Source organism: Numenius arquata, chromosome 2, assembly GCF_964106895.1.
Source record: "Numenius arquata chromosome 2, bNumArq3.hap1.1, whole genome shotgun sequence".
In the NCBI taxonomy this organism is placed as follows: domain Eukaryota; kingdom Metazoa; phylum Chordata; class Aves; order Charadriiformes; family Scolopacidae; genus Numenius; species Numenius arquata.
In genome coordinates, this window is record NC_133577.1 from 108,176,135 (window position 1) to 108,248,223 (window position 72,089).

Consider the following 72,089-nt stretch of genomic DNA (forward strand, 5'->3'; position numbering starts at 1 on the left):
GTGTTTTTCTCTTTGAGCTTAAAAATGTTTGCTGATTCTGAAAATCATAAATAAGCCTTACCAAATAGTTTTGTTCTGAGAATTGAGATAACTAAATGTTAACAAGTGAAATGGCATTTAAAACTATTTTAAGTGTCACATGTCTGGACTGCAGCACCATGGTCTATATGTATTTATATCATTACTTTTGATATGCTGTTACCACCATTACACAGACGGGCAACTGAGGCACAGGGCAAGCTGGGGTGAGATCTGGTTTCAGGTAAGACACCTACGTCTAAGTGTCTGAAGTACGGATGCCCACCTGCGCAGTGGACATCTACACTCATTACAGCCAGTGGCAGCAAACAGAGTTTGAAGAGTGACTGGAGTTGGACAAATGCAAGAGCCTACTTTTGGTCACATCCCACCCTGATTTCTCAGTAACACGTCGTCTATCTCCGAGAGAGAATACAGCTAAATCACTTGAACTCTAAACCATGGGGCCTATTGCATGGGGACATGACCCCCCCAGTGTTCACTATAGGTTTCTGTACATGCTGTGAGCTACCCCATGCGGACAGTCCTCCCTGATGGCCTCCACTCTTTGAAGTCACCTCCAAAAGAGCACCAAGAGATAATCTGCCTGAGGTTAGACAAGATGCTTCTGCCACACACAACAGCAGCTTCATCCCAGGCACTGTCCTTCTGCTAACAACCTGAATGAGTTTTATGGCAAAGAATGGACAAGACGCAAATGTTCAGAGAGTTTGAGTTTTTACTGTCTTCCAGAAGGCATTAGTTCTGTCTATGCAGAGGGGGAACATCTTAGTGCTGAAAATGGTTTGGGGAAAAATGTAATGAGGCATATAATCTAGTTTTATTGGACAGTCAGGAACCACGAAGGTCTGTAACGATCTCTTACTGTATCACACTTCTGGAGGATTTCAGGACCGACAAAAAGGCTGTTCTGACAGTGAAAACACAAGGAACATGACTAAAAACTTCAACTACCACCGCACTTGATTTCAGTCAGGGGGTTGCAGCTACAGCCTTTCAGGAAACAGTGACACATTATGCCTACAGGTGTGACAATGTGCCAGCAATGAGCCAGGAATGTGCCTTTGCGGCCAAGAAGGCAAATGGTCTCCTGCGGTACACAAAAAAGACTGAGGCCAGCAGGTCGAGGGAGGTCATCCTCCCCCCCTACTCTGCCCTGGTGAAGCCACATCTGGAGTACTGTGTCCAGTTCTGGGCTCTCTGGTTCAAGAAAGCCAGAGAACTACTAGGGAGAGTCCAGTGGAGGGCTACAAAGATGATCAAGGGACTGGAGCACTTCTCTGAGATGTTGAGCCTGAGAGACCTGGGTCTGTTTAACCTGGAGAAAAGACTGAGAGGGGACCTTATCAATGCTTATAAATATCTAGAGGGTGGGTGTCAAGAGGATGGGGCCAGAGTCTCCTCAGTGGAGCCCAGCAACAGGACAAGAGGCAATGGGCACAAACTTGAACACAGGAAATTCCACCTGACCATGAGGAAAAACTTCCTTATTCTGAGGGTGGTAGAGCACTGGAACAGGCTGCCCAGAGACATTGTGGAGTCTCCTTCTCTGGAGACATTCAAAACCCACCTGGACACGTTCCTGTGCAGCCTGCTCTGGGTGAACCTGCTCTGGCAGGGGGCTTGGACTAGATGATCTCCAGAGGTCCCTTCCAACCCCATATCATTCTGTGATTTTGTAACAATTCATTTCTACTTGGCAGAATACACAGTCTCACTGGGTGCTCTGCACCGCAGTGTAGCTGAAGGTTGGTCAGCCAGCATCCACTGTACAAGCTACGAAGAATGCTGCTCTAAACTCATTCCAAATCCAGGTACCATCTCTAGATTGAGTGAGCATCTTGACTGAGGAGGCAGATTCCTCACACGAAATAGTGGAATAATGATGATCATGCTGACTGGTCGCTGCCCAAAGATTGCGTGATTTCCTGAGGTCCGTAGCCCAGAGAGCGAGCACACACGATGAACCAGGCAACGTGCCCAGCGGCAAAGAAAGATTCCAGTATTTTTCTGTTTTCTATGCCAGCAGTGATCTGTGTTGGGTTGACTCCTTGAAGAACGCATCTTGGACTACAGCTATCCTTTGATGAGCCACCCATCTCTCACATTGCTCGTTAGAACAATCAGCACAAAGCTTTCTCTATTGGTCATTAAGTATCTCTGAGCATCCTTCAGCTAAATATGTAGATAAGACCATTTTTTCCCCAAAAAGGAATCAACATCAGCACAACTTCTCTTCGCTTTAGAATAGCTCATGTGTCACACAACAGCTGCAGGCTGCTGAAGGTTATTTGTAGGCAATTGCGTTAACTGCATTTTTATGATGAGGTCTGGGGACCTGTGCAGGAATAAGACATTGGTAGCGAAGACCACAACAGCTGAGAGTTGTCAGGGCTGAGGTGGGATAATGTGTCTGCGAGAGAGACACTTCAGTTATCCAGGTGGGACATCAGTTTAGCAGGAGTCAGAAGAGCATCCCAGCTCCTGTAAGGCCAGTATGGAGGATGTCATAGCACAAAAGGGATCCTTTAAACATTACAGAATGATTTCATATGTTTTTTCTTTTCTTCATCTTGCTTTACCGGGCTCTGTTGGTCCTTCTGCAGGCTTGTGATCATTTATTTTTTTTTAAGGTCCCTGAACACTCTCGGTATATATCTATCTCTGTTTTGCCCACTAGGAAAAATCCTAGTGGGGCTGTGCCTTCTTCCCAGGCATCTTGCTGGCTGAGGTCTTAAATTTTGCTGGTAGCTTTCCTTTTTTCCTAGCCTGGTAAGAATTCTGTGCTATCTGATAGCTTGCATTAGAATTAGGGTAATACCATTAAGGGAATTCATAAGGAATACACAGTAGTTTTTTAAGAACTATTTTCTCCACAAGGAGTAACCCACCTGTGACGGGTTGCCTGGCTGAGGAACAGATTAGCAATGTCATGTGCCATATTCAAATACTTTTCTAAGAACCCTGAGTCTGCGGGGAGACCTCCCGCCAAGAAAACCGGTGTGTCCCTCTCCAAACCACAGTATGCCATTCAGACAGAAGTTTTGGAAAAGTCATCTAGAAATACTTCTACAGATGTATTATTTCTGTTTGGCAAGTCATAGACATGCTGAAGAAATTAAAAAGGTCCATGTGCCATCTCGCTCAGGAATTACATTGACTCACATATGAAAAGGGCAGCACAGAACCTCCATAGGAGCTGGATGGGATGCTGAGAACTAATCCATAGCATCCCCATTTCAAAAACAAGCCCAACAGCAATATCATGCCCTGTGTCTTCCCTGTCATCTGCTCTTGGCACCAACTTTGATGCAAAGAGCTTGCTATTTGTTCTTGTACCAGGTAACCCACTATTAGCGTGGTCAAAAATAAAAAATGCGGGGCCGAGCACCGTTTAACGTGACTGATGGCAGAGGGGTTCCCTTGCTCTCCAGAACTAACCTTCCTCTTACCTGTCTTGGGCACAGCAGGTAAGTTTTAGTAATATATTCTCTAAGGGTTAAGTAACTAAAGCTATTACTAATGAAAACTTAGTGCTTGATGTAGGGCCTTGAGAGAGAATGCTACTACCAAACAGATTTCTGCTGTAGCCACTTGCCTTTCATGCTTCCCCACATGACCCTAAGGAGACCAATCACGGAGAACATGTTTTATGTTAACTGGGCCTAGACCCCTTTTTCCATCTCATTTTGAATTTAAAAATAAGAGCAGATTCTCTGCTGACAGTTGGACAGGCACAACCCTCACAAAGGACCATATGCTGAGGATCGTTTCTTCCCTTCATGATGAAATAAGCGCTGTCTTGGTCCAAAAGACTATTCTAACCAGAAAAATTCTATAGTAGCATCTAGTAAAAAAAAAAAAAAAAAAGAAATAAAGGATGCAGGTTTCTCACCATTCTGTCAGTCTGTGCATCTTGTATCCCGAGTACCTGGGAAAGCCCCATCGACCAACCAGGGGCCCCAAGTCCAGCCCAACTGCTCTGGCAGTTGCCTGGTTTTTGGCATCAACATCCAGAAGAGCCAATTCCCGATTTCGCATGCCTGCCCATGTCAGTTAGGCAAATACTTTCTGTCCGATACATGATACAAGCATTATCGTATTCCTTAAGCTTTAAACTCCAGATCGAATTGTGTCCCCCCAGCTGGCACATACAAAAATATAATGCGGGTTTATGGCTGGTTTTGAACTTGTTCTGTTTTTTAAAACTTCTCTGAAGTTTTCTTCCCTTAGAAAAGCTTACACCCCCTCATCTAGTCCTCAAGTAACACGTTTAAAATTCATACTGCTCGAGTAACACAACTCAGAAAAGATGATTAAGCTTCAGGGAGGGAAAAAACACACACATGAAGTAATGGCTCAAGAATTTCACTCCAAAGACTCCAAAAACTCTTTAGAGCGCTAGCAAAAGGGCCTTAAGTATGTTTGTCAGTACTAATAGATATAAACCACAAGAAATATAAAATACAAAGCTTCACAGTTCCAGGTGTGTATTAAATTTGTTTATAGATGGGTAAGTTCTGCAGGTATTACCCAAAACTACAATAAAGAAAAAATTAAATACCTGATAAATTACTATTCTAGCAGGTTACTCCACAAATACTGTGAAATAGCATGAAATAAAATTTGGCAGAAAACAGCTCATTATTTATGTTTCCATATTGATGCAATGATTCTACTTCTCAACATGTATCTGCATTAATTTCAAATCTGTGATTTCAAACAACTACTGGTTTATTTTTTCAAGCACAAAATAGCAGACATGCCATAGCAGTTTGGTGATTAAAATGAAAACAAAAAAAAAGTCTCTTGGACAACTGTATAAACATCCTCAAACTTTGGAATGCTACTTCAGAGAGAAGCGTCAGGCTTAAACACGGACATTAAACCTCCACAGCTCACGTTCTAGTTCGTGCTGCCCTTCCCTTCTTCTCACTCCCAAGAAAACTCCAGGCAGTAAACAAATCCATAGCAACAGGAGTCCTTCCAGTCAAAGGACACTGGCCCTTTGGGAGACAGAGGTTTAGTATCTTCTAAGCTTCCCTAAACCATTTTCACTTTTCTATAAATAAAGCTGCTTATCACTGTACTTAAGCTTCAGGAACTTTAATTAGGCCAGGAATTCCTCTAATGATTAGATAAAGGCTGTTGCAATGGATTGGTAAGTCTTAAAAGGTTCTCTCCTCCTTTTTCCTCTTTACATACATCGCACTTGGGAAAGTAACCATCCTCAAATAAAAAATTGAAAGAAAAGCCTCCTTTCAAAAGCGTGTTTTAAGCTGTTTTTACTAAGTGGAGAGGAAATAATTATACACCTCAGCACACCCTGTAAGTAACAACTCCAACTTTGCCTCGCACTTAAAGACCAAAAACCAGAGAAGTACTAAACTTCAAAAGAAAGCGTACACCAGATAAAAATTTGAAGTGCTGACTCTCCAGTGCTTTAGAGGGGGAAAGCAGACCCCTGAGGGGTCCTGAGCTCAAACACTACAACGCCAAGACAAAGATTTACATCTGTAAAAACCTCTTAAGTTAGAGTTTTCACCGACAAGAGTTAACTGCTTCATCCCCCTTCTAGAGCGTTTATTAACGAAGCCAGGTTTGTTTGACCTTGAACTGCCGTGGGATTATTGCACTCGCCTGCAGCAGGAGCCCTTTCCAGAGAAGCCGCTGAGCGGCCGTGGGACCTGCCAGGGGGTCGGGGTGTCACATTCTTCCTCATTGTGTTTATTCACCAGCACAATCCAACTTTCCAGAGACATGAAAACTACTGCCATTTGACAGCGGCTATTTACTGCTCTGCAAACTTGGCCGGGCGACCAAAGTTACTTTTCAAGCATGTAATCAATATGCAGATCTATTTTAAAACCTGTGCCACAATCAGCACTTAAAAACCACACAGTTTTACGCTGGTTGGGTCAAATTAATTTTATTATGCTCCATGATGAATTGCCACCAGTGCAACATCCTATTCACTGTACATTTCAAAAATTCACATACTAAAAATTTCAGTTCGATAAATGGAAAACTGAATGATTGAGAAGTTCTTACGGATTTCATAGGTACAAGTGGCTAGCTGATATTGTCTATGCACATAGAGTGTTGAGATACAAAAGCCTCATGCTAGTTTGTTAGTTGCTAAGGCTATCTGGACAGTCATTTAACCAGAATTATATAATATAAGAGAGGCCTTCATAACAATGTTTAGCAACAATGCACCACTATCATGAAATGCGACCTTCTGCTTGCAGGGCGAGTGGCGGAGTGCTGAAGCATGCAGTTATGACTAACTTCACTGCCATTGCAGCCTTTATGCCTGAAGTTTATCATGTACAAACACTACTTGAAAGTAAATATTAACCTGGACACCACAGAATGTGAGTGTACTTTTTTTGTATGAAGGAAAAGAAGTAGGAAAACCAAAAGCTTTCTTTGGCCAGTATCTACAAATCAAAGTTTTATTCAATAAGGTAACTTCAGAGGTCCCAAAACCTGGAACAGAAGTTTGATTAATGAACTGTGACACTTAATTATTAACTATATTACAGAAATTCCAATTGTGGGAACATAACAGCTAAACATATCTAGTAAGTAGCATGTTAGGAAAACCTCTAGGCCTCATCTGCTTAATTTTAAAATGCCCTATATGCAATAAAAATAAGGGAGCAGTGCCAGAAGTTATATGAAAGCCATACAAATATTTTCCTTATACACAAGTTCTTAACTCCACTGCCATTAGCTACCCCAGGCTGCACTTGCACTTGATCCAACGCTCAAGCCATTCCAGCAGCAAAGCCAGCAGGAAGTGTTTCTAGCAGCAGAGGGCAATACAAAAGTTACTGCAAGAAAGTGAGACCACTTGGAAATTTTTTTCCTCAAGTTATGTGCTTAAATTACTCTTAGAAGGAAGTTAGCATCCTCTGAATAATTTAACTACAACCTTACCTCTCCCACTACTTTTCAGCAACTTTCCTTTCTTCTCATAAGACTAAATTAATTCCCTAAAGACTAGGTTACAACTGGTTTAGAAATCCAAGCCGTATCATGCAGGTCCAGCCTGTCAAGATCAGGTCAACACTGGGTTTCAGTCAATACAATTCCGATAACTTAAATTTAATGTGACAGCTTGACTACAGTCAAAGACCCAGGACACTATGCATTAACTACACTCCAAGTATGACTGACTTAACTAAACATTCCGTGTCAGATAATGTGGTTTTTAAAAAGATTTTCTACCTGAAAGTTACAGTAAGTACAGTAATTACTGCTGCAGATATTAAATACCCACATAGCATAGATTAGTATTTTGTAATAGGCAGATACGCCAATGTTTACTGCACTACGAAGTACAACTTATATAAATGTGCAAGCTGTGAAATGAGAATCCCATTTTCCGTCCACTTATTCAAACACTATTCTTGTTAATTGGGTTCTTGATCTTCATCACAACCCTTGGTCTTAAAGCCAACATATGAAGACAGAATATTGCCATGAAGTTCAGTATTTATTCAAAGTGTATATTCCGAGTTAATGGCTTTCCAACTTTATGGATGTAGGATTGGTGTTTCAGCATTTGTTGTGTACCATAACGCAAAGACTGCAAAGTAATACCACTTATGTTTACTTTATTAGTACACCAATGTCCTACAAATTCTAAAAGTAATTAAACATTATTGAAGCAAGCATTAGACACAGCCCTTCAGCCTGAAAACCACATAAAATTGATTTTAAAAATAAATCAAACTGTAGCAATTGCCAGCCTCCAGTATAGCCCCCAGTAATTTACGCTTCTTCATTCTGAAAGTAAGAGCTGGGAAGGAAAAAAAAAAAATAGACTGAACTTGTCTGCATCAAAGATGCCTTTACCACTATTACAATGTAAAGCCACCCTGTTTAACTTCAGATAGAGAGTTCCCTAATTGAAGGATTTAATCACTACTGCTGTTCAATAGCAGCCAGTGTTGCTACAGTTCGGGCAAGGTAATCTTCACAACTAGCTGTGCATTTCTGTACTGATTCTGTTTTCTGTAAAGCATACTGCTAAGATCTGAACTGCAATGTTGTGATGTATTTGAAACCATGCAAGAGTATAAACCAGCCTCAACATTCATGTAGCATTGCATTTGCAATGAAGGGGCTAAATAAACTAAGAGCTGCATCACTTAAAGAACATAGTGCTATACTAGGTTTTAATAAGAAAATTTAGATACAGAAAAAGTAGGGTATGAAAATAGTGTTTTCCTTCTTGCATTATAACTAAATTACATTAAGGTTTTTGTCAATCTCACATATTACATTTAGACTCCCTTATTGATGGAATGGAAAGTATTCACATGTACATGATCATCCAGGTGTAAACTTGCACACATTAACAGGGAGTAGCTTTGTAGAGGATTATGACAAACCTTTACAGATTAAATGAGGTATTGCACAGATTAATAAAAAAGCAAAAGGCAACAAAAATATACAGCAAATTGGTAGAACATTTACATGATAATTTTACAGAATCCATAGACAGAAAGTAGTGTTTAGTATATCATTCACCTTAAAAAATATATATATATAATAATATATGGTCAATCATCCCATTCGTCGTCATCCTCAAAGTCTTCTTCATCATCTTCATCCTCATCTTCATCTGTAAGACAAAAAAAGCAAGTCACTTGCATGTACCAAATTAAAATGACAAAAGTGTTACAACTTCAACATAAATGTTTGTTGTTAACTTTATTGAGCCTTCCAGTATTTTTAATATGTATCATAATTTAAAAATTGTAGCCTGTTAGAATTAAATTACTTATTTGTTAGGCAAAAGCATTTCCTTCCCTGGCAGCACGCTTCTGGTATTTATCAGAGAACACCAGGTTGGAAGGAACCTCAAGGATCATCTGGTCCAACCTTTCTTGGCAAAAGCACAGTCTAGACAAGATGACCCAGAACCCTGTCCAGCTGAGTCCAATGATGGGCAACCCCCCACTGGCTGATCGTTCTCACTGTGAAAAATTTTCCTCTTGTGTCTAGTCAAAATCTCCCCAGGAGTAACTGGTACCCATTACCCCTCATCTTTTCCACGTGACTCCTTGTAAAAAGGGAGCCTCCAACTTCTCTGTAGCCACCCTTTAAATACTGGAAGGTGCTGATAAGGTCTCCCCTAAGCCTTCTTTTCTCAAGGCTGAACAAATCCAATTTAATTTATGTAAAGTACTAAAATTAGAGATTAGTACATAGGGCAGCAAATCAATAGACTATATAGCACTTAGTCAAATGATTTGCAGACTGCAAGTGCAATTTTGGTACAAGACAAGCTCTGGAAGGAAAAAAAAGCCTAAACAAAAGAGATGTAACCAAACAGCTGCAACTGCAGCTACTGAACTGCTGGTATTTGAAAAATGCAAATCCTCTTGCAGCCTTATTTTTGCCCAAGCGCTGAAGTGTGAAAAGTTGATTCCGTACTAGTATGAGATTAGTCAAGTAACAGAAGTTATCTGATTATTATCCAGCAGGTGGCATCCAAAGCACACTGGAAGCCACAGTTTTAAGACCATGAATCTGCAAGAGCTTTGGCTTCTAGAAACAGAAAGCATTAAAAGCCTTCCTTCCAAAATATTTTGATAAATTATTTCATCAGACATCTAGTGGATAAAAATAAGGTAGTTGTACCAGAAAAAAAGTCTTTATAGGAATATTAACCTTGATTGGTAATTTTTAATTCAGTATTACCGCAAGCTACTATATACCAGTAACTCAAAGCAGCACGAAGTAACCATCCAACCCATTACTAGGGATCTGCCTTGAGCATTCTGTATTGGACTATATGCTGAAATCCATGCTTTTTTCCAACAATATTTTACATTGAATAGAAATACTAACTCTTGAAAACCTGACGCTGTGAGGTCAGAAAGATTCCAGACTCACCTGAAGAATGAATGGCTTTGCTCCTTTTCTGCATAACTTCCATTAATGCACCCACAATTCCTGAGGTGGGTGCAGGTGTTGGTGGTGCGCTCTCCTGACCATCAGATACCTTGGAAAAAAGGACACGATAGAAAGATGTAATTACCAAACAGAACCTGTGTATTTTGAGACAAACTTCCTTAAAAGATTAATGAGTTCATTTTCAGTCAGAAGGAAGAGCGAAACTGCAGTTTGTTTCTTTAGCTCAAGCTAAGTTTTTAAGTTTTTATTTACTAAAAAAGTCAACTTTTTCTCTAGATGTGGTGTCTTCTCTTTAGATGTGGTGTTGGGGGATATGGTGTAGGGGAGAACTTTGTAGAGTAGGGTTGATGGTTGGACTGGATGATCTCAAGGGTCTTTTCCAACCTGAATGGAAAAGCTAGTAGCTTCCAACTGTAGCTAGTCTATACTTAAGATTAAATAATTCAACTCTGGACTATCATGAAGTGAGTGCTCAGCTGAAGTAAAGCTTCTTAATATGGTTGTACAGACGTGATTTGTATGGTTGCATAATCACTATTTATTTTATCCTTGGTATACACCACAATTTATTTTTTCTTGTTTGGATTTGTTAACCAGGTCTGCTTTGGGTTGATAATCCCTCTGAAAGTAATAGACTTTGATGCTGCATATCTGTAATGGCAAATAAATATTAACGTGCCCTCACACTTTTTATATCAAAAGCCTCAAATGCAGAAGAGCGGCCAAAAAAAAAAGTACCTACAGTCAAAATTATTTTAAAGATATTCAGTGGCATCAAGAAGAAATAGTAATAGCCTGAGCTGCAGCAGGAACAGCAGAAGCATCCCTCACGGGTGGCACTTTTCTAGACACAGGCAGCCACCTTCTTACAAGCCTCAATGTTTCCAAAGCACAGGCCCATTTTAAGATGGAAAAAAATAAAACAAAAAATCTAGTATTTGCCTTCCACTACCATTACTGCTGAACTCATGCCCTGCAGTTGTTTAGATCATTTTACTGAAGTATTAAGGACCTTTCTTAGTGCTTGCAAAAGGTCTTTACAGCCACAATACTGTGGTATCATCATGGTATGAGTTATGCTTAAAGCTTTACTGAAAAGTGAGAAATCAGTTTGAAACAAGGGTAATTTCATGCACCAATACTCCTCTATAGCAAATATGCGTTCTAAGCATTTTCTCAGTACTACTGTTTAAAGCATCACTTCAAAAACTCTAGAAGTTACGATCCAGCCCAAAACAGAGCCATGAGTTACTGTTCACACTGCAATGCTGCAGCCATTTGCAAGTTTCAAGGGGACAGAGATGAGAAACAGCTTTTACTCACGGATTTTAGCTGTATACCCTGTCGTATCTGGTCTAACAGCGCATCTCTTCCTGAGCAGGACACTGGTCGACTGTTCTGTTCTACTTTCTTTAACTGAGCTCCTTCTCTGATTTGATCCAAGAGTGCTGCTTTGTTTCCTGCAGGAACTGGAAGCTGGTGATCAACCTCTGAAGGAAGGCCTGGTGGTGGAGGAGGACCAGGAGGGGGCGGAGGAGGTGGTGGTGGTGGAGGAACAGATGACCCACTTGCTGGTGGTGGTGGTGGAGGAGGAGGGCCAGATGGTGCAGATGATGAATGCACTGGTGGTGGTGGGGGATACATCCTGTTTGGAGGAGGTGGGGGCACTGTGGCACCAGGTCTAGATGGAGGTGGGGGAGGAGGTGCTGCTGTGGGAGCTCTTGAAGGAGGTGGAGGTGGTGCCCCTCGTCCCCTAGCAGGGGGAGGAGGAGGGCCGGAGCTATGGGGAGGTGGTGGTGGAGGTGGAGGGGGGCCTCCTCTGCACGGTGGTGGTGGAGGTGGCGCTGAAATGAAACAAAACAATTTACAATTACATGCTACTCAATACCCATAAGTCTTTTGGAGACTAGCAGAAAAAGAAAAAGGCTTTGCCTTGCCTTTTGCAAGGATCTCTGTGCCCGTGCAAATTTTACCAGTTCTGGAGGAAGTTGAATATAGCTGAATATAAGCTATGCTTATATGAATGCAAACCAAGCCAAATATAGCCCCAATGTCTCTCATGTATTTTGTAAAAGAATCAACACTGTAGGAAGCAAGTGCAATAGTGCAATAAATAAAAAAAAACTAACTGAAGTCATAAACCAAGCATGGTCATTCATTTTGGTTTGGTCCTATGGCAGCAATTTTTTTCATAATCCAAGTGTATTAAGTTAGTCTCTCAATTTCTCATGACAAAATGCAGAAAAATTTCAAAAGTATCCTTTAAAATTTTGTTGAGCTAGGATAGAAGGCAAGAAAAAGAGGTTTCAGAAAATACACTTAAAGTGAAATACAGAATTTCCACTTTGTGGAATCTATTCGTTATTTTTTTAGGGAATTACAGACAAATATTTTTTTGAAGCATCATCTTCTAGTAACAACAAAAAAACCCAATTAATGCATTACAATGCAACATAAACTGACTCTTAGTCCCTTTTACTGAAAATTAGTTCCAACAATATCTTTATGGAAGGGACCGCAGAAAGGAAACAACTTCAGGGCAACCTCAACACACAGGATCATTTCTACATGAAGTGGCCTTGAAATGTACTTGCTCTGCTAATGGCATTTTAAATAGCATCGTTTCACTTCCTCTTCCATTAAGCATCTAATGGCTTCTGGTTCTTTATGTTGCGTGGTTGTTGCACGTAACTACTTAATAATCCAGGTGGCATTGCATAACTAAGAAAATTCACATTTTATTTCATATGCTTTGATAACTAAAAGGGTATTACACTCAAGAAGATACTTCTTTACCTTTTCTATTACGTCCTTCCTGTTACATGCTGATCAAGTAGGCTGTCTGCACTGGAATAGAGGGGACATTCCTAAAAAAGGGATTTTGAGGAAGTAGGAGACACTAGCACCTCAGTACCTCCTTCTCTGCTCACCTTAGAGAAAATTACATGTTATGTTCTTAAGTTCCACAAATTGCTTTGTTTCTTTCCATCCCTCTAAAAGAACAACATGGGGAGAATCTTCTCTCAAACTTCATATATTTTGCAAGAGCCATACTGCCAACATTCTTGATTTAAAAAAAAAAAAAAAAAAAAAGTATTCCACCACTTTTTGTCTGACATGACTGTAGTTTCCTTTTCGGCCACCGGAGGCCAGTATTTTCAAATATGACTTACTCAGGAAACATTACAGTCAGTTTTTCTGTATTAGCAAAAAGATACATAACAATGTCATGCTCCAGAGTCTGTAGATTTTGAACACAAGGTTTAAGTTTTGCTGTAGGGTACGGTTTAACTTGCATCATATATAGAAAGATAGGCCACATCCAATCTGTGAAAATAGAGTTCAGGAGCTCCTATAAGGCTTGTCTGCACTCAGCTGGAGAGAAATAAGGGAGGGAGGAGGAACAAGGAGGGACCACCATTACCTCATCCCTCTCCCTTCTCCCCAACACATGGTACACACAAACAAAAAATAATTTAGTTTTTTATAAATGTGTATTAATCTGAACATGGCTATTAACAAAAAAACCCCACCACACAAAATCTTCTATTGATGGTACTGTCACTAAAAAAACCCAAACAGTACCAAAAACTAGGCAAAGGGCAGGAAAAACAAGAAAGTAACTTCTATCTGAGCAGAATAACGTGTCTGCAACTCTCCAGTCAACATCCCAGCAGGGTGAACACATAAGCACAGAAATTCTTGCAATAAAACACAGAAAAATGTGTTTCAGTTGAGAAAGAACACTTCAAACAGCAGTCAAGCCTACACATCAAATAACATAATTGCAGGTAAACCCACTGAAATACTGGAATATTTTATCTACCTCTCTCAAAAAGCACAGAGGTAGATTATTGTCATGCATGTTAAAGATGAGGCGGCTTTTCTTTCAATTGCATACATGCAAGTAGCCATAACTTGAAGTTAACATATACATAATAGAAAAATAGGCGTTTTTAAAGTATTTAAAGTGAGTCGTAAGACTCCAAGGCAAGTCTTCTCAATCCAACTTTATGGTCAGTTGTCTGGGATCAACAACTCCGTAACATTTACACAGAATTAAGAAACTGACTGATTTCTTACTGAGAAAAAAAAAAAAAGGTAACTGAAATTTTGCTTGCAATTGAGCTAAGAAGTTTGACTATAATTTTTAGTATTGCAGTCAAACAGATGTGGACTAAGGCTTCTCATCTAGGAAAGAAATCACACAGCAGCATAAGTACTTTGAAGCATATGCTTAGATGCCAGCTCAAATACGTACCACTCCACCGCGGGGGACCTAAGGAATAAATGTAACAAGTCACTGTACCCTGCATCTGTATCTCTGCAGTCGCTTGAACAATTTATTCACTAGTTTCAAACTGCTATAATTTCAATGGCATAAGTTTATATCCTTTTTTTCTTGAGAAGTGTTCTAGGCAAATTTTTGAAAGTCTGACATTGGCAGCATAATTTTCAGACTGACTTGGTATGTTCCGCTAGATAATGCATCAGCTAAGATTACATTTAAAGGTTAGGCAGGAAATGGCTTATTTGAGAATTTTCTTGCAGCAGAAGCCTACTAAAAGCTAGTACTTTTTACTTTAAATTAGAAACCCCCTTTTCTTCTTTTTGAAATATTCATATAAAATTTGCAGGCCTCTAGCTGTTGCAAAGTTCATTACACAGCACTGCCAGGGTAAATGGGCACCACACAGACACCCATCAGACACATGCTACTACTGTCACTGACAACAGAAATGTTGCTAAGATTTTAATTTATTTATAAGATTGAGGTTATACAATAAATATTTAACATACACAGTCTGAAAAGTCTATATGCAATATACTGCATAGCTTTACAGTCACACTAAGCGTTACGGGAATTATTTAACTGACAAAGCTAAGATCCTTACTCATTAGGGAACTCTCGTGGGTCAATGCATGAACATTTTTACATAGCGTATGGTACACAGAAACATTATGAAATCCAACACAACTGTGGTGATATGAAGTCCAGAGAAGAGAATCAAAAATTGCTCATCATCAACAGCTTCTACTCTAATCCTTAAGGCCAAAAATGCCCTGCTATTTTTTACATGGAAATAAAAAGAATCCCACCTTGTCTGCGCAGTTCATTTTTAACAGCTTCCACACCTCCTGTTTTTTCAATGAAATCATATATGACCTTTGAAGTTTCTTTGTCTTTTAGTTGAGCTTCTGAAATTCCACACAGATCAAACAGGTTTTTCAGTTCTGGGTCTAAATTGTTCACCTGCAAGACAGATACATTACTTTTAAGAAGCTTGAAACAGAAGAATTTTTTAAAATATCATTTGTATTGGGGGAAAAAACCCACAAACCATGTAGTTAAAAGGAAGAGCAAAGCCAAGGACATGTCTCCGGGTTGACTTTTCAGTCAGAAAAGACTATTTTAGGAGAGTTAAATACCTTACACTAAAAGCTTAAGTTTTGCATGTTTTCCCCTCAGTCCTGGATCTCTCCTATTCCCTTCTACTCCAACATCTCTCTGTTTGAATCATATTATAAAATCACAGTTTATAACTGTTTTGATGTACAGTAAAGTTTACTTAATGCCGATCTTCACAATTTACATTAAAAAGCCTCTAAAGCTTTTAATTGTTCAGTGTTTTGGATAGCTTATTACTTACATCAAAACCTGTGTTTGGATCCCAACCAACATGTCCAATGTGCCTAAAAAAAAAAGTCCATTTAATTAGCATAAAATTAATATTAAATAATATTAATAACCTGATTTGGAGCTGAGTGTACTTTATCGATATTAAAGTTTATATGGACTAGTTTTAGCATTATTTCTTGTTTATTTTTCATCTTTTAGAGTAAAATAAGTTACTTGTACACATTGACTGTAAAACATTGTTTTCCAGAGGTCGTTTCAATGAAAATGCATACCTACCAGGTAACTGCAACTCTTAAGTTATTTAAAATAATGTACATAGCAATAAGTTATATTACTGTTAAGTATAGCTTATTTTTTTGCCTCAATGCTGGAAGTGCCTTCTCTTAGACAGATATGGATTTAAAAATTGCATCTACTAATTGCAACTTTGATCTGGCATAAACAACCAGTGACAGTGTTGGTCTTCACTAGTCTCACAGCTCAAGTTCATAGAATCATAGAATAGTCTAGGTTGGAAGAGACCCTTGGGATCATCAAGTCCAACCATCTACCCTACACTACAAAGTTCTCCCCTATGCCATATCCCCCAACACCACATCTAAACGTCTCTTAAACACATCCAGGGATGGTGACTCAACCACCTCCCTGGGCAGCCTATTCCAATGCCCAACCACTCTTTCTGTGAAAAATTCTTTCCTAATGTTCAGTCTAAACCTACCCCGTTGGAGCTTGAAGCCATTCCCTCTCGTTCTGTCTCGTTCCATACAAGTTATCCTACTGGCATATTTGCCTAACAGTACCCAACACCAATTCCTGTATGTTTGTACAAAACCAGCAATTAAAGTACTTCCACAGTAAGATGACACTTAGCTGCACTCTACAGGAAACTTAACTAATCCTTAAACTGAACAAAACACACTTTCAATCTTCCTTTGCAAAGATTAAATTTGCAATTTAGTGTTACATTTAATGCTACGGGAACACATCTTTCATTTGAACTTCATTAAATATTTTATCATCTTATTCTCAGCTTCTCTTGGTCTCCTTTAATATTTAATGAGTGCACATAGTGTTTTGCAATGGTCAGACCCTAACAGACATTATAAACAAAGTCTCAAATTCATTTTATATCTGCACTGCTGCACAACTTCCACAAATTCTGATCAGAGGTAAAACACATTACTGCAAATTATTATTTGCGATTTTGTCTGCATATGCTGAAGTCTGCATCTGTAGAACTACAACAGTGACCAGCTACCAATCACTATTCAATTTTCTTTCTTTCACTCCTCCTCCTTTTCTGCCTTTTTCAGTTTAAGTGGCATTAATAGATGCAGCACTTCACCGATAGGCAGATCACAAAGAACGCGGTTGATGTGTGAACTGTCTAAGCATGGTTTGGTTAGGGAAGCAATTAGCCCATCTCTCCTTTTACTTTCTGTCCAACACCCCATTCTACAGAGCACGCTCTCAAAACACTGTGCAGTAACATTACTGTAACTGGTAACAGCAGCATTACTTTTATGGAATTTTATTCTGGGAAGGCACATCAGTGGAAGCAATGCAAAATAATGGTTCAAAAGAACAAGACATTCACTTGGCATGTAAACCCCACACTGGTTTGCTAATACTTCACAGAAGCTGATCTTTCCAGTAACTAACTCAAGCTCTTTAAATTCCTGTTGCTTTAGCAAATAAAGCACACTTATTTTTAACAGCAGAAGATTAAAATACCAAATTATAGTTCAGGAAAACAAGAGTTAAACCGACCAAACTCAAGTTTCATGAAAAGGAAGCTTCAAATGATACATTATGACTATTCTAAAAGATTGAAGATAGGTAAGAAACAATATTAGAAAAAAACAACCCATTCCTAAGAGGTGCATACATGCATGCTTTATTTTCATCATAAGATACGGGTACAAGCCTATATACCAGGAGTAAGTAAGTTTGTAAATAGAAAGCCAGATCTAAAAATATGGCTATATCATTTCTGCTGTTATGACAAGCCAGGACCCGCTTGTGTATTTTGTGTGAGGAGGCATAGCTAAGCAGGCACAGCTGTAAGAGTAACAGTGTTAAAAGAGGTGACCACTGAAGCTAAATATGCGTCTGCACTGAGCTGACCACTTCAATAAGACATTTTTATGCAGCTAAATTGTCTTCTGAACTATTTTAGGATAGTAAGTTACTTTTTGTTTATAGTTGCAGTAAACCCCTCACCTGTGTATAAACTAACTTGCTTTTAAACCCTGCAGCATTCTGGCTGGCATTCACTGTGCTTCAGGTTACACAAAACAGCCACACATTTAACTCTTGAGCGTTTGCAAGTGTAACTGACACACACAGAAACCCAAACAAACGAAAAAACACACCCCACCAAAGACAAAATCCAAACTCAAAAAAGAGTCCTTACTGGAAATTAGATGGCGTTCCGATATCTGCCTTTGTCAATCTTCTCTTTTTAGTTTTTCCTTTCTTCTTTTCTTTGGTATATGAAATATTGTTGACTTGTGGAGTATAAAATCTGTTAGTTGTAATTTCTGGATTTTTGATATCAACAGTTGCCATTGGTAGATTTGGGCCTGTGAAAGTAAGGTACAGGATTTTTACTATTGTGTTTCAACAAAGCCATATTTAAACTACAAATTTTTTTTTTTTTTTTGAGTGGCAAAATACTTGTAGTGTAGCCATAGGCCTCTGTGCCACATGCATCCGGCTGGGTTCTGGATGTCAGAAACAGAAACTAAGTTATTTGCTGAAGAAAAAAAAAAACAAAACCCCAGCCATGTTGCCAGAGCAGAGCAATGGCAGAAACATTTTCTAATCTAGAATTTTATTTTTGCAAGTTTTGCAAAGAAATTAATTTTAAACTAAAGAGCTTTCGTGCGCACAGAACACATGGAAAAAGACATATTAAGGTTCAGCATAGACTTGTCTATAATCCTAGACAAGATCGAAGAAGTGAGTGCCACAAACAGTAACGCCCAGCACGCAATTACCCTGGCAGCACAGTAAACTGGTCTTAACGGAGAGAGAACTTTTGCTTAAGAAGCCCCAAGTAGGAATGCTTTCTGCTATCACACACAGAAGTAGAATATCACAAGAACTTCATAAAGCTGCTCTGGACATACTGTTGTCTTCAACTATGTGACAGTACCTATGGAACTATTCAGGATTTCTTATTTCTTACTCTTTGACAGATTTGCAAAAGTCCCAGATAAGAAAATAAGCTTGAAGAGCAGCAACAGTGAAAACACCACCAGAAATAGAAATTAAACACTCACATTATGAATTCTGTTCTCAAACTTTGTTCTTCATTATAAACAATTCAAATTACTATCCTCGTTATTTAAAATGCATTCGAATTATACCAATTATATGCCAATTTTAACATTTTGTTATTATATTACTTGCATAATACAAGCAAAAAACATACCTAGCATGTTTTACACTTAGGCTTTTTCAGTTCTGACAGAAGAAAACCCTTGACGTAAGTAAGTGATAGCAGTATTTAAATACTAAGAAGCAGTTTATACATTTTTCATATATATATACACACACACACACTTATTAAAAGAAATCTGCAAAAAGTTAAGTGATCTCATTCTTCCAAAATAGAAACTAAGCAGTCAATTTAGGTCCAGTTTGACCAGAAACAGTTTAAAAAGCATCCTCCGCTCTGCTGCGAGTTCCTACCCAACGGTTTACAAATCAATTAAATTAAGACTTGGGCATCCAGTCTTAGTGGGCAGACAATAAAAATGTTTAGTTAGGCTTTGATAAATCTGAACCTATTTTTGACATTATTTTTTTTGAAACTGCATTTTATGCGGATAATTCAAAGTCTAAGCATTCTGAAAAGACAAACAAGCTTTAGGTTTGACAGTCTAAAGTGCAAATCGGAAAGGAGGAGACAATACAATAGATAAACTCCAAATGTCAGCTATGTTAATGCCTCAGTGGGAAGCACCTAGTACTGGCCAGAACAAGAAACAAGAACAGAAACACGACACTGGGCTAGACAAAACTCATCTAAAAACTGTATGACAACTCCTACGTTCCTGTAGGAGTCTTAAAGGACAAGATTTAAAAGTGCACTGAAACTGTAGGAAGAATTTCTAAAGTGTTTTCTGTTAAGCAGAAGTGCTTTGATCTAGAAATGTTATGATCTAGACAACTGTCCTTTGAGAATACCAAAAAACAAACTGACCCCGTGCAACCAAACAAAACAATTTGTACTGTTAAAGCTACACCTGAAGTTAGCATGAATTCACTAATTGCCAAATCAACCCAAAAATTAACAAGTGGAGATCAGTAAATCTTCAGGATTAATTGAAAATTACAGTCTTAATTTCATTAGATTCAAAACCAAAAACACTGTAGGAGTTCATTATCACTTTAAATCACCTATTAGATTTTCTCACCATTACCGTGATACATTACGGTGATATTTCTAGTCTCAAAAGCTATACTGAAGTTATTGATAATCTTCTCACAATTCCTAACAGTCTTTGAAATTATACCTTCTTGCATGTAAAATCCTAAAATAATCATACATGGTTTTAACCATGCAAAACAGCAGCCATTTGCATACGGAAGCTTTATTCATCTGAGCTGAAATTAGGGACTGACAGCCTGATACTAATTCCTTGATACTAATATTAATGCCAGAGATCACAGTGAACTCTTAAAGATCAGATTTTTTCTTACCGTCAGTTTTAGACCGTAGATGTCCACGAGGGATAAAATAACCTTGGAAAGAACTGCACTCTTCTAGAACTGCCATATTTATATCCAGTAAAATTTTTCCCATCATAAGACATGCACCTTCCCCATCAGGTGTAGAGAGCTCAATAAACGAGGATGAGAGAGGCATATAGAGCTCATCGTGGGGAAGTACCTGACAGTACAGTGGTCTTAAGCATCCACTGTTACCAATACTTGTGACATCTTCAGAAGGTGCTCCAGAAAATGTAGTACAGAACATTCTGAAATGTTAATGCTATGAAATCTCTGTATTTTATTTAGAACCTCTCTAGGCATCTGTCTCAGACTACAGAGAGCCCTACAATAAACGCAAACTGTTCTAGTTAACATCTGAAACAAAATTCCGCCACATGGTTCTTAAAGATTCCCTCAAAACCCGATTTTCTGACAAATCCTTATTTCATCCAGAACTTTACTAGAGGTCAGTTCAACCACAGTAACTCTTCTTTATTTGCATGAAGAGACCTAGCTATTACAAATGACTAGAACATAAATCCCAGGAAATTACAGACTAATACATTTTACATAACTGTTAATGCCAATTTGATTTTAATCCTGCAATTCTACAAAAAAAAAAAAAACAAACTTAAATCCATACCACTGAAAACATCACATGAAAAGACAGAGTGCTTTTTCCACGCAGCTTCAACACATGCAGAAAATCCAGACAAACAAGCCCCACTAGAACAAAATTCCCCACAGTATTTCAAGCATGGATCATGTGAGTACAGAAATGTGATTGTTCTTGTTTTTCAGTTTTAAAGGTAATTATGGATTGATACCCACTACACAAAAAGCTGGTGTTCCATTTTTTTTTTCCCCCAATAGAATTTTCACTGCATATAGAGAGTAAAACAAAAACTAGCTGATCCTGCAGCAGGTTCTTCCCCCCAGTTTCATGCTGATAGTATATATCTGCACTAGTCTGAATTCTAAATACTGAAATGCAGAATCTGTATACAGTATAACCACCTGAGGTTATAACCTGACCATGCCTCCCTGCGACTACAGAGGGCATGACCACTCTTAACTCTCTGGCAGCAGAGAAGCCAGGCATTATAGAATTTGACAGAGTCAGAAAAGAAAAACAGTTAAAAGGCTGTGAAAGAGTAGTTGGATGTCCCAGGGAAACAGTTTACTAAAAAGCAGAGATGCTCAGAGCTTCAGCTAGTGATTATAAACCTGAAACATTGGGCACAAACCTGTCTTTCACAGAATATTCAGGATAAAGGCATAGGACCAAAGAATGCAAGTTTAGTATGCAAGTATTTTTCTCAAAAAATGTTGCCTGAGGTCTTACAGGATGAATTATGGGGCCTATTTTAAGCACAAAAATTTTTTGCAAGCTTAGATTTTACAGGTTCAGTTTTCTTCTTATTCTAGTCACAGATAGCAAACTAGACAAACAAATTGTGTTATTGGTGGTAGCATTTACAGTAGAGACAAAAGCTAAATTTTTTGTGGTAGGTGGCACTACACAGTCACCACTGCTGTTTTCCTTCCCATCTGCTCTGCAGACATTGCTATCAGGGATGCACTGTTTAGATGAACAGAAGTAAACGTCACTCGAGGCAGAACAGTTAAAACCTTCAGAAAGCTCAGAAAAGCTGGTAAGAATCATGGACGGTATTACTTTGATTGTTTCAAAACTAAACAACCCAGTCCCAGTCAAAGGAATCGATACTAAAAATGCCTGATCTAAACTGACGATTGCCTGAACTTCCTCAAAACTACTTGTTTATGAAAAGGAAATAGTATTCCACAGGGGGGGTGGGAGTGGGCTTTATTTGGATAGAGAAGATATCAGCAGTTCCCATAATTCAGGATTAGTTAAGGATTACCTGTTTTGGTGACCTACTGAGATGCTTGGATGTCTTGGTTAGTTTAAATTTAAGATTACCTCCTTAAGTCGTAAGGGGACCTCAGATGATCTGTTGACTATACTTGCTCAAACAGCAAACACATACAGTGATATGACCTATGACCTGGACCACCAACAGAAATATCACAGGAGAAATCCCTTTTTAAACTTCAGTGTGAATTCAGAACTACAAAGACTCCAAACTTGATGTTCATTGATGTGCATTTTTCACTTGATTTCAGAATAGATGGTTAAAAGTTTTGGGATTAAATTGATACACAGTTTTAACTCCTTCCATCAATTTAATGAGACGATCTCCTAAGGAACCTGTATCTTCATGCCAGCGAGATGTATTCCCGAGATGCAAGTAGATTCAAATCATCCTTCTTGCCAAAAAAAAAAAAGTTTAATACTGACAAACGTAGTTGTTTCGTGACATGTCATATACTACTCGGTTAGCCAGATATAGTGAAATTGCGATTTTATGGATGTTTTAAGGAATCTGTCATCATTATGCCTGACTTTAGAAAAATAGGCTAACATTTAATTTCAGCATTCATTTCTGTATAGTGATCCTATATGCATTATATTGAGAATATGCATTATAATGCATAGTCTCAAGATGAAGCAGCAAATGCAAGGTAGTTTTCTTCTAAGTTTAAGCTGAAGGGCCTCTGTACTATTTGCAATGAAGCATGTTCCTCCAAAAACATTCTTTACAAATGCCAGCTAAGCCACAAGTCTTTAAAGCTACAACTAAACAAATACCAAAGAACAGAAACAAAACAAATATACTAGGCCTCCAGAATAAGAGTTTACTGCTTTTGCCACCACATGACTATCCTGAACAGGTCCAAAACAAAGCTAAACACAAACAGCAAATGACAGCAGTAGGAAAAAATAAAATGCAGTGATTCATGTAAAAAGCTTACCATTTGGCGGGTCTCGTCTTTTTTCTGTTGAAAAAGAAAAAGAGCTATTTATTCATAGGTATTACAGAAAAATTCATTCTAAATTTTAGTCTGTAGTGAAGCTTTCAATGACCTTGAACTCTAACTTCAGAATCTATTAATATACTTAAAGCCTACTTGTTGTGCAGTTGAAACAAAGCATTACAGAACAATAAAGCCCCAATCTTAGATAATAAGCACCTATTTCAAGTAAGCAAACCGAGTAGGAACATAAGGAAATAGCTACTGAGTTGGTTTCAGACATTTTGACTCTAAAATAAGGTGAAATATTCAAATAGCAGATGTTTTGGTACAACCTATCAAAGCAAGATTTTTGAAACATTATGCTTTCTGATTTCCACTAACTGAGACTGTTCCTTCACTTCTGTTTGAAATACAATTAGCACTTTTATACAGTATTGTTCTCCCACAGAATCTCAAGTATATTATCTTTGGTTTTATGCAAAGAAAATAGGACACAGAGGGGCAAGACACTTCACCTATGTTATCCAACAGGTAAATGAATAATACAGAAGAGAACTAGAATCTCCTTAGTACCAATCAGATATTCTATTCACAATGGCAAACTGTTTCACAGATCATGAAGAATTTGTCTTGATGATTTAAAATGTAGCTGTAAACATTTTGCACCCCAGTACTCTCTAGCCTGCAACAGTAAATTCTCCTTCCCTCACTACTAATTACTATTTACCATATATACCTACCCTACAACCCACCAAAAATAACATTTGCCTGCCTGGCAACTGTCCTTCAAAACCCCCAGTACACAGTTACGCTATTTGTGTACCTATACACACACACTCTTAAGTAGCAGTAGCCACATGGGCAAGCAGTTTGTCATCTCACCACACCAAAAAACATGGCTCTACAAGGAAGACGGTACATCCCTCCCTTTCAGACCTGGAGTATCTGAAGTCTAACAGGAACCCCCAAGAGTTTTGTAATAAGAATTTGTAACAGACATTTCACTTCTGAGCAAGTCCCAGAAAAACTGCTAACTTCTTATATTTTTCCAGACACAAACATAAGGGGAAGGGAGAAGGGGTCTCCACAGATGGTGTTGATCTCGTCCTAGCAAAGAAAAATGCACAATCCTAAGTGTGCAACACACACAGCCTCCTATCAGTCAGCTGATCTTCAGGCAGGAATAAAGAACCTGTCAAGGTCATCAAACGTTCAGAGGAAGGTGACCAAAACCTCTTGAGATTCAACTTTTGCTGAGCAAGCCTTCTTTAGACAGCCAGTTGCCTCTTAGCTCACATCAGGTTAGCTTTAGGCATAGAGGTGGAGAACCTCTGCAAGGGTGCCTCAACAGAAGGTGTCAGGTCTGAGGGGAGAAGGTTTAAAAAAATAAAAATAAGCAGCTTTTTTGGCCAAATACTGTGCTCTATCTTCCTAGAATATTCAGTTTAAGAAACCACTGTTGTGTTGCCAAAAAAAAAAAAAAAACCAACCCAAACCCAAACTCAACTTTTGGAACACAATTAGGGTTTTATTCAACAACTCAGCGACAGCAAAGGAGAGTGCAGGACTGACTGCAAGTCGTTTGGCACAGGATGGGAAGCTGGCAAAAGCAGGAGGTATTCATAGCAAGTGTTAAGTGGCCTTAGGCCAAATCATGGGAATCCATTACAATTTTCATTAGAAGAAAGAGTTCAAGAGAAAAGATAGTGGAAAACAAAGCAAGACATTTTAATCACTTCCTGTAGTTTCTACTGCGTATACAAAAGATTAATTTGTGGCCCAAAGATACTAGATCCGGTTTTCTGTTGTTCCCACTGCTGACTAGAAAATATGAATTCCTGTTCTGAAGTGCAGACGATCTGACTGGAGAGTGGTGGACGACTTTTTTTTAAAATGGAGATGCCTACTGATCCAAAACAGATCAACTTCACCAGCTGCCTATGTCCAAAAAACACAGCTCCTTTCAGTAAGTATTCCTGGAAATAAGAATGATCTCTGCTGAGACTTGAATCCAATACAAGCTGAGCACTTCAGAGATGCCGCTGTCTCCCAGGCAGCAAAACCAAAAGCTGTGATCAAAGATTACAAAAAAAAAGCAAGCAGCTCTCCATATAAAAAATATCCAGCTTAAGGCTTATGAAATGCATTAGGAAGGGAATCAGGAGCTAAAAGCTTGTGGAGGAAAAAGGCAGCTTCAGAGAGGGCTAACAGAGCTCCCACCACAATCGGTCCATAAAACATCGGTCAAGAAGCCTCCTAGTTCAGAAAGGCAGTTAAGAGCAAGGCTCTGCTCTACAAAGGCTCTGCTGCCCTTTTATAGCTGACTGCTCAGAATGTGGAGAGGAAACGTGTATGTGTACACACATTAACACTCCTGAGGCAGGATAATAAATATAAAAACTAATGGTACCTATGTGCAAGAATACCCAAAGTGAGAATGTCCTACACCGACAAGCACTGAGAAGAGAAACCTGCTTACCAGGAAAACTATTTGGCATCGGTAAAGAAGTAAATGAAGAGATTATTTAAGTAAGTCTACCAGAGAAATTAATTGATTACAGTAATTTCTTCCTAACCTAAGGTTAAGAATTTGAATTAAAAAAAAAAAAATAAAACCAGAATTTAGCTAGATGAAAACCAACCTGATATTAAAAAGGTTAAGACGACGACACATCAGTAATTCTTTCTTTGCCTTTCTCCCTCATTCTATTCTCTATTAGATATTCTGTATCTTCACAAGCTTTTGTACATTCTCTATTTGGAGCCAAACTGTCACCTCTCTGGAACTCCAGATGCACTTACTCAGGAGTTGTCTGTATCACGAGTGCATTTCATTCCGAGTGAGGAAGAGCAGAATACTCTTGTTGCCTCTTCTTACAGCTGTTAGACAATATTTTGTTTACTAGGCTCGGCACCAAGACATAGTTTTGTGAGCCAAAACTGCTGTTCTTGCTACCTTCCAACACCATAAGCTTTCCATAAGACTCCTGGAAAAGTCTCCTAGCAAGACCTGAATGGTATAACAGGCTGCTAAGTGATCACATGGAGTACTCATTTCAGTTGAGAGCATGTCAGGTGGCATTGTCATTGCATGAAATGAAACCTATTTTGGAAGGCATGGCAGTAAAAGTCCCATTAAAACAGAAAAGCATCAAAGCTACCAGTCTGTTACCACTATGTTTGAGAAGTTAAGACACGTTAGAATACACACAAATTTTATATATAATATAAATAATATACAGATTTTATATATCATTTTTATTATATATAAATTAATGTTTTATATAAGCATTTATAAATAAATAAAAAAACCCACACACAACAGCAGCAAATCAGCTTAGACTTGGCCATGTGCAAATCCCAAGCATTTTATAAGCACAATTAGATATAGTTGCATCAGTGACAAATACAGAACTCCATCTGGTGGCTTGACTAAGGAATCTCATGATTAGTTTCAATTCTTGTTTTGTAGCTCTTAACAAAGAAAAAAAAAAGTGGAGATTTTTGTTTTAGTTTTTCTTTTTTTTTTTTATTAAAGTTGTCTTCAAGTTGTGTTTGGAGAGGGGGAGTTGTTTGCTTGTTAAAGACATTGTATGGAGTAAGATAATCCTACAACATGAGTTTGAGCACAAAACCCAAGATAGTAGCTCAAAGAGTAAAGAAGAAAAACTTATGTGGTCCTGTGGAAAAAAACAAACACACAACAAAAAACAACACAAGTCTATGTGGAAGGACAGAGCTGAACCTCTGTCCTGTGAACAGGGGCTTTGACTGAACCACCAAAGTTTGCTATGGTCAATAACGCATATTTCCTTCCAAGTCATGTCTGTGCACTGTTAGCGCTGTGTTTTAGACACACAGTAGAATGAAACTCCAGGAAGAGGAGGTGCGAGCTGATGCAAGATGACGTGTTTTTCACAAGTATGAGAAACACTATTAACCACTTCTTAATGACCCCACCTCTTCTCGTAAAACCCTATGAAGTTATTTTAATTCTGAGCAGAGGGAACCTTAAAGAAGCCATTTAATCTTCTGGAACAAATGTTCTGCACCTGAGTCACCAGAATGAAATCCAAGTGAATACATATAGATCACGTAGGTTTGCAAGAATACTTGCATGGATAGCACTCCCATATGAGGGCTTCCTTCTATTACATTTCCTTCTATTAATTACTTACTTCCTTCTATTAATTGCAATCTACATTGCATTGCAATTCAATTCCAGAAACACATCCTGTAGCTCGAACACAAGTCCACACTACAGCTTAGAGCAAGCCTGAGCACATCCCTGTGTTCCCAGCCCATGTTGTATATCACCTTATTCTTCATGGACATATATGGCTATCTGACAGGCAAGTTGTTTATGGGGTCCCTAGAAAAGGACCAAGAAAAGATCTGTAGGAAGCCTGAGCTCCCTTTAAAACACTGACCATGTTCCTAAGGCATCTTGCAGCTGGCAAAAAGCATGCAGTGCTTCAGGCTGTCCTGTGCTGCTAAGGACAGTATAGGCACATTATGTCTCCCCTTCTTGGCTGTCAAGATCACTAGTTTTGAATAGAAGATATTTCTCTACTAAACGCTGGACCAATGCCAAAAATTCATTCACATGAACTATTGAACATACCAGATGGTAAAATCTTTGTTACAACCCACTTGGGCTGAATTTAAACAAATCAGTTATAAACAGCCCAGAGCTAAAAGAGGGTTTAGTCAAATGTGAAAACAGCTTACGGAAAGATTTCTAGTTTTCCCACTGACAGCATACCATTTTTGCTTCCTCCTGATCTATATTTTCAAACACCAAAACCTTGTAGTCTCATTTTACAGGGAAACTTACAGCAAGGAGCATCAAGTTATTTCAGAAAAATATTATTTTTGCACAACAGAGTAAAGAAGCACGCTTTAATAACACAATTACTTTTAAATGTAAATATGGCAGTAGTGCCTCCAGTAGCTTTCAGACACAGAAGTAGCTTCCTGCCTCCCCCCAGAACAACATAAACAAGCCTGAATTTAAGATTAATTTGAATATTTACCAGATTTTCTTTGCCGTCGTCCAAGTAAATCTGTTACTGTTTTGCGGAATAGTTTAGCTTCTTCTTCATTAGCAAAATTAAGACCAACTTGACATGTCTGAAAAACATTAATATTCCCCCACCCATGACTAAGAAAATGTTTCAAAGGCTTTCTTAAATGTCTTCTTACACCTTCTGAAGGTATAATCAGAAAAAAATCATCACTGCAAATTTAGAACTAAATCTTAGTGAAGCATTCTATCTTAGGAATCTCTGTCTACTAATCAAATTTCTAGAGATCATGGCTAACAAATTTGAGCAAAATCTTGTAGCATCGAATCAAAGTGGGGAGAGAAAAATTTGTGCTTTAAGAATATATAGTATTTCACAAACATCATCTGCAAGTCAAAACGTAATTTCATTAAAGGGAGTTCAAAATAAAGAACTGCATTTTATGCTTCTATCCTATGGATTAAGTTTTCTAGTTGAGATTAAAAAAATCCTTTTACAAATAAGCTTAAAAAGCCTCAAGGAACACAGATAATATTGTACTTTTACAAATAATTTACAGAATGAAATAAAAACCTCAGTTATATTAAAAGAAGATAGTATTCAAATAAAAGGCATTTAAAGATAGGTAAAGACGTTGAGACTCACATCTCCAGCAAAGGTATGAAAATATCCTCTAGGACTATTATATACAAAGTTATTGTACAGCTCCTGCTCCCACAATAATTTCCCATCCTGAAAAGAAGAGAAAAAAAAAGATTGAGAAATTTGGACAAATTGCAGAGTTCAACTTCTTTCACAATAGAACCTACTAAGAGTTGGAAGGTACATGCTGTTAAGCATCTACCTTGCTATTAATCCAATGAATGAGCTCAATAAATAATCAAAACATACTGGAGCTTGTGGAAGAGCTGTGGAAGACTATTGCATCAGGTCACCATGTTCTGTTCAAATTCCTGGATGCTTTCATAAAACATCCTTCATGTTCTACAATCCTGCAACAGTGATGCTGAGAGCAGTAATAGTGACCAGTGATAGAAATACAGTGGTAACAGCACGAGCAATAGAGGATAATAAAGGAGAGCACGAGCAATAAAGGAGAATAATAACAGTCTCCTGTTATTATCTCAGGCTTGACTTGAAAACAGTTAACTTAAAGGGAACAAAAATCTCACCTTTTTAGGAAGTTTTAGAAATACATATGAATGGCATTATAGTTCAGCACCCAAGGAAGAGATTTCTCACTAAGTCTAATAGTCAAGTGACCAAATCACAAAGTCAAATGCAAGTGCCAACTGGCAATCCTGAACAAACCTGAGAGACTTCAGGCACTGAGCGTTGACAGATAACGAGCTGTTCCTGGCTGTAGAGATAATGGGAAGCTTTCCAAAGTCTCAAAGTCAGTAGGACTTATGCTTCTTAGTATCATTTTTGTTATGAAAACACATCTTAAGACACTTCATCTCTTAGTTCCCACTGTCTTGAATGAAATATTATAACAGGACAAAGACCTTCAGTATGAATGTATATATTGTGGAGGGGAAAAAATCCCACTTGTTTGTCCTGCGGTTTTCATATGCCCCAACACTAATCAAAAAGATTGTTTCCACCTGTACAGAATACAGCATATATTTTGTTAATATCAAAGTAGCAACACCTGCTAGAATTTTGACAGCTATCCATATCAGTGACACTATACTAACTTTCACTAGTTTGACTAGTCAGATCCATATATGACAGCTTCTGTGTGCTGTAAGAAAATTGGATCTGATATTTATTTCATCCATAAAAGCTGACATCTATGAAATAATTTAAATTTAAAATACCTGAGAAAGTTGCAGTTGCCTATTAATAAGCACTGTAACTGAACCACTTAAAGCATAACCATTTACTTGAGAATTTCTATGAGTTTGTAGCTACAACAACTTACACTCATTCAATTCCAAATGCAGAATGAATACAACCAAGCTTGAGGAGTCTGAAAGAAAAAAAAAAGATGCTTACCTTAATGTCAAATATTCTGATAAAATATGACCTCTGCGGATTGTCCTTTACAAGGCAAGCTACACCACAGCATTTCTTTGACCACATGGCATTACGATCTGCTGCATATATTTGAACAACTGCTGAAGACATCGTCTAAAAAGAAAAAGGTAGCTATTACTTTCAAGGTAAAAATCATAAATTCTACATTTCATCTTTTATCAAAGCATCTCTTATTTTTTTTTTTCCTTGTTCCAGGCAGCAACTTTGATGATTTCCCAGGTGGTAACATAGTAAAGTTCAAATGACCCCACATCACACTTACGTTTCAGATTTTCACTTCTACGCGAGATTTAGACAGCTTAAGAACTCAACTGAACTTTTTGTTCTTGTTCATAAAAATCAGCAAAGAGACTTTGTCTGTAAGAGGCAGACCAGTAACTATGGCAGTCACAAAGAGAAGCCCTAATGTGCAACTAAATTTCTTTCTGCTCAGTACTTCAAACTGGATACAAATGCAACACTGGAGCTAGAACTATAAATTACATAGAGCCTGGAAACACTCCTGAGTACTTGAATACAACTGTCTACATTGCTTAATTGTTTGAATGGTCTCTGGCATGATTTTAGCCTATGCCAACTAGCAAACTCCTAAAATTCTTGGGCACGGTTTGAGAATTCACATGAGCAAGGCTCCTTCCCAGCTGGCAACTTGAAATCATCCTGTTTTCAAATTGAGAGATTTTTAATAAGAGATGAAGATTGCTCCACACTAGATTGCTTCAGTCATTAGGAATGTTCCTCAGCATATTTTCTAGTATATATGTGTCCTACCTTAAGAGTCTAATGAGGAAAAATGGAGCCTTTAAACAATATTTACTTAGTAGCCAAGTCATAAGGACGTAAAGCTTAAAGGCTCTGTAATGGGACAGACCAGAAGCTATCGAGCCCACGATCTGCTCTCCAACAGCACCAGAAGCCTAGGTAAGAATACAAGAGTACACCATTATACTAAGGGAGTTTACCCCCAGAAACTGGCAGGACGGAGCTCAAAGCTCCCCTGAGCGACCATACGTGTTCTACAGCATGTGTTGGATTTTTCGGTTGTGAATTTAGCTAATTGGTCTTCAGACCCATGTGAACTTCTGGGCATCACAACACTGGGCAGGATTGTATTTCTCAGTTCACTTAAGCACTGTGCTGATTACCTAGCTACTTGTATCTAAAAGTTTGCCACCTGCTAGGAGTATCAGTTGACCATCCCTCCTTGTTCTTACACTAGGAGATGGTGTTAATGATTTCCTAGTTGTCTCTCCATGCTGCATATGCTTTTATAGATATTTTTCACACTTCTTCACTCTGTGTTCTCTACTGTTTAGGAAGTGATACTAGTTTTAAGTCATTCTTGTACCAATTAAAAAAAAAATAAAATCATTCTACACTTAAATTAGCCTTGTCACTCACGTGGACCTTACCTAGTCCTACTACATTCCTTCTTGGATTAGATACGAGACTTATGCTGTATGAATCCATACTTTTGAACATAGGGTCACAGTAATGCTGTTTTCTGTTTTGTTCTCTATTTCTTTCTCTGTAAGTCAAAGAGTTTTATTTCCTTTTTCACTACGGAACATTAAGCAGATGCTTTCATAGATCTGTTACAGTTCCAAGGCCCTTCTGGAGGGACCATATCTATTCTGAGTAATGGGCTCCTTACCAGGTTTTCCCACCTGCTTCACAACCATTACTTTGCTTTCATCAACACTGACTACTTGCAAAACAGTTGACATCTAAAATGCACGTGTATCTTGCTGTATTATAAGATTATCTACTAAATATCAGTATCACCCATGTCACATTCTTCAACTGGTTTACAAAAATAAAAAAAATAACGAAAGTTTCATGGGATTTTTTTTTTTTTTTAATCAAAAAAACTTCCAATTTTGTTAAAATAGTGTTGAAGTAATATAGCCAGACTGACAGCTACTCCGTGGGGAAGCTTTGTAACCTTTGCCCAAGAAATGTGATGTAACTTTCACAAGTCAAGATATAGTTTTGTTCCCCTGTGTAACCACCTCTTCCAAAAATGTCAGACTGACTACTAATCTTTCTGGTAACCTACAGAAAAAGTGAAAGCAAGACTGACTGATGAAAAGAAAGCTTTGTGGTTGCCTCAAATGCTCTACAACTAAGTGTAGAGTAAAACTTCTCTCCCTATAACCTACAGAGTAATACGAATAATTGAATCATAACTGGATGAGTAAAAAGGGACCACTGAATTAGCCATTCTACCACAACGGAACAGCTAGCTGACATAAAGCTGTAGGTATAGGAGATGCCATTTTTCCTCTCATGTTGCAACAGGCAAATACTTAATTTTCAGCACAACTGGCCAGGCTTTGTTCAAAACTTCTGCCAACAGCCTTTTCTCTCATTTCTCCAATATCATCTCTTTGTTAAACCGATAATCTTGTAGACATACGACAACAAAAATAAGCACAGAGGGACATTCTACACTTGAAATGAAGGCATCACAATCAACCACAGCAACTGTCCCACTGTCCGTGCAAGAAGCCTCAACCCTCCAAAACAAGTCCAGCTCCACTAACCTTCCCCCAACAGGACCACCCACAGAAACCGGGGGTCTTGGCAGGAGTTAAGCGACTTAAATTCAAGGCATAGAAGACAGGGATCTGTGACAAGAAAGAGCTCCCTATGTGTCGCTTCCTATCGTATCTAGCAGCAAAAGCACCAACTGGATTATCTGGGTAAACCAGTAGCTGTCGTAACTCGATGATAAAACCTTGAACCAGCACCTACCCCATGAGTAGACAGAAGAATATTACACAAAAAAGAGTGTGTCCTCATTCTTTATAATCATAATAGATTTAATGTATACTTGGATGCCCTGTAAGTAGAGCTTAATTTACACATTAGAGAACAATTTCACTGAGTCTAAAGTAGGTGTTGTTTTGAGGCCTACCAATCTTCGAGTCCAATTACATTTTAACTTACTCATTAGCGTTGTGTAAATTCCTAGTGTTGACAGACTGCAATGAGGTTTTTGCATGTTAAAACATATAATTAAAAATTCCACTGTTACTCCACTATAATTTTTTGTTAGAGGGACAATACAGGAAAAAACACAAGGTGTATTTCTGGGGGAGACAAGGATAATAAATCCAATTCCTTTTACTTCAGCCACTGTTCATTTTCATCGTCCAGAGCAGCGTTGCCGCAGTGTTGCTATTCCGCTTCTGGAAGACCAGTGGCAAAAATATTTAATCATCCACAGCCTTTGGAAACGTACAAACTTATCAGCAAAATTTAAAACTTGTGATAATATATGAATCATAAGATTCATTTACTGCCATTAATTATGAATATTAGCAATATAAAATCAGTTTAAAAAAAAATAAATTCTACTTTAATTGCCGAATTGCAGCATCTGAGAACATTTACACAAATATCGTGATTTGCGTATTCTACTACGTTTTCTGAATAAGCACTCATTTTGTCTATTTTGATGCCAATGAATATATCCAGCTCAGTTTCTCACAGAATTCTTGAAGAGAATGTTGCATTTAAAAGTATAGGTTCTTTACAATTATACGTACATATTTCTTCACATGAGGTCACATCACTGATTTCACAAACAGAATTGAACAGAACTACCACTAGATACTCAATGTAATTAGTGTATTTTCTCTGATATGGTAAGTTGATTTGTTACTTAATGCTTAAAGTTATTACTGCATTTTCAGGAGGAGGATTTTGAGGTTGGCACCACTGCTTTGCTGAACAATTTTGGTGAGGACTTTGTCCTTCTTATATACCTATATATTTGGAAAAGGTGCATAGGGGAAAGAAATAAGGTAGCCCACCAACTACTGATGGGCCATAGAGATGAGAATCAACCCCCCTCAGTTCCCTTTATTTTTTCCACAGTCAACCTCCAGCTGGAGGACGTGCCATTGATTCCAGGGACTTGTCACACTGATGAGCTATGAAGCAATAAGCCTGGTGTTGTAAGCTGTTCACTGGCTGCTTCAGTGGCAGAGCTAGTCTCATCCTTGGACATACATCCTGCAGGATCCATGGTGTCAACAAAAGGCTCATGAAAATACCTTCTGCCCACAGAAGGTAGCCACAAGTAGTCACTGCACATTTGTAGAATGTGATCACAGCAGCCACGGATAGTTTCCAACTGGGCAGCAGATAGCTGTGTACTTTGATCAGCTTCTGGTGTGAGCATTTGCTGCAGTAGCCTGTCAAGTTAATGACTTGCTGTAACTCAGTGTTTCTCAAAACCAGTAAAGCAAGCCAACACAGTGGCACATCTCATTGCAACAAAGCGCCATTGCACTAGATTGCTTATGGTTGACATGGATTGTAAAAATCTAAGAAATTACAGAAGACAACTGACATGAAAACATAGTGGGCCAAAAGCCACAAAGAGCAGCAGCAAGATCAAGGCTGTAAGGGGATGTCCAGCCACCTCAGCGTACACCAGAACAGAAAGCAGTTCACGACCCATCAGGATAGTTTTTGTGGTGTTCATGTACATCTGACAACTGTTTGTGGTGCAAAGATCAAAGACTCATAAAATAACTTTGGTTGGATGTGACCTCTGTAAGTCTTCCAGTCCAACCTCCTGCTCACAGCAAGGGTAATTAAAGGCCTAGAGTTCAAGTTGCTCAAGGTCCTGTCCAGTTAAGTTCAAAGGCTGCAAATCACCTCTGGGGAACCTGTTCAGTGCTTAATCACTCCCATTTCAGTGCTTGTAAAAATGCAACTAAGTTTAATGTATTCTTCTAATGGTTCAGTATTGTTACATGTTGAGGATACTACTGAAGATACACCAGCAGTGATTTTCAATCTTACTCCAATTTTAAGAGTCACAGTTTTTCCAATAAAGGTGGGTGGTGGGGGGGGAACACCTCGCCCTGTAATGTAAGAATATAAGTAGTAGCAGTTGTTTCCAAGCAGTGACCTCTTGGAAAAAAAAAAAAAACCAACATGCTGATACAATGCCTGCGGCTTCTTCACGAAGTCAGCCTGGAGACTTTCAGCCTGAAAGTCACAATGAATGCAATTAGATACTTTAAGATTTCTAAGGGAAAAAGCTATGGTGAATAGTTGTGTGCAATCCAAACCCTGTAAGAACAGAAACCAGTATTTCTTTTATCTTTTCCTTAAAGTAGGTACCTGGAAAAGTTGTCCTGATCAACACTACAGCTGGTGATAAGGTACCTGTGGCAGGCGTTTTTTTAAGACCATCTATGGTGGCAATCCTTATTATGGCTAAGCCAACACACTGAAGTCAGCCCAGGTGATGCTGGTTGCTCCTGGGTCACTTATTTCTTCTTTGATACAAGAGCAGGAAGGCAGCCTGCAGTTTGGGTGGCTGCTCAAGAATAAAGCTCTTCGTTGACATTGAAACAGTGGGAAGTAATAGTCTTCCTCAGACAGCAGGGTTCAGGAACAGACATGTGCCAACGTCAAGTACCACTTCACTGTGGAAAATGCTTAGGGAGTTGTAACTCTAATCTTGACCACAGCAAGGACAGGAAGCTTCCGTATCAAGGCAGGCAGTCTCTAACAGCCTAGCATTATCTGAGTCATGGAAGGAGATACGGAAACTCATCAAGACTCATGAGTGAGAAAGACAAGAAGCGGAAGCCAGAATGCCGGGTAGCTAACTATAAGAAATCAAGGCTAGTCCACAGAAAATTAGGCAATTAGACAGAACCCAGTAGCTGACATTTCTTTCTCTAGATTGCAAGCATCCTGCAGAAAAAAAATCCAAAATGTAGCATTGACCAATCAAGCAAAAATATTGCTTGAAATCTTAGTTTATCCCCCAAAAAAGCTTATGTTTAGGCAATCACACATTTAAATATCAACACTTGAATAAATTCATGTTATTCAAAGCAAACAAAACTGGAGTTAGACAGTGATAATACCTTCATGGGTTTCTTCAATTACCTTATTTTTTGTGTCATAGATATATGGAGCTTCCAAAAACATTTCTGCAGTGCTCAGCGCAGCTATGCATTTTATCTCATCACTCTTAATGCAGAAACATAAACAAAACCTGCTGCAGGGACCAGGCCATGGAACGTCCTCACCTTCTCATGGGAAGGCCTTCGGTGGCCTACACAACCAAGCTCTGCTCACTCCTGGCAGTTTGATTTCCCTTCTGCACTGTGGTCCCATTTCAAGCGAAAATATAGCTATTTTCTTGGCATTGAGGATGTCTCCTGCCATGTGGGAACAGTGTGTTCCCTTCCCACTAGGAAAGGCTGATAACCCATTTCCAGGGTGAATGTTCTCATCACCACACAATCCTACGGAAGGCACGCACTGCAATCTCCTCTGTGTTTTTAAATGAACTGAATAAGCCTGCCACTAATTCAGATGATCCCCAACTAATTAGGCCACATAAACAACACACAACTATGCTTCCCTAACAATTTCCACAGTAGTAGCAGAGGCATTTTCTAGAGAAGACAAAGATATTTCCTAACACTTTCACAGAAACTTAGAAAACTTGAGTTTAATCAGGTTCAGAATACTACAATATATACTAGCCCTGGATAGTAATCCAACCCTCTGGAGCACAGGTGTCTAGTACAATAGTTTAGGAGCAATTCAGGCCAAACAGCAAGAAATACGAACACAAATCAACACCTTCACCAAATTTTAAAGGTCTCAATAAGTGTTCACAAGTGTCAACTTGTAATAACATTCGCAGTTTTAGATGGGAAAGAATGGATATAGGAAGAAAAAGCACAAGGAGAGAGAAAAGACTAGTGACACTAAAGGCAGACAGCTTTTGCTTCTTCCTGACATCTTCATCTGAAGGACTGCAAGGATCATGGCCCCAAACAACAGAAAAATAAGTACAATAGATACCTGTCTTTTTAGCTTTTTTCCCCTCAAATACAGTGGAACAGGCTATTTATGCTTACTGCATCTTGTATAAAAAAAAAAATCTGTGTGATGATACTGTCTTGACAGTACACACACGCACATTTCTGTAGATAAAAACACTTTTCAAGGACTCTACAATATTTTTACTATAAAAACAGTTTTTATAAGCTAGATTTTGCAACTCTCACACTGGCTTATAATTTATGTCTTTGCACCAGGTTGCCTCCAGAATCTTCACAAATGAGTCCAATATGTGACAGTGTTCGTTCACTTGGGATTTGGATACTTCTTTATTTTCAATTTGGGTAAACTGTATCTACTTCTAACTTTAAAGCTATTATAGCTGTTAAAGATATACTTGAATTACTAATAATCTTATCTCTAAAGACAATTGTGTATTGCAAAAAAACATTACTTTCAGATGCTGCAGACAGGATTTTAAACTAGTTTCCCATAGAAAGAATAAATACAGAAACTTCAGAAGTTTGCTGGCAGATTTCAACAAGTTAGGCAGCTGGAAACAATCTTCTGATTTTAATGCCATTTACAGGACATTATTTTCAGAAGACAGACTGATTGCTCCACAGACAGGAAAACTAAAGCAAGATTTCACATTATTTGACAGAACTGACATTAGAGAGCCTTTTGTAAATACCCAATCACATGAGAAAAGCTTTTATTTGGTGCAAGCTGAAAAATGACTCAACTGAAGACACTGAGGCCTCAGTAGTTCTACTGCTTGTGAAAATGCTATAATCACCAACAGTGTCCAATTTTAAGCTCAAATATTGCTTTTCATTTTTTTGATTTCCTGTGACTGCCCACTGATAATGCACTATGCATAGATGCTAAGAAAGTGGTGTTTTTTCCACCTAGTTAGGCTATGTTAAAAATAAAGCCACTGCAGATGTTACCTTTTCCTTATTTGAAGGGAGAAGGAAGAGAGGAAGTTTTTCTGAAATAGCAAAAAGCCACTTTGTGTATTTCTTATCGTTTCTGAAACAGAAATATCTTTATTTCAGTTAAAGACAGTCCTACACAACACACAGCCCAAAACATTTAAGAGATCAAGAGACCAAAACTATTTCTTTTAAAAAATGTTAATGCTCAAGAACAGATTCCCTGCTTTGTTCTGATCAGCACACAAGTCAGCTGCAATATCCTCACTGAAGATCTTTTACTGATGTGAAGAAGGCAGCAGTAGTCACTAAGTGATGTTACAACAAAAAAGGGACGAAATAAGGGACCACTTGTTTAACATCCAAACTATAAAAGTGCTTGTCCAGACTTAAGTCTGCAGTTGTCTAGCACAGTGATCCTTCACTCCTAATCCTCGGTCAGGCACTTACAACCAGCTCACATTTTTTCTGAGTGTCTTCAGATGCAAGTTCATTAACATTTCCAGTACCTCCCAGAATGCCCCAGTTCAGCTAGAGCTGGCCCACTCCTTTTCAAACACTTGTTGCTCAACTGTGGATCGCACAAGACCAACAATTAAGATGTGGGTAAACAGCATAGCATATAAAACCAAACCAAACAGCACATGATTAGTTAAGAGAGACGTGTTTTTATCAGACACAGAATAAAGATATATTTAAATCCTACATCCCCAGTTCAGACAACACAGGCGAAGTTTCAGCCTTCCAGAGATATGACATAACCATAACCACAAGCACGCTCCAGACTATAATATTGCCAGCCGGTCTCTCTCAGCTTAGCAGATCATTTCCCAGATGACATCCCCAACCTGGGGTTTTCAGTGACGAGCATGCTGAATGCTGTCACTTCCTGTTGACCGGCACAGCATCATTAGTAGCTTACTCAGCTCCGTCTCACTGCTTAAAGCTGCTGACAGCTTGGCTGGCCAGAAAGCAGCAGACACATGACAGAACACAGTTATTTGGGTTCTGTTGGTAAGGTTATACATGAAGAAACTTTTCAGAACAAACGAAAGTGTGCTGCACACAGGCCGGCCACAAATTTTCCACTGTCCTACTGCAACGGAGCAAAAATTCTCACTACAGAAGAAAGACACTTTGTCTTGCAGTTCCCACTCTCCCCCCACAAGTTCCCAAGACACTCAAAATTAAGTCATATAAGATTCTTCCTTTTCAAAGCTCAGGGAGTTTTTAGATGAAAAGTTAAAGTCTACCTTTCCATTTTGAGACTTTTTAAATTAACCAAGACTCCCAAGACTAGGATGATCCTTACGCAAACAGAGCACTGTACAGATACGTAGATTAATTGGTTCTGAAAACTATGTTTCACGGTCATGCACAGAAATCGCAGATTGTTGTTTCAAGCCATACAGATTCAAGGCAAGAATTATGAGTTTCAAGCAACCCGTGGGATAAAACTTGAGCTCGAATCTCTTTTGTCCTGTTCCACTGCCTATTCAGCTGTAAGGGAAACCAGCTGCTTTGACTCAACATTCTTTTCTCTTCTACCAGCAACCCATTGCCTTCATGCACTAAGGTCCTCTTTCTTCAGCCTTCACCAACCAACTCCATTTTCTACACAGCATTCTTCCAGATGCTACATACTAGTTCTTATAAGCAGATCCTTATACACACTTTGAACATCTGAAAGCGATTTGAGAAAATATATTAGAATTCAGACCCTCACTATCCATAAAAACCAAACCAGGGTTGTTTGGGTTCCTTTTAAAGACATACATCTACTCTAGCTCTTTACAGACTCACTTAACACTACATGTATCATCATGTTCACAAGTAAAAGTCTTCAGAACAACAGTTAAATTGATTACAGAAAGTCTGTGAAACATAAGCCTCAGGAATTCTTTGATTATCCCAGCTCTTGAATACCCATTAATGAGCCATTGAAAATGCTACTGGTACTTCCAGGTCCAAATTTAAAAAAATAAAAATAAAAAATACAAGTATTTGCTTTGCAGAGGTAAGGTTTAGGTGAAATTTTCTTATGATCTTTACACTTGAAGACAGAAAATAATACAGAATTTTGACTTCAGATACTTTGAGAACACTGAAATAAAACAGCTTACATAGTTTTAAAGGAAAAAAACCCCTCTTTTATAAGAACACATTAACTTCATGCCAACACAAAACAAAGAACCCCCTTCAAAATATTAAAAAATTTGAGAAAAGGCTATTAAAAGTAAAACCTCTTTGAATAATAGCCAGCAACTGGTCTCGCAATTGTGTACACAACTTGTGTCCTGTCCCGTAAAGCAGACTCAATCCACTTACATAAAGTTACTTAGAGACGCAAACCCCCCCCAACTTTTACTGTGCCACAACACGTTTTAATTCCTCCTCCAGCAGTTCAGCTTTGAACAGAACAGTTAAGATAATTTGTCAGATATAAAGAAACTCATAATTGTACCTAAGATTATTTTTTTTTTGGTATACCAACAACTGAATCTGCTATGAAAAAAGTTATTCCAAGCTGTAAGTCTTAAAAAGTGGATATACTATGGGGAAAAAATAGCATGAAGATGTAGTACTTATGTGATCCCTGACTGTATTCAAAGCTCATTCCAGGGATACAATGTTGAAAGTTCTTTCAGAGTAGAAGATGGACCTCATAGTGAAAGCATCAGCTGAATGTGTGGGAGACTACTATTTTTCATTTAGTTCTGGCAATAGCCTGTTGCATGATGTTTGCATTTATTTCTTGCCCGTGCCTCAGTTTCCTCATCTATAATTTTGTAATATGTAATTAAGTCCCTGCAGACTGGAAGAGAGGAAACATCACACCCATTTTTAAAAAGGGTAGAAAGGAGGACCCTGGGAACTACCCACCTGTCAGCCTCACCTCTGTGCCTGGGAAGATCATGGAACAGATCCTTCTAGATGCCATGCTTGGGCACATGGAGGACACGGAGGTGATTCAAGATAGCCAGCATGGCTTTACTAGGGGCAGGTCCTGCCTGACTAACCCAGTGGCCTTCTATGATAGAGTGACTAGGTCAGTAGATAAGGGACGACCTATGGATGTGACCTATCTGGACTTCTGTAAGGCTTTTGACACGGTCCCTCACAACATCCTGCTTGCCAAATTGGAGGGATACGGATTTGATGGGTGCACTGTTCAGTGGATAAGGAATTGGCTGGATGGTCGCACCCAGAGGGTGGTACTCAATGGCTTGAAGTCCAGATGGAGAGCAGTGACAAGTGGTGTCCCTCAAGGGTCCGTGCTGGGACCGGTACTCTTCAACATTTTTATCAACAACATAGAGGGATTGAGAGCACCATCAGCAAATTTGCAGATGACACCAAGCTGTGTGGTGTTGTCAATACACCAAAGGGACGGGATGTCATTCAGAGGGACCTGGACAGGCTGGAGAGGTGGGCCCAGACGAACCTCATGAGGTTCAACAAAAGCAAGTGCAGGGTCCTGCACGTGGGAAGAAACAATCCTCGCTATCAATACAGACTGGGGGGTGAGGTATTAGAAAGCAGCCCTGAGGAAAGGGACTTGGGGGTGCTGATGGACGAGAAGCTGGACATGAGCAGGCAATGTGCTCTCGCAGCCCAAAAGGCCAATCACATCCTGGGCTGCATCAAAAGAAGTGTTGCCAGCAGATCCAGAGAGGTGATTCTGCCACTTTACTCTGCTCTGGTGAGACCTCCCCTGGAGTACTGTGTGCAGGTCTGGAGCCCTCAATATAGAAAGGACATGGACCTGATGGAGCGGGTCCAGAGGAGGGCCACTAAAATGATCAGGGGGTTGGAGCACCTCTCCTATGAGGACAGACTGAGGGAGCTGGGGTTGTTCAGCCTGGAGAAAAGGAGGCTCCGGGGAGACCTCATAGCGGCCTTCCAGTACCTGAGGGGGGCCTACAGGAAGGCTGGGGAGGGTCTGTTTACAAAGGCCTGCAGTGACAGGACGAGGGGCAATGGTTTTAAGTTGGAGAAGGGGAGATTTAGATTGGATATTAGGAAAAAGTTCTTTACCATGAGGGTGGTGGAACACTGGAACAGGTTGCCCAGGGAGGTGGCTGAGGCCCCTTCCCTTGAGATATTCAAGGTGAAGCTCGACAAGGCCCTGGGCAACCTGGTCTAGTTGGGGGTGTCCCTGCTGACTGCGGGGAGGTCGGACTAGATGACCTTTGGAGGTCCCTTCCGGCCTGGACCAATCTAGGAATCTATGAATATGGTGATACAGACCTCTACCTCTGTAAAGTGCCTTGAGAACTACCAATAGAGAAAAAAAAAAAAAAGTATTATGCTGCTACAGACAGAAATCCATTATTTTGGAGAGTTGTGTGTGTCTACGTTATCTTCTCTGCTAATAGCAAAGGTTAAGACAGCTTAACTTCCACATGACTAGTGCTAGTTTTCTCCCCAAACAGAGTGGGGAGGTATCCGCCAGGTGTGGTATCACCATGTTCCAGTATTTAAAGGGTGGCTACAGAGAAGACTGAGACAGCCTTTTTACAAGCAGTCACATGGAAAAGACAAGGGGTAACGAGTACAAGTTACTCCTGGGCACACAAGAGGAAAAATTTTCACAATAAGAACAATCAGCCATTGGGATAATCTCCCCAGGGAAGTGGTGGATTCCCTAACACTGGACACTTTTAAGACTCAGCTGAACAGCGTGCTGGGCCTTCTTGTCTAGACTGTGCTTTTGCCAAGAAAGGTTGGACCAGATGATCCTTGAGGTCCCTTCCAACCTCGTATTCTCCAATTAATTAATACTTGATAGCCTGGTCACTGTTTTAGAAAAGGAAATGGAGATATTATTTTACCATGAGGGATGCCCTTTGAGTAAAGAGACATTTATTACAGCTAACAGTTACAACTGTCACTGCCTGTACGGGCTCCTTCTTTGTAGGTCCAAAGCACTGCATTTACCAATGCACTGTGAAGGGCAAAAGCCACTTAGATTCACTTGTGTGCAAACAAACTTTATTAGCTTAGAAGCAGTGTCACAGAATGGTGGTCTTATGTGGCCAATTCTATGCAAATCTTATGCTTAAGGTAAGTCACCTATTTCCAATTTAGGTAAATACAGCTGTAAATTCTTTGTAACAAACTTACTAATGTTTTTGTAAGTCATCATCACACTTTTCATACAGCATATTTAACATTTGATTCTTAAGATGGAAGAATAAAGAGCACATGCCTCCAAACTTAATGGCAAGAGTAAAATTCTTTTTATGAAACAAAAGTAATTTCCCACCTACCTGGCATTTCTCAGGAGTCTCTTCCATGATAACCCTGACCCCTGAACAACAAAAACCCCCAAAGTGTTAGTACATAAAGACTGAGAAAATCATGAGATCACACATCAAAAAAGTACATCTGATGTTGGCAATAGCAGAGGAATGAGATAATCACCTGACAAAAGCAGTTTTGAAATCTAGGGACTCCATGCTGGCTCCAACACAGCCTTCAATAAGGGCAATCATCACCCCATACATCTAGGTTCTTTTATGAAGGATTAAGGTGACATAATAAAAAATGCTATAGAGAGTTTAGTTTAGCTTTTGGCATTACTACTTATGCGTCTTAGACACTGCATTAAGAGCTTGCCCTCAGCAATATCCTGTAGCACGGGCTCTGTAGCTCAAGATGGTGTTTAAATTCTCAGGCCAGATATTACAAACCCTCAGTTTCTACTCAAGCTCCCCCGTACAATCTCTGTTTCTGTTACAATTTCCCCTTGGATTATCTATTACAAAGGTAATATGCAAGTATAGTTTTTGATAAAAACAAAAAAAAAGCTTAAGGAAGCGAATTGCTGAGTTTGCAATACTCAATTTTCAAGGTGAAAAATGAAAGGGATACAACTGACCTCTGCCAAGCTATGACTTCAAAAAAAAAGTTCAGATGAAGAACAGTTTTGAAACTCAGGTATTAACAACGGAGTTGACAATTTTCTTTCTGAACTTACTATCCACTACCTAAAATAAATGCACAGAGGACTGCTGAATGGAAAAGCTCCTTCCCTGAAGCCAACATTCTTCCTCTGTAACTCCCTAAGGTGCCAGAATGTTACTTATCACAAGGGTGCCTGCTCTGCTGCGCACAACCAGAACAGCAAAACCTGTAAAGAATCTATTCATTTACAGTTAAAGTATTTATTTATACAACAAAAACGTTGTAGAAAGAGGGTGGCAGCAGCAAGATATATTTTTTCCTCTGCACTCAACACTCTGGTGTCCGTGTCCAGATACCAGCTTCCAGTTTAAAAAAAAAATCCCACAATACTCATTTTTTCCTTTATTGCAGAGCTGGTAGCACAACTCTACACAGCAGTTCTAATGAGCAACCATAGACAGAATTGAGGAATGGAGGTAGTGATATTATTCTCAATCTTTTATTCTTAAGTATTCATATGTTTGGACGGGTCAAAACCCATCCAAATTGATGCTTCCCCACAAAAAAAAAAAAAACAAAAAAAAAAAGAAGGAAATTAGCTCTCTAATATTGCTGTGTTCCTGTTCATAACTTGTGAACATTGCTCAGCAGCAATAAAAAATATGCTACATGAAAAGTTAAAAGTATATACCAGCCTGAATTTACAGATAATATAAAAATTGCTTCACTCTATTACAACAGTACTGAAGTGGCATTAAATCTTGTGTGAGAAACAAAGGTTACAATAAAGAAAATCAATATTTATTAGATCAATACAAGAATTTAAAATCCACAAAGTCACGCCAATAAAATTAACAGGAACACAGTAGTTCAAGATATTTCAAAAAAATTTTAGGACAGAGAATATTTGTTTCAAAGAACATTTAGAAGAAACATGAGGTCTGAAACTGACCTTCACTCTTTTTGGTGAGTTTGTCAGAATTAAAGAAATACAGCAAGTTGAGCCAAAATAATAACTTTCATGATAGAGATCTGACAATAGCTTTGCTTTTGATCCCAGTGAAAATGAAATACTGGAAACAATCAATCTGTATTGCACTGGCAGTCCAATCAGCCAGTATCATTAACCTAATCAAGCATCAGATTTGAAGCATTACATGCTTCAGTTTCTGAAGTACTTTTCTGCAAGTCTCCGAGTCTGTTCTGGAGCAGACAGTGAGGCTGAACATGCTCAGCGTCATCGGTTCCTGCTGCTTGGGAAAACTGGCAACAGCCTTACTGTCAGGTCAAGTGTTTGTCACTTTTCCGAAAGCCTCCACTTATGCTATGATAAGCTACAGTGCTTTTATGACAGTATAAAGACAGCAGGTATGTTGTTAAACCCCACTAACAGAATGAAAATGTTCACTAATACTGGCTGTAACCTATACACACAGAAAAAAAAAAGTTGTTATTATATGGCATACTAATTATTTTTTTCAGGTGTGTAACACCTTTGGAAATGAGATATTCCTCCATAAAGGCACTGATGCAAGGTAAACCCCAATGACTGAAAGAAGGTATCCCTTGTCAAAGCACACACTGGGTTTCCAGTTTTTGTATGGATATTTCCTTCTTTTGTGATCAACTAACTACACCAATCGCTCTGAGCACCTGAACAGCTTCAGTCTTAGCATAGAAACAGACAGCTCTTGATGTTGAATATATAAAAGATAATATCAGTCCCAGGAGTATGTAGTTTAGAGAAAACAAGCTGATTACTCGGTTAAGATAGAGTTCAAGAAAAATTACACCCTACTCAAAAGACTTTATATGAGTATAGAAATAGGGTATCTCTTCCAGTCTCCTGGAAGAAATAATCACAGGACTGAGACCTCCGTAATAGCAATGCTAGACGTCCAGCACGGGGAATTATATGAACATCAGGTTAAAGTCTCTATAACCAAGTCCTCAAAAGATCTAGGAATTAAATTGCCAGAAACTTCAACACTGTGGTACAAACACTGATAATCTTACTACAGGAAGATGGTGATGGGGGTGTGCCAGTTCCACAGCTAGACCTTGAGCAAGCCTGTGCAGAAAAGAAAATAAATTTCATTTCTTGGTAGTCCAGAATCCACTCTTGGGCACATGGACTACTTACAGAAGATGAAGTAGATGTACAGAATAAATTGAAAGGCTAGCCAACTTCACTGATAAAAGTGTCCTGTAGAAAATTTATTACTCAAAAATGCATCCTTCAGAAGAAGGCCTCTGCCGTCCACCATGTGATGTGCAGTATGATACAGAACTTTTACAGAGTTTTATATTAGCTGATGTGGAACTAAGGTCTCTAAATCTGCCAATCCTCACATAAAAGCTTCAGTTCTGCCACAAACACTACAGTCCTCTGAAGAATCCCAGAATCAAAGAAGTGACTTGTTAGTAACCACATTTCAGGACTAAGTTACTCTGACAAACCAGGACACCATGTTGGACTTCAACGAAGCACCCAAGCACGCAAAGTGAAAAAACAGCCTTGATGATGCATGGCAGGCATCCTTATTTATGGCTGGTTTGTTTATTTGGAATAAACCAACTACGTAATGCCCTTTACTAATTCAGACTTGCATCATAGTGATATTGTCTGTATGTGGCGACCTTGGAGAAGTTATTTACAGCGATACGGATATCGGTACTGAGTCATTTCATTACTAGAGCAATTATCGCAGCCAGAATTGGCAAGCAAGTCACCATCCTGAAATCAAGACTAAAAGCACTCAGCTTCTAAATCCACATGGATTGTTATCTCCCTTCTGCTCCAAAGCAAAGGCTATCTCCTGCAGGAAAACTGCTTGTACAGCACCAAGCATCACCAGGGGTCCAGTCCCTGCCAGTGCTGACTTATAAAAGCAGACATTGGAAAAAAATATGGCTCGAGGGGGAAGAGGAGATCACACGACACTGAGGGGAAGGGGGGGGGAATACGATAAAATAAAAACTTCAGGTAAATGTCCACAGAACTGAGGCATCTAAACACTAATAGATGTAGTGGATGTAGAAGACAGAACTGAAAAGTTTTCCAAGCTCGCACCTTTACATCCCACACAGAATCAAAGATTAAGGTGAGAGACCAGAACAGACAGAGTATGTAATGATTAAACTACCATTAGTTATGCTACTTCACACCCTAGAACTGTCTCTGGAGCTCTAGTGGGAAACAAATTTCTGTCAGTTCAGATGCAACAAACTGATAAAACACTCCAAAATGCAGCTGCAGGGAAGATTCCAAGAGACCTCAGCACATCCCTGGAGTCTCTGAAAATGCACAGAACTTTTTTTAAGAAAAGACATACAAAACTTACAAACTACTCATCAGAAAAGAAAGGTCTCGACAAGAATGCATTTTCTTGGTAGGCCAGCGCTCTGTAATCAAGAAGTAGAGTAAGTGAAATACAACAGCCCTTAAGGTCACTCCTGCTGTACCTAATGCAATCTATAGAAGCACAGCTACAAGTTTGCCAGATCTCCTTACCAGGAGGCAAAATAATTTTTATTTTTCTCCTGATACTGGAGAAGAGGTTCAGGAACTATATGAGCTTGTGTTCACAGAATGTCAGATGCACTTGATAACTTGTCCACAGCAGTAGGTTGTTACATGCACAGGCACACTTTCATCTGCTGGAAACTTCTAGTCAGCTGCATTTGTTCAGGTTTCCAAAACCAATTTCTAGGAGCAGAGAGGCAAGATTGAATTTTGTTGCTGGCAGGAAAACCAGGTTTGACTCTGGCTTGGTGTCAAAGAGGACAGTTATGAGAACAGCAGTAGAGCTGACCCTTATTCTGTGATGTACACGCTACTGGCAACGCTAGAACAGACAGCTCACTTCCATCTCCCCATCCCCAGCACTACAGTGCTTTTGTCTCTTGGTAACTTTCACTGGTTGTGCAAATATTAGTAACTAGGACCAGGGGCACTTTCTGGATCTGATGGCAAGTGGTACAACAGAATGCACATCTGCACACAGCAACTCTCTCTCTTCTCCCAACACCACACAAATTGGATAAGGATGGCCCCACCCATATCATCCATTAGGAACTGCATTTACACCATTCTGCTCCTGAAACCATGCTCACTAATTTGAGCGAGTACTGGCTAGAATTACCCAAACCTGTGCCAGGAAGCACGCCAACAAATTAAACACTATGGACAGTCACAGAACAGTGCCTGAGTTCATGCTACTGCCCTACTTACGTTTGTTAGCATCAAAATGTTAGCACAGCTGGCTGACAGACCAGAGGTGAGAGAAAGGACAAGACGCATCCTTCCGCCACTGAGCTTCAATGTACCCTAGGTGGGTGTCTCACATTTTGAGCCTGTCAGTTCTGGTTGTCAGGGTCAGAAATGTACGGTCCAGACAGGTATGGCCAGTGTGAGGGATGGACCCTTTGGTTACACAGTGTGAAGCTTAGAGCAGCAGCAGGAACACTGGTTCAGTAAGAAACCCTCACCTAAACAATATGAACAGAGGGAAGAGAAACACAGGATTTGTTGCTTACAGGCAGCGAAGGCCAGAAATGTTCAAAGAGACTGTTAAGGAAAAGTCTCAATAAAAAATTGAAGCACTGAGAGACAACCTAAATGACATAAAAAGATGAAGTGAAAACTATGACATGGAATAAGTAAGATCTACATCTCCTAAAGAAACATTTAGCATCAAATCTATCTCCATTCATCCTATCAAATAAAACCGTAACTAGGTATGTTGCATCTTGTATATGGTTGAACTAAAGCAAGGAAGGGCATGCTCTGTGCAGATACAGACATAGTAACAGTCTCTTGAATATATAAACATTGGCACCTGAAGACGATATGGACAAATCTCTCAAAGACAAGACTAAAATAATTTTTTTTAAAATAGATTAAGTGGTTTTTTGAATCACTACTGAGTTCTAGAGATCAAGTCTAACCAGCATTTTCTGTTGCAATGACACTTTTAAAACTTGTATAATTTTAAAGTTCCAGCCACACAAACTGAGAACAGTGCTAACAGCGCAGCACGCCTGAAGAGGCTAACATTCTTTAAGAAAGAAATTACAACACCTATCGTATGGCTAAAAAAATACTAGTTGATATAAAATTGCACAAAATTAAGCCCAAAAATCCATATTTTTTTGAAACTGTTATTTGCCAGGTTACCAAAAATAAACACTAATAATTCTGTGTGCCCAGTTATAAAATTAATTTCATACCTGAGATACTCTTAGTTACAGACTAAAGGCAAATAAAGAAAAAAATGCCCTGCATTTTATTTATTAGAATCTACTGCTTCCTTCTTTGCAAATGCAAGGGGAAGCTTTTGCCTGTGGTATTGCACAGAACACATACCACTACAGGATGTTCATAGTTTTCTTCCTCTTTTCAGTTAACCACAAAAATCAAGCACAGTTTTACAGAAAGGAGCCCATTTGGATGTCTTTGTGTATATTTAGTGTCATAAGCCAAGTGATGTTTCTATTTGCTTTGGCTGACTGAGGGGGAGTAAAGGAAAAAAATGTCTACTTACAAAGAATGACCACATCTTAGCTGTGCTCAGAGCGAGCTGTCACATGGTTAGAGGAGCAGGAAATAACTTACAGTTCACTCAAAGCAGGACTAAGCAATTCTGTGGTTTCAAATCTGAGCCTGTAGAGTTGCTGAAGCTGTATCTTCCAGTATACAGTTTCTTAATATAGCAGCTTACGAACTGGAGAGTCTGGTCCTCCCTGAAGAAGCAACAGTGGAGGGTGGAGCACTGCAAGAAGCCCGAGGAATATCACACTGGTTTTTGCTTGCCCCTCTCTTATCCACCAAAAGTTCTCTTTCCTAGAGCAACGTGAACAATGACTTTGGGCCAGTGAAGGTGAAATAGGAGATATATGTCTAATGGCCATATGTCAGGCTGAAGTGCACTATATGTATGCAGCAGCAAACAGCTGGCTGGCACAGAGACTGTCTCCTCTCCTCATCTCTTAGCTTGTGAAACGCTCTGGTAAATTAGAAGAATACAAACCATGTCTGGGTAGGACTACATGTCTGATGAGACACAAAGCTCATGAGCAAGAATGAAGCACTTGTGGAACTGGGAAGTTTGGGAGTAAGGGAGTGAGGAATGGTGAGGAGGAGAGACACCTCTACCTGGAAATCTTTGTGCGGATTATGGATGCAGGGGCTGAAGGGAGAAAGGAAGATCCCAGAAGCACTTGAGGTACAAGAGGAAAGAGGAAATAAGGGGAGAAAACCTTTTTGCTGGGACAGAAGGACAGAAAACTTGTTTTAAAAAAAAACAGCGTGTGTGATAAAAGAGTGCAAGGAGACCCTGATGAAAGCTGAGACACAAGGTTCAGAGGACAGAGGTCACTGTGTAGGACTTTAAAGCAAATCAGCAGGACTGGGCTTAAAAAATAAATAGTGGTTAAATTGATTCCTAAAATATCATTACCAAGCATAAAGTAATCTGCTGTATAAAACTCTTAAAGCTTTATTTTCTACATAGAAACTAGGATTCTTTTTAAGTCAATAAACTACTGCTGCTGTTACAAAACGTACCAAGAACGTTGTAAAACATCTCTTACTTTTCTTTATCCCCAACACAGAAATATATTAATACAACAAATTAATACCAATTTCTTTTCTTTTCCACAAATCACATACAGGTAAATAAATCTCTGGTCTGTCATCTTGAGGGGGGGAAGAAAGCATTTACAATTTAATTTAAATTAATTAAATTCCCGTATTCAAATATTCTTGTTGTTCTTCAGCCTAGACAGCAAGACAAGTACTAGGCCTTGTTAATAAATACTCAGAGAATGCCTTTTAGGAATTCATATTTTAACTTAACTTTTCTTGTAAATAATCGCACCAAGGGCTGCCTAACTTTTGGGAAAACCATCATCGATAACACTTGAAGTAAATGCACTTTAAAAAGTTTCTGCTATCTTAGACGCAAGAGTTATCTGTCCATAATTAAGAGTTCAAATCATGTAATACAGTTTTCTTAGCTTTTCAAAGAGGAGAAAGCCACATTTTCCTTCGTTAGGTAGGTGTTTCTCAAATTGCAGGCATAGTACCCCTGCATACAAAATATGCTTGGTGAGCAGGGATAGGTTCCTGTGTAACTCTACTGCTGCACAGTGGCTAATTAACACAAGGGAATAAAGGCAAAATAGCACATTCACTTTGAAGGGAAATTAGACGAATGCAGGGGAATCCGGAATTACACATAAAGTTCTGAAGGGGAAAATGGTGTGTGAAACCATCTTACAGAAACTGAAACACTTATGACCTTGATTATCAAGCCTTAATGTGATCTTTCAGCTTTAAGCCAGACACACTGGAGAACTGGTAAACGCATTAACACTGTTCCTCAAACTTAACAGAAGAAAAGGCTGCCTTAGAGTGAGGATTTTAAGGTTAGTCACATAAACAGTACAGGGAAAATAGTTTCAACAAGGTGGGGATGCATGTATGAAAGCAAGTGCCTAAGGTGAGCTGCAATCTGCAAATCTGCCAGTATGCTGTGGAGCTCTGTGGCAACAGCTTCCTTGCCAGCAATAATCTCCACAGAACACTAAGTCTACAGGAACTGACTAATTCATTTAATGAACTTCTTCCAGAATCATATATTCTTAACACAGGCATTCTAATTTGAGATGCCAAATGTGTCACTCACTGCATAAACACAAAGAGGTGTCAGGAAAATTGTCTACCTTTAACTCAGAGGTAGCTGAAAATACACTACTGAATTTGAAGAATTAAGCAAGCGAGCAGCTTTCTAAGAAAGTCTCTCAGTGACTGTTTGCATGACATCTCTTCTTTTTCCATTTGATCCTTATAGGGCACTGCTCCTGTCGTGAGAAGATCAGAGCACATTTCAGGATATTAGAATTTAACTGAACTGTCCCTGAAGGTAACTGTATATCTACTGTGCCCGTTTTATTGGTTATCCAGGCATAAACAACATGTCTGGAATCCCTACCCAAGCAAATATGTTGAGAAACAAAACTATCTTGTACAGCATCTGACTGAGTGGTAGAGTGGTACCAGTCTGGTAGAGTCTGTTTAAAACCACCCACGAAGATATACTTCTAGTTCCACTAAACCCACTTTGGTTGATTTACTGTTACAAGGAAAACAAACTAGCCAATAAAAAAAAAAAAAAAAAAAATCCCTCTGTGCCCAAGTAACATATAATGCCAACCTTTCTTGAGGAAACTACCCTAACATGCCAATAAGCAACTCTGTCTAGTGCCCATGACACATTTTTGTTACTTCCTATGTTTTATTATCTAGGTATTAGGTCATGAAACCATAAGTCTCCTGCACTATACTAAATATAATTTCTGTACTACAGATTCCTCAAGAGACAAGCCTATGAAACACACTTACTGGAAGAGAGGACACCATAAATCTTACCAGACTGCTTTAAGTGAACGGCAAACTTTCTTCGAGAAACTTGAGCACTTAAAAGCTCAGCAAACCCCACCTCTACTGCAGACAGCTCTGCCTATAAAAGGTCAATGAAAGAATCAAACCTTTTGTCATGTTGGTTAACGAAGTACTGCAAAGTTCCTAGATGATGCTCACTCATCACACGCAAACCACTTCAACACTTCACGCCGTTCCAGCACCGAGCTGCCAGAGGCAATTGCTGCCATTGCTGGCACCCACAGCCACTACTTGCCAATGACAACAGTAAACAAGTTCTTAATTCCTGCACTATTAGAGACACTAACAGTAGAGCAATAAAGGTCACAAGAAGCTCTACAGAAATGACAGGGAAATTTTTTCAGGCAGAAGTACCAGAACTCCACTGATAGAAGATTCAAGACCTAAAATTAGAACATTCTCCCTTATCAGCTTTTATCCTGAAAGTGCATGGTATAAGATGGATCTTATACACTCTACTTGCTACAAATTGGGCTTATACTAAACCCTTGAGAACCTCAGAAGAAATATTCACAGAGGAAACATTCTAGTGACAGCATTCAAAGAGATATTTATGAACAGATAATGCAGAGAAATCACATCAATTGGAAAAAAATATTTTCCATTTACATATTTGCATGAAATAGTAATCTCCATATTTATGTTTTAACAAGAAACTACCTCTTCTTTAGGTGTTCTCCTAAACAAGTGGTATCTGGACATCTTGGAGGAAATCTTGTAGTCAAAACATGACTGTTCATCTGAATCCTACAACTTTGCGCTCTTCTAAATTCCTCCACCTGATTCTTAGCTGTGAAGAGCTGATAAGTCACAACACAACAGCTTGTGACTACAAATTGTTTTCATCCTGTTGCACCTGTACCCTATAGGATTCCACAGGACGTTATCAGGAGCATGAGTGGTATACTTGACCAGCTGATTAACCACAGAGATGCTAGGAGACTTTTGACGCTTGACTATATCCAAAACAGAGAATAGATTACAAAGTAGCTCAGAAGAGAACGCAAGAGCACTGAAGCCTTAATAGAATAAGGTACTTGTTCCAAGCCTATATTACTAGATCACCTTCTTATTAGCAACACATAACACTTCATAAGAGAGATATACAGTGACTGAAATTTGTAGCAGGACTCACCTTGCATGTCAAGAAACAAATTTATGTGTCTAGCACATGAGCTACAAGCATGGTCTGGAGAGATGTAACCACTACAGTCACTGAAGCAAAGACACAAATTCAGCTGATAATTCTAAGTTTCTATCTTAAGGTAAGTTGAATTGGAGATTTAGGCAACAGCCAGCGACGTCTACTGACAACAGTGGGATTTTAACACCTTAATTTCCATTTCTTATTCCTGAACTGAATCCAACACTTTGTGAACTGATGCTTTGTCTCCAATACAAATAGCTATAACATGCAATGCCTTGTAGAGCGTTCATGTGTAGTCTCAAAACATTTCTCATCAATGGGCAAATAATCCATTTACAGCACAGTGCACTACGTTAGCTTAATAGCAAGCTGTGAGGAAAACAAGCCTGAAGAACACTTTATGGTAAGTAACCCTGCTATAGATAAATGGAGGCAGTCTGAAAACAATGGCTAAACCACTTGCTCTGGAGAGTCTGATCTGCCTCATTCCTGTGAAAATCAGTTTTGTAGGCCCAGGTTTGGTTCAGAGGAACTGTCAAAAACCAATGTAATTCTCTCTAGAGAAGATTATTGCTGACAAGTTGCTTAGGGAAGTGACTTCATCGGATACTAGTGAGGCATCTGAAGATGTTACATGTCTTCTGATAGACCAGAACATACCTCCAAAGAAATCCAGGCATAATTCTCAATATTATTCTGTTCCCCAAGACCCTATCCTTTACACTTTGTCTTGTCTCTCTCTATCTCATTTAAAAACACATGTGAAGATGAGATAACCACCACTGAACTGATGACTCAGTTCTTCCTATCTGTTCAACAGACAACTCCTTTTCAAACTACAATCTCAACCCTTTTTGGATGTACAGATTGCAGCATAAACTCAAACTGAAGAGCCCCAACACTTCTCAGCCACATGAAGCTGCCCATTACTCAGACCTGTAGTCTGCCTCCAAGTCTTAGTTCATACTGTTTTCATATGCACAAGTAATCTCGCAAGTCTTTTCTTGATAAAACCTTTAATTCTTATCAATTAAGAACTGCCATTCAGGTTTTTATTTTGTTTTATCTCAACTATTACTGTAATTTGTCCTTTGGCTCTGACATACAATTTTATTTTGGTCACATGCGCTTTAAAAGCGGCCAAAATAATTTTCTTAGTTTACTGATGTGTCACTTATCTTTTTGCATTCTTTACCAGTTCCTGTTTACCGTATCAACCATAGCAAGATGTTACAAATAACAACCTATTCCTAGCCTTACTCAATACACTTTATCCAAGTGCTGAGACCCACTTTTAAGCAGTATAAAATATCCATACTCCCTTACCTACTTCTAACGTTATCAAGAACACACTTCTCATGTTTTCTTTCCTAAGGCCTCTCACACATATAGAATTATTTCTACAGAATAAACTACTTTTTCATCAGTAACATTACTGACCAATATTAATCATGCAGATTATAAAAGTACCTTCTTTTTTAAAAATTATTAATGGGATACCTGGCATTTGCTTTTCCTTACAAAACTCATTCTTATTTCTTAGGACAAAATTGAAATGACTGGTTTATAACTAAGCCGATTTAAGCAAAATCTTCCAAGCTTGGCATAACCATGAAAATATTTAATATGCACAAAAGTAATCTCATAGCTCACCTTTATATAAGTTTATATGGACTTTTATTTCTACATTAGGATAAAAAAATGTATTTCTACATTAGGATAATTAGTTGTTGAAAAATTTCTACAGATAGTAAATTTCATACCTGACCTAGATAACAAGTGTCATGTACCTGAAGGAAAACTAGTTACCTGCCTAAGTAACAATGAAAGTCCTAAAGGGCTACCTTATCCTGGATCCCTAGTGCAAGTAGTCCTACATTTGGATTCATATTTCAACCAAATTAACTATAGCAGCAGCTTTAACTATTAGCCAGTGGCTTTGTTTTGAAAACTTCATCTGTCACGGGCAAAGGTATTTTAATTGCTTATAGATTCAGATAAGCATTTTACAGCTCAGCAAGCAGGGAGGGGGAGGGCAGTAAAAAAATCAGTAACCTTCTATTTGTACATTTGCCTACTAGTCAATGAGATTCCCAAAGTATCAGTAGTAGTCCCGAAAATGGTACCAGCCTCAGCAACACACACAGAGTGACGGCTCTCCGCCACTTCCCCCTCTCACAGGTAATCTTTGTGTTTACCAGTCATCATTACTTAAGATGCCATTGAAATTATGTCAGTATCGGAGTTCAGAAGTTGCGAGTACTCTATCAAAATTAAGCTACTTGATAAATTCCTTTGCTTTTCCTTAGAGCAAAAATTGAGTAGCTGAATCCTCAATGTTATTTCAAAGTAGCTGCCTTGTTATCAGTGAAAAACAGAGTCAAAGGAAAGTGTTGAAATAAATCAGGTCCAGAGGGCTGCATCCTTTCTTAACCAAGCCCCTCAGGACTGACACTAGCACTATGCCCTTCATAAGAGCACTATAAATTATTACTACAAAAAGAGCATCCAGGATGATAGTTTAATGTCTCAACTGTTCCTCCGGCATTCATTTCACTAGTAATGTAAACAGAAGGTCAAGTCAAACATAACCTAAAACTGTGTTGATATGGCAGACGCACATCACACCCATATCCATGTCCCACACTGACAAACGCCACCTGTGGTAGCCAGGTAGCACAGAAAGCAAGCTTGTAGCATCCTCTGAAGCTCACAAGATTTTCCTTTCTTAAAACGTAGCATTTGCAGTCTGAAGTTTCACTAATGAATAATTTAAACATGGATATTACAAGATCATGTACATTACAGCAAAAAGGCATTTATCAGCAGAGTATGCCAACATTAAGTCAGGCTAGGTCAAGAGTACCAAGAGTACTATTGGGCTCTGACAGACAAGACACTGCGGATTCAAGTTAGACAGACAAAGCTGTTACCATGTCCAGGTGCCCACTCCACTTCTCTAATAGACATTGCCCTCCAAGGGACAGAGATGATGGATCTGCTCATGAATTAGTTTCTGAATTGGCACCATTTTTGGCTCATGTCACAGTAAGCTAAAAAGATCCTGGTTAAGCATCCCTAGAGCTTCAATGCTCAAGTCCTCAAGATTGAGCAGAGACCCTCAATTATAGTGAGATGAATCTGTGCTTAGCCTAGAGAGCATATAGGACTGAGGGAAAAGGGGAAGAGAAGGGGCCACAATTAGAAGAACCTCAATTGGAAAGTCACCCGAGATTCAGTGAAAACCATAAGAACGTGTAGTTTCAAGGAAAATACAAAGCAAGTCATGTCTATGAAGTTATCAACCTGTCACAAATTGCGTGACACCCAGATACTGTGAAGATATTTACCTCCAAAGTCTGCTTTCAATGTGCTATTTATGCAGAAAAGTTGAGAACGTGAGTAGGTGAGTGTTACAGACAAGCGTAACAAAAACTATAAGTGTGTTCACTTGACAAGAAAATCCAAGTTGTAGAAAAACAAACTGGAAAACAACTTACACATACAAATTCATATACTACTTTTTACATTTAGAGAAGTTTTTTTTTATAGTTTTTGCAAGAGAGCTAAACATTCGAAATGTATGCCTAGAAGTAGTTCAATTAATTGAAGATGTTTTTAAACAAATTTATTACTTTTCAAAAAACATGCTTTACGGTCACACCTTGTGACCCATTTAACTTAGTTACTGTGACAGCATCTTATTTAACCCACCCCAATGTAAATATCACCTACTTCCTGTTCAGTTACTACATCTTATGCTTTCCTTGCAACAGTCAGTTTGACCAACAATGCCATTTCAAAGTCCAAAGAGTTATGTGGAACCATTATGACTGCACGGATATCCTGCTTTAAATCACAATTTCAAGTTCATGGAATACTCTTCATAGTGTTACAGAAAGACGCAAACTGACTGACATTAGTATGCTAGGCAGTGGACACAAAGCATCAGACCACAGCCAGGTGACATAATTTCAATGACTTCCAAATGTTTGTTTGGTTTTTAAAGAGAAGCTTTTCCTTTTTCACTTATTTTCAAAAAAATATGATTCTTTAGAAAAGAAGCAGCCTTTAGAAAAAAAGAAGTGGTTAACTTTTGAAGCCTTCAAGTAGTTCTTTAATACATTTTTACATTAACATGCTAGAACGTACCCTGAAAACGAAGAGCTTGCCAACATACCCGATTAACACATTTACTACAAGGCTTTTTCTTTTAACCATTATGTTGCCGTTATATATATATGAGAACACGAAAAGATGCAGTATTTGAGTCGCAGCTAAGTACATGAACCTGCTGTTTAGGCTAAGAGAAATACAGACCAAATCCAAGGCAGGCCTAGCACCGATACGACCCCTCCTACAACTCCATCAACATTGCCTTGCGGTACCGCAGGTGCACATGGGGCTTGTCCCAGGCTCCCCGAGCAACTGGACCTTTTCCACCCAGCCCCGCAGCAACTCCCTGGCTGCCCACTTCCCCTTGCAGAGCAGGGGTCGGCTGCAGGGCAGGGCTGAGCCCCACCGGGAGCTCGGCGCCCATGATCGGGGTGGGGGAGCGCAGAAGGACGGAGCGCACCCCGGCGCTGCCGGAGCCGCCCCGGTGCGCAGGGCTCCAGCGTGGGGGGGGCGAGGCCGGACCCGCCGGGCCGGGCCGGGCCGAGGGGCCCCGCCACCCGCGCTGCGGGCCGCGGCCGCCGCCATTCATTGCCCCTAGCACCCCCGCTCAGCTCCGGGGTGCTGCGGACGAGGCGGGCAGGGAGCAAGGCCTACGGAGGCCGCCCCCCTTTCCCGGGCGTCGGGACGGGGCCGGACCGGCTAAAACTTCCGCAGCCCTCAACTTCCCGGCGCCCCGGCCAGCCTGTCCTCACACGCCCCCCACCCGCCCCGGGCCTCCGCGCCCCGGGTGAGGATGGGCTCGGGGTCCCCGGCCCGGGAGCGCCGCGGGCCGCCCCCTCCTCTCTTCCCCGGGACTCACCACGCATTTCTTGCCGAGGAAGCTGAAGAGGCTCTCGTTCTCCTGCGGGGTGAGCAGCAGAGAGCCCACGTTGGTGACCCGCCGCGGCTGCGGGGGCTGCTGCTGCGGGTTGCCGCTCATGGCCGGGGCCGGCCCGGCGCTGCCCTCGCCGCCCTGCGACTGTTGGCGCCCGCGGCCCCCTCCGCCTCCTCCTCCGCTGCCGCCGCGGCCTCACAGCAGCCGCATCGCGGAGCCTCCCTGTGCGGGCCGGGGAAGGAGGGACGGAGGTGGAGAGGGGCGGCGGGGCCTCGGCCAGCTGCCGGCGGCCCGGGGAAAGGGGTGGGCAGCCGCAGCGGTGCCGCTCCGCGCCGGCGGCCGATGGCGCCCGCCCCTCCGAGCGGCGCTAAACTTCCAACTCCGGCCCGGCCCCGGCGGCCGCACGATCCAACATGGCAGCGGGGGCGGGCGAGACCACAGCGCGCGGCAGCCAGAGGGGGGGAGGCCGGCGAGCGCGCCGCGACCATGCGCCGTGCGGGGCGGGTGGGGGGGGAGACAGGGAGGGGAGCGCCGCCTTCCGCTCCCGCCCCGCCGGGCCGGGGCGCGCCTCCCCTCAGCCTCACCCTGCTCCTCAGTACCTGCCGGGCCGGCCTGGCGGCTGCCGAAACAGGAGGAGGAAGAGGGAGAAAAAGAGGAAGGAGAAGAGGAAGGAGCGGTTGCCGCCGTTCCCGCCGGATGGGGCCCTGCGGGATGCGGGAAGCGCGTCCCGGCGGGCGCTGCGGGAGAGGGGCCGTGGGGAGGCCGGGCCCAAGGTGGGGAGTCGCCCGGAGCGCCAGGAGGCCCCGAAGTCCTTTAAACGGCACCGTTGCTATGACTGGTTGGTTGGAGAATGGGCTGAGAGCAGCCCTGAGGAGAAGGACTTGGGGGTGTTGGTGGATGAGAAGCTCAACGTGAGCCGGCAGTGTGCGCTTGCAGCCCAGAAAGCCAACCGTGCCCTGGGCTGCATCAAGAGAAGTGTGGCCAGCAGGTCGTGGGAGGGAATTCTGCCCCTCTACTCTGCGCTCGTGAGACCCCACCTGGGGTACTGCATCCAGCTCTAGGGCCCCCAACATAAGAAGGACATGGGCCTGTTGGAACAGGTCCAGGGGAGGGCCATGAAGATGATCAGAGGGCTGGAGCACCTCTCCTATGAGGACAGGCTGAGAGAGTTGGGGTTGTTCAGCCTGGAGAAGGCTCCAGGGACACCTTATAGCGGCCTTCCAGTACTTGAAGTGGACCTACAGGAGAGATGGGGAGGGGTTCTTTGTCAGGAAGTGTAGTGACAGGACAAGGGGTAATGGTTTTAAATTGAGAGAGGGGAGATTTGGATTAGATACTAGAAAGAAATTCTTTACTGTGAGGGTGGTGAGATGCTGGAACAGGCTGCCCAGGGAAGCTGTGGATGCCCCATCCCTGCAAGTGTTCAAGGCCAGGCTGGATGGGGCTTTGAGCAACCTGCTCTAGTGGGAGGTGTCCCTGCCCGTGGCAGGGTGGTGGGAACTCAGTGATCTGAGTGGTGTCCCTCAAGGGTCCGTCCTGGGACCAGTACTGTTTAACATTTTTATCAAAGACATAGACAGAGGGATTGAGAGCACCATCAGCAAGTTTGCAGATGACACCAAGCTGTGTGGTGTTGTCAATACACCAAAGGGACGGGATGTCATTCAGAGGGACCTGGACAGGCTGGAGAGGTGGGCCCAGACGAACCTCATGAGGTTCAACAAAAGCAAGTGCAGGGTCCTGCACGTGGGAAGAAACAATCCTCGCTATCAATACAGACTGGGGGGTGAGGTATTAGAAAGCAGCCCTGAGGAAAGGGACTTGGGGGTGCTGATGGACGAGAAGCTGGACATGAGCAGGCAATGTGCTCTCGCAGCCCAGAAGACCAATCACATCCTGGGCTGCATCAAAAGAAGTGTTGCCAGCAGATCCAGAGAGGTGATTCTGCCACTTTGCTCTGCTCTGGTGAGACCTCACCTGGAGTACTGTGTGCAGGTCTGGAGCCCTCAATATAGAAAGGACATGGACCTGATGGAGCGGGTCCAGAGGAGGGCCACTAAAATGATCAGGGGGTTGGAGCACCTCTCCTATGAGGACAGGCTGAGGGAGCTGGGGTTGTTCAGCCTAGAGAAAAGGAGGCTCCGGGGAGACCTCATAGCGGCCTTCCAGTACCTGAGGGGGGCCTACAGGAAGGCTGGGGAGGGTCTGTTTACAAAGGCCTGCAGTGACAGGACGAGGGGCAATGGTTTTAAGTTGGAGAAGGGGAGATTTAGATTGGATATTAGGAAAAAGTTCTTTACCATGAGGGTGGTGGAACACTGGAACAGGTTGCCCAGGGAGGTGGTTGAGGCCCCTTCCCTTGAGATATTCAAGGTGAAGCTCGACGAGGCCCTGGGCAACCTGGTCTAGTAGGGGGTGTCCCTGCTGACTGCGGGGAGGTCGGACTAGATGACCTTTGGAGGTCCCTTCCGGCCTGGACCAATCTATGAATCTATGAATCTTTAAGGTCCCTTCCAGCCCACACTATTCCTTGATTCCATGACTGACGCAGGTTACTGAGTGAGTGCACAGGGGGTTCAGGCCTCATGCAGGGGTTTGGGAATGAGAATATGTTGGGAGCCCTTAAATTTTTACTGAAACCTGATTTAATTTGTAACTCAAAAATCTTTTCACTTTTTGTGACAGAGAGGAAAATGTTTCCTCATGGTTTGCCATGCAAATTGTGTGATTCCCTGCTGCATCGCGTGGGTGGGTAGTTCATGAAGTCCCGGCGGTGCAGAGGCGATGGTCCCTGGCTGTGTCACCCAGGGAGGCAGGCGTGGGGGTGTCAGCTGTCACACTGCCTGATGCAGGCTGCTACACTTTGAGGTGAAATACCTAAAAATAGTAGTAGGTACTTGAGGCGCTCCGGGGGTCAGCTGCTGAAGAGAAATCATGTGTAGAATCAGCAGCTCCCTCTGCTTCTCTCCATGTGACAGCAACTAGCTGGGATGGAGGTTAAAGACCTTTCAAAGCCTGAAGATTCACAGTGCAGCTGCCTTTATGCCCAGACTGGCTTTCAGCTGCATGAAAGGAATGCACATGCTTCTTGAATACAAAGGTGAAAAACAGATGTCAAAGTGAGTACCTTGCTAGTTTTCTCAGTGTTTTTAGGTGAAGAATTTATTGGCTTCACATCCGCTGATAAATTCATTGTCCATCTGGAAGGTGCTAAAGCGATCCCCCCATGGTGATTTACTTCTTTTGTATTGAAGGAGAGAACTGAAGAAGCACAGGAGGAAAGAAACTAGAGAAGCACAGGAGGAGAACCTGTGAACACAAGTCTTTGTATGAAGCTGTACTGACTTCCCTTCATATCTTCCAAAAGACCAGGCGGGAGCAGATGGCAACCCCTTCTGCTCTGCTTGTAGGCTCTTTTCTCTGTACTTAAGAGCCTGTAACTGTGTCCAAAAGTGTAAGGAAGGGAGAATATGGTGGAAAATCCTGAGCTTCCAACATAAAAAGAATTTAAAATATATGCATATACAGAACTCTGCAATCTCCGGATCTTGCAGAAGTGGCTCAGGCCTTTGCTGTAAAGGAAAACCAGTAGGAGCCAATGCTTCCAAAGTACTTTTCAGCAGTCCTAGGTTCTTCAGTTTTCATTCCTTTCTTGTGTAAGTATATGCATATTTTAGTGGAAGAGGAAATGTTTTAGCTAAAGAATATTGGCAGTATTTCACTTGCTGAAAATGTACGTAAAAAGATAAAACACATGGAAGCACTTTACAAGACACTTGATTATTTTTTTTTTCATAAAACAAATAATTATTTTATACCTAAGGCCATTTGAAGGAAATTCACATACCTCTGTTGATGGTGACAGTGTAAATAGCTAGAAATATAGTATACCTTCGATGGGTACGTGCTGGTACTGTCCGTACCTCTCTGACCAGTTATGTTCCCTGATTTTTTTTTTTCTCATTTCTCTTTAGCGTTTGCTGTTTGTTCCTTGTGTAGATCTTGCCATTCAAAGAGAGTTCTGGGTGTTACGGGTGATACGTTGTGCTTCATGCTGTTCTCCTCAGACCAGCTGGCTGGTAGCTATTCATAAGGGCCCTTTAACCTTCAGGCTGTATTGTTAGGGTTTTGTTTGCTTTTTTAATAGGGGTAAGCAGGAAAGGGAAGAAAAAAGGACTATTTTAAGACCTTGTGTTTCATTAATTATGCAAAAGCTGTTTCTGCTTTTGTATCATGGCAAAGCAGCAAGTCCTGAAGGGAAATGGAAATATCAGTATCTGGTGATGAGTCCAAGGGACCCACTGAAAAATAGATTTTTGCTTTTGATATTTACATTTGCAGCAAATATTTACAATTTACAATATTTACAATAGCAGCAAAAAGCTGCTATTCCTGCATAAAGCAGCCAATTTCAAGCAAAGTTCTCTCAAGGAAAGCCACCAGCTAGAATTACCTGTATGTATTTTGAAGAAATTGCAGTGTTCTTTCTGATCTCTCCTGGGGAAATTGCTGTCATTGTTTTTCCGAGGCTTTCCTCTGAATTTCTCACAGTAGTTGTTAGGGTTCAAGCTGTGTCACCCGCTGCTGATGTCTGTAAGCTTTATGGGAAGCTGCTCTTCTGTACTTTTCCATTTCGGGATACCAGCTTGTGGCATCAAGGTACTGAAATACATTGGAAGTAACATAACATGTATAAATACAAGCAAGTGTAATGATTTTAAGTATTTATGTTACAAATATTATTTAATAAACAGTTTTTATTATCCTCGTCAGTCTTATCTTTGACAGAAAAGATGTATCTCTGAATTTTGTCTTTAAATGTGGACCTGTACAGCAATTTTTCATACTTTCATACTTTGAGTTTCAGAGTTTAAATATTCAGACAATTTCAGAAATAACATTGTGCAACTGAAAATGGAGTAGAAAGGTGAGGAAAACTTTCTACTTAAAAGTTCATTTTTCTAGCACTATGAATCATATTTTAAAGGTTTTATCGAAGTCTGAATTATCTAAACACAAGAAGAAGTTAGTTCTCTGAGGATTTATTATTTTTCTAAAGCAGTGTCGTAGCATTTCCCAAATCTTGATTTTTATCCCAGTGCTGAATTTAGGTCACACAGTTTGGTTTTTCTTATTTTCCGCAAGGTGAAGGGCAGTTGATTACACCAAAGAGCATGCAGGCTTAAAGGAGAACGCGGCTTTTCATGGAAAAAAAAAAAAAAATCCTACCCTCTTTCTTCCATCTCTTGTTATTCTCAGTGACAAGCGGAGTGGCCTGGGACAAGTGGAAACCTCGCTGCAGCGCCCGCATGGGCATGGCTGGGGGAGACATGGAGCGAGAGCGTGTGGTTACTGTCACCGCACAGGAGGGGTATGTCAACAGGGCAGCCCAAGAATGAGCAAAGGGGAGGAAGGGCTTCTTTCTCTCGGCACCCTTTTTGGTCGGGCGTGTAGAAAACAGCAGCCCACAGACAGCAAGACCGCCTGTGGTAAACGAAAAAAGGAACTGTCTTTGTGGTTGGAAGTGGGTTTGAGGCTGTGAAGACAAAAGTTCTCTTTTTTAAGTAAACCACGTTGTTTTTCTCATCAGAGACCTCATCAAAGAGGACTGGATTTGCATTGTTAGTGAATCGATGGCAAATAACATATTAGTTATTTTAATGACAAGAGGTTCATTCACTTCTACTCTCTGTGCACTGAACCTTTAAACGTTTAGGAATCCCAGCCTGCTCTGGAGGTAACTGAATCATCTATTAAGTTACGGCTCATTTCAGATCCAGTCACTGCATTTCCTTTCTCACAGAGGTTTTATATTATCTGTTTCAGGCGGGCGATAGTCTGGAAGAAAGAGGATCTTGAGTCTATGGTGGTTTTTTTCTATATATTGAATTTATATCCTGTAGGTTTCAATTACAGAAGGACATAAATTAGCAACAGAAGTTGACAAGTTTTATTTTAATCAGTCGGGAAAGCCTCTGCTGATTCCATATGGATGTGGAAGTGTAGTGTCAGTAGGAAGAATCCTCTGCTTTTGTGGGTCAGACGAGCAGCAGTGTCCTCACCACCAGAGTGAGCAGGCTGGAGCCTGAGAACCAATGCCGTGGGACAATAAGTTCTTTCATTTTTTGCACGAATGCCACCCTTGGTGCCAGCTAGAACTTTTTCTCTCCCTGTAGAGCCTGTTACACATGTCTTTCTGTTTGCCATATCTTTTCTAGCTCTTGTTTTCGACCTCAGACTGTTTACTGGAAGAAAAGTAATTTGTACCCTTCCATTTTGCTCAGCAAAGGATAACATTGATTTTGCTTTGGATGTAGAATCATACTTTCATACTTTGCCCAGATTGTACCCCTGAATATTCAATTCTGTTTTAACTTTGAAATCTGTTAAGGGGAGATCTAGCTCTTTTCAAGAGCTCCTTTACAATTCCTTTGCAGCCTGAAGTATGTCACTTCAGACTGTATCACTCTCCTTTCCGGGACTGGGGAGAAGGTGGACCAAACAACACACTGGAATTTGAGGCATCCTCTCTCTCCTCTTAATTCTTATTTATTGGTCATTGCCTGCAGTAACCGTGGAACAGTTCTGTAGCTGCTCTGCAATTTAGAGGAAAACGTTTATCTTTCCCCAGCCCAGCTAGCATCTAGCCTTGCAGCAAAGCTCATCTTCAAAACTGTAGAGCACAGGGTTTGTTGAAACACTCTTTTTATTCTCTTTGCTTGGTTTGTACCTCACCAGGGGTGTGACTTCTGAGTTTTACACCCAGCAATAACCGTGAGTGGAGTAAATAAGTTCATTTTGATTTATCCACAAGGTACTAAAAGGAACTTTTATCCTTTCCTCTGTGTTTCCTGTTTTTAAATTCAATGTAATGAAATCTCCCTTCAGCCATTAATCAGCCACCATAAAGCTCAAGAACCTCACCAGTTAAAAAAAAAAAGAAAAAGAAAAACATGTTCTTTCCTCACTGCAATCTGCAGATCCGTTGTTAGAGCACATTTCCTTAACAACAGAAATTTTGCTCTGGCTTTGAAACGTCAGTTCTTGCTTGCAGCGTGACTGACCTCCCACCCGCCGCAGCGTGGCTCTGACCAGGAAGCCTCGTCCTCACTGAGTGGAGAAGACGACAGGCAAGGGCTTTCCAAAGCCACCTTTTTGACTGTAAGCACTAAGTATGATGTACATACTCCTCCTCTTAAGAGCTGGCTTGAGATGAGTAGTTTGCTCCCAATAGGTCAATGAACAGCTGTCAAATATGTAGTGCAACTCAGCAACAATTGCAATTTGGATCCTGATGGATGACTTAATAACTTTTGTGTAGGTTTTCTTTCTTTTCTTTTTTTTTTCTTTTTTCTTTTAATTCTGTATCTGGCATATAATGACCCTAGGGAACAGGCGTGAACTGCACCTTGGTTCTTGTTGGGGTTGTGCTGGGGCTCACACTACCAGATCCTTACTGCAGCCCTGTGGTGTGTCAGGGCTGGCCGTGTCCTGCCGGTCCTGTTCTGCCGCTGCTGCTGCCCTCCAGGAGGCCAAAGAGCGAGATCCCATCAGAGGTCAACCTTCATCTGGCAGGTGGGTCCAGACCTGGGGCTTCTCTGTTGCATCAGACTGTCTCTGGTGCATTAGTACTTCTTTAGTCGTCTCGCCTCTGTGTGCTTTTGCTAGTTGATGCAAATATTTGGGGGAAAAAAAATTAAAAAAGAAAAAGAGCAGTCTTTATGCATCAGTGTTCTTGAAGGCGTATGGCTCCACCTCATAAAGCAAGACTGAGAATGTGGGTATCTTGATCAGCCCAATTTTTGTGTTCAGGGAGTTTACTTATTATCAGCTCCAGGCCAACTAGAGCCACTGGTGCAGTAAACTATATTGTTTTTATAAGAAAAAGAGAATACGCTTGACAAATCTAGAAGCTTAACAAATGTATGCTGTAGGAGCTTTAACAAATATAAATAAAATTAAATTGAACATGCTGCATGGCTTGAGTTGATGGATGGAAACCATCTATTTTATTTTTTTTCAAAACCATATCTGCAGTCAGTTGATTCTTGCTTATGCGTATGATGCGTCAACAGGAAAATCTGCAGTCTGTCCAGTTGTTTCACCTCAGAGATAAGTCTTAAACTAAATCTTTGGTTTTGATTGCATCCTAGTAAGTAAAGATAATCAGATTTTCCTCAGACCTTAGGAATATCTAGAATTTATCACAGACAGCCAAGTTATTTTAATTGGTACTTTCCTGGCTACCCTATTATTACTTTCAATTAAAGACTCTTCCCATGATATGTTAAGATGGCACATACAAATGATATCAGTGCTTTAAGTGGCTATCTACTTTGCTCATGCTCATCAACTCAACCTGAAGGAGAAATTGTCCTATGAGAACTAATCTAGCTGATTTTTTCTTTTTTCTTTTTAATTTTTCTAACTAAAATAGTGCTGTATGGGTAGCACAGCAGTGCCTGAAGCCTCATACAGATTTGGTGCCCAGATGCCTTGTAAACACGTGTGAGAACCCAGCAGCTGATCCAGGGGGAGGCGACGTTAAACTTGGAGAACATCCACAGGAGCCCACCTCTTAAAACTAACCATCCTTGAATAAATATTGATTCTGTGTGCTACAACCTGAAGTAGGGAAATTTAGTTAAGTTCCTTTAATTAATTTTCTTTCTATACTTTTTTGTGACAAAGACATTTTGGAAGATGTGTAACTTTTTGTAGATGTCATGGTTCTTTAAGCCTACCATCACATGTTAAATACATATATATCTATCTTTATATAGATATATAAAGATAGAGTTATATATATCTCTTCAGACTTACCATTTTTCAGCTGACAGAATATTTTTGTGGATTTTAAGAGGGCCAGTACTTATTTTATTTGAACTTTAGAGTTGGTTTCGCAGAGTTTGCAGCAGTGGCATAACATACAGTGCTGACCTGCTTTGTCCAGTTAAGTTTCTTGGCCTTGAATTTTCTCATGTCTATTTAAAAGACGAAACCAAACATCTTTGTTTAAAATACTCTCACAATAATTACAGTACGGTGAGTTGCTGTTCAAAAAACTAGAAACCTACAGCACAGTTAATAAGGCTTTCTGGGAAAATTCTTGCTACTGCTATAGCAGCTCTTTCACAGAGGTCATGGCAGGGAGCCAGAGGAGGTTGGTAGACAGCTAGGCAACCAGAAAAGAACAAGTTTGTCAGCATGTACAGCTGATTACCGTGAGAATAATTTTCCATAAGCATAGCCTGCAGAGTGTGTGCTTAAGGGCGGGGGAGGGGGGGAGGGCTAATTTTTCACTAAATTTCCGAAAAGCTAAGCCATTTTTAACTGTGGTAGAAAGTAATTTGTTCAAATCTGATGGAATAAGTCTCAATACAATTTTTGTACTATTTTAATACTACCTACACATTGCAGTAGGTTGAGGTATGATATTTCAGTATGTATAGACGATACAGAATTATTCTCATGATGGTACGTTAGGACAATTATTTTGGGTAGGTAGATTTTGGATTCTACTAGCTACGGTGATCAGTTCAGAACAAGAAAACATAAGAAATGTTCTTAGTGCAGAAGAGACAGCTTTTGGTTATTATGTTCTCCTGCTTGTGAATGCCATCTAGATTGCCAACGTGTAAGCCCGGGAAATAAATTCACTTACTTTTCCAGGTTGCTCATGGTTATAGCCGTAGCGTAACTCTGTGGGAATATGGATGGTCTTATAAGTTTTATGGTGCTCTGTGACCCAAAATCTCTAACCAAGTATAACTGAATGATAGTTCCAATCTCCAGAGCAGGTTTAGGTGTGTTCAACTGCCGCACTATATCTGAGCTTCTCCTTTCCCTGGCTACCTCTGCCTGCAAGGTCGAGGCTGAAAGAGAGCATTGTACAGGCCTGTGTCACACGGAGACTTCCTTCGCACGGAAATAACCCGGTGTTAGCTGGTTGCCTAAGGAATGGCATGAAGCAGGTGGGCTGGAATAAATGCCTGAACTCTGAACTTTCAAAAGAGAAGACAGGAATCAATTCATATTTACACTGAAAAAATGTTTTTGACGAACCTATAACCCACTGAATTTTTAATATCGTCCTTGACTTTACAGAATGCTTGACAAAGTCTCTATAATCGTGTGTGGTTTATTTCAAACATGATGCAATCCATAACCTGCCGCCTGCTTAATTTTGCAATAGGAGCTGTCTTTATCCATTATTTATTGTCTTTGAGACGGATCAGAGTATTAGACAGAAAGAGCACAGTGGCTTTGAGGATGAGTCATGGGAATGAGATGAAATTCAGTAGTAGAAGGGTGCTGTGCTGGAGTGTCTGGGTTGCGAACGACCGAGGGGGAGGCTGGAGAGTGGCTGGGAGCTGCCCTGGACATGTGGCCTTGGAAAGGGAAATGCAGGTCCCCAGGGCTTCAAGGGAGAGATTCCCGGTGAAGCCAGGGAGGTGTTAGTGCCCTTGTGCAAGGCCCTAACGCACCTCATCAGAAATAACGTGTGTGATCCTCTCTGCCCGTTTTCTAGGAGATGAATTTAGATTGGAACAGGTTCAGAGGAAAGATAGCGTGTCTGGGAGAATAGGAAAGAGGAGATGAGGTATCATGGTAAAACAAAATGACAGAAGACTTGAGGAATGCTATAACTATTTAAACATAGTGAACTACCTGATCACTGAAGAGATACAACTTCTGTTGAATAGATACAATTTCTGTGCATGCAAGTAATTTCTGACTGCCTCCACGTTTATCAGGTGATGAGGGACTTCATGAGGAACACATGAGAGAAGAAATATCTTTTTTTTTAAAGGAAAGAGCAACATTGATTCAAAATAATGTTTAGAAATTAATAATGGATACATTTAGACAGACATTTACAGATTCTTAATTGTGAGGATAGTCTGTAATGTGTCTCCAGCAGGATTAAGTGGGGGCAAAAAACTGAACTGCTTTTAAGCTGGAGTTTAAGACATTTATCGAAGTGATTCTATAAGTGTTGCTTTTAACACTGAAGGACAGGATTCAATAATTCAGAAAATTGCTTTAGTTTTTCTGTTCATATTTGTCTGTTAGGTATTTTACCATCTATAAAAAGTAACAATAAAACCAGTCACTGCTATGGAAGGAATTCGGAATCCTTCTGTCTTAAGTTGTGTAAAAATAATAAATTATTTTGTGTCTGTTGGAGAACAGTAGCTTCTAAAAAAATCTGTCAAATCTTAATTTATGTCTCTGTTTAGTCTGCAGCAGTGAAATTGCTCTGAATAGAAAATACACGATAAAATATGTCTGACGGGTCTTGTCAAAAAGCTTTTTCATTCTATTTAGCGCTTTCCAATAATAGACAATCTCTACCGCATTTAATAAAAAATAATAAAACTGCTGAAGCCAGAACTGATTGCTGGTTAGTTTAAAACAAAAAAGTTTATAGCCTCTCTTTACAGTGCACTGCTCACTCTCTGTATCTAGTAGTCAGTGCTTAAATAAAGTCTCTCTGGGAGGAAGTTTCCATTCTGAGTCATAAGCGTTGGATTGACAACCCTTATAGAAATTTAAATGCAATCCTATTAAACAATACACTTCTATAAATGCTGAAGGATAGATTTCTTTTGCTGGGTGCGGGGGCACTAAGCTGCGGTATCTCAGAGAACAGCTTGTAGAGAATTTGTGTAGCTATGAAAAGCAATAAGGCTGGGAACTGCCAGGCTTGATGACCTCTAACATCTCATCAGGAGGACAGGCTACCTAATGGTACAGGACCCACCAGCCTGCAGCAATTATCTAAATGGTATTTGCCCACAGGAATAAAGTAACAGCCACATAAATAAAAAATTGTTGGGTTTTCTTTCAATACCCCATTAGAGCTGGATATTGTTCTGCAAGCATCGTTTGAAACAAGTATGTCAATAAATGCAAATAACTACCACAGTGCTTCCTGGCATGTATTTTAAATGTACAAAATTTAGAAAAATAATTTCCTCTAAACTTACTTTGTGGATTCATCAACATTTGCTCTATCTCCCATAACTATCAATTTGGCTTCATTTTGGGTTCACTCTCATGCAACTGCAGAATTTGGCCACAGGTTTTACCCTTATAACCTCTGGCTAACCTATAAGTAAAAAATGTAAATGTGCTAAAAATGATTTTAAAATGCAAACACCGATCTTGTCACAGCAAAATAAGGTATACATAGGGGAAATTAATTTTTCCAATATTAAAGATAATCATTTAGTGAATGTAAAGGTCAGTCAACCCACTCAGGATGCTGAGCATACACACTGAGGAGAAAGCTAACAGCTCACAGATGATGTTGTAGAGATGCAAAGGAAGAATGCTGAAAAAATGAGACGGAAAGATGTTGGACAGCTTTCTGGAACAGCAGAGAAGACAACCCCAGCAGGCTGGGAGTGCCTGAGATTCCTGCTCTGATTGAATCCCAGCACACAATCACGCTTCTGTGGAGCTTCCCGAGTCGCTGGGCTGGGCTCATGGTGAAGTCTCTGGACACCGACCCTCCTTGGTGGTGGGCAATTCTCAGTGCAGTTCTCAAAGCCTACACAGATACGTGAGCATAAAACCCAGCACTCCCAACATAATCTCTTCTGCTGGTTGCGCACACAATGCTGTGCAAGTCATTTCTTGTTTTCGCCCTTCTGCTATCACAGCCTCTAGATCACTTAAGATATGGCGCTGGTGTTGGCTTCCTGGGGAAGGGCATCTCAAGGTGATTGCAAGCTACATGTGTGGATGCAAATCCTGCATGGCTCAGCACTGAGCTTATCAGAATCATAGACTCATAGAATGGTTAGAGTTGGAAGGGACCTTAAAGACCATCAAGTACCAACCCCCCTGCCATGGGCAGGGACACCTCCCACTACAGCAGGTTGCTCAAAGCCCCATCCAGCCTGGCCTTAAACACTTCCAGGGATGGGGCATCCACAACTTCCCTGGGCAAAAGAGGAGAGGAGTGCCAAAAGAGAAACGCAGGGAGGCCCTCCCGCTATTTGAGAATACTACTATTGACGCCTTCTGTCTTGTAGCAATAATTTTGTTCACCATCTCCACATCTACATGTTATTTCTTCTTTGTTAATTTAAAGCAAACAGTTTCTCGCTGTTAGTGATCGGTTGGTCTAATTTCTCTTGTCCCTCAAAAGCAAATTTAGTAATAAAAGCCCAAAGTTTGTGTTTCACTGTACTTGTTTTTCACTTGATGAAACTGAATAGCTAAAGTTATGCCAGAATTTTTAACAAGCAAACAAACAAAACTCAGTAAACAATCTACACAAGTGAGTTGTGTTTCAACACACGCTTCTGAGCCAGCAATCAGAGATTTAAAATATTTGGAAACAAAGTCAGCTGTTGACCAATGCAGTCCATAAAGTTAATCAGCCATAATATACTCTTTAAAGATTAGGAGTGTTTTCGCAATGGGTGGGGACCCCTCTGCCCCCCAGCAAAACAGGCACTTTACAAGTCTGTAATGCATCAGTACTTCACATCTCATGATAGCCCACAGTCTGGAAAGCAGCACGCTCATTTGCAG

The 72,089-nt window shown here is 40.3% G+C and overlaps 1 protein-coding gene across 1 annotated transcript; it reads right to left on the reverse strand.

Annotated features, from left to right (window-relative positions):
• Positions 1-5,959: 5,959 nt before the first annotated feature.
• WASL (WASP like actin nucleation promoting factor) lies at positions 5,960-58,716 on the reverse strand. Its single transcript, XM_074168224.1, has 11 exons — positions 58,524-58,716; positions 30,211-30,345; positions 28,855-28,941; positions 28,219-28,315; positions 23,180-23,203; positions 18,033-18,201; positions 15,627-15,669; positions 15,076-15,229; positions 11,299-11,819; positions 9,955-10,063; positions 5,960-8,677 (listed from the first exon to the last, which is right to left on the reverse strand). The coding sequence occupies exons 1-11, from the start codon at positions 58,641-58,643 to the stop codon at positions 8,616-8,618; spliced, it is 1,521 nt and encodes a 506-aa protein (XP_074024325.1). The 5' UTR covers positions 58,644-58,716; the 3' UTR covers positions 5,960-8,615.
• Positions 58,717-72,089: the final 13,373 nt, after the last annotated feature.

What these genes read in the sequence shown, in the direction of transcription:
- WASL (XM_074168224.1), bottom strand. Translation starts at nt 58,643, where the DNA reads ATGAGCGGCAACCCGCAGCAGCAGCCCCCGCAGCCGCGGCGGGTCACC. An exon ending in ATCCAAACACAGGTTTTGAT is followed by an intron (nt 15,230 to 15,626) that starts GTAAGTAATAAG and finishes TCTGTCTTGCAG; the next exon opens with GTGAACAATTTAGACCCAGA. An exon ending in AGGGTATACAGCTAAAATCC is followed by an intron (nt 10,064 to 11,298) that starts GTGAGTAAAAGC and finishes CTTTTTTCCAAG; the next exon opens with GTATCTGATGGTCAGGAGAG.